This window comes from Mytilus californianus, unplaced genomic scaffold (assembly GCF_021869535.1).
Source record: "Mytilus californianus isolate M0D057914Y unplaced genomic scaffold, xbMytCali1.0.p SCAF_31, whole genome shotgun sequence".
Lineage (NCBI taxonomy): Eukaryota > Metazoa > Mollusca > Bivalvia > Mytilida > Mytilidae > Mytilus > Mytilus californianus.
In genome coordinates, this window is record NW_026262681.1 from 1,447,326 (window position 1) to 1,519,414 (window position 72,089).

General features: G+C 31.6%; 4 protein-coding genes and 1 long non-coding RNA gene across 5 annotated transcripts in view; 3 read left to right on the plus strand and 2 right to left on the minus strand.

Moving 5' to 3' along the window:
* Window positions 1-354: 354 nt before the first annotated feature.
* On the minus strand, window positions 355-15,454 carry LOC127736477 (tubulin--tyrosine ligase-like protein 12). Its single transcript, XM_052247026.1, has 14 exons — window positions 15,261-15,454; window positions 13,862-13,971; window positions 12,792-12,953; window positions 11,135-11,171; window positions 9,511-9,670; window positions 8,228-8,361; window positions 7,537-7,727; window positions 6,756-6,974; window positions 5,230-5,341; window positions 4,132-4,283; window positions 3,798-3,882; window positions 2,890-2,958; window positions 2,070-2,208; window positions 355-627 (listed from the first exon to the last, which is right to left on the minus strand). Exons 1-14 carry the CDS (start codon window positions 15,393-15,395, stop codon window positions 479-481), a joined length of 1,854 nt encoding a protein of 617 aa, XP_052102986.1. The 5' UTR covers window positions 15,396-15,454; the 3' UTR covers window positions 355-478.
* A 58-nt stretch (window positions 15,455-15,512) lies between these two features.
* LOC127736478 (kinesin-like protein KIF25) lies at window positions 15,513-35,454 on the plus strand. Its single transcript, XM_052247028.1, has 13 exons — window positions 15,513-15,639; window positions 17,001-17,189; window positions 18,150-18,392; window positions 19,226-19,314; window positions 22,219-22,261; window positions 22,858-22,910; window positions 23,545-23,619; window positions 24,686-24,835; window positions 25,074-25,235; window positions 25,720-25,892; window positions 31,976-32,140; window positions 32,499-32,654; window positions 33,534-35,454. Exons 1-13 carry the CDS (start codon window positions 15,571-15,573, stop codon window positions 33,752-33,754), a joined length of 1,788 nt encoding a protein of 595 aa, XP_052102988.1. The 5' UTR covers window positions 15,513-15,570; the 3' UTR covers window positions 33,755-35,454.
* Window positions 35,455-38,416: 2,962 nt separating this feature from the next.
* Window positions 38,417-50,847, minus strand: LOC127736480 (lysosomal acid lipase/cholesteryl ester hydrolase-like). Its single transcript, XM_052247029.1, has 10 exons — window positions 50,650-50,847; window positions 48,860-49,061; window positions 48,083-48,197; window positions 47,314-47,464; window positions 45,223-45,309; window positions 44,578-44,733; window positions 43,607-43,678; window positions 43,128-43,196; window positions 42,766-42,852; window positions 38,417-41,896 (listed from the first exon to the last, which is right to left on the minus strand). The coding sequence occupies exons 1-10, from the start codon at window positions 50,791-50,793 to the stop codon at window positions 41,756-41,758; spliced, it is 1,224 nt and encodes a 407-aa protein (XP_052102989.1). The 5' UTR covers window positions 50,794-50,847; the 3' UTR covers window positions 38,417-41,755.
* A 7,979-nt stretch (window positions 50,848-58,826) lies between these two features.
* Window positions 58,827-63,696, plus strand: LOC127736481 (uncharacterized). The gene is made up of 3 exons (XR_007998981.1): window positions 58,827-59,103; window positions 59,828-59,943; window positions 63,379-63,696. It is a non-coding gene; the product is annotated as an uncharacterized LOC127736481 (long non-coding RNA).
* Window positions 63,697-70,601: 6,905 nt separating this feature from the next.
* Window positions 70,602-72,089, plus strand: part of LOC127736482 (39S ribosomal protein L21, mitochondrial-like) — a 13,185-nt gene continuing 11,697 nt past the window's right edge. Inside the window, exon 1 of the mRNA XM_052247030.1 lies at window positions 70,602-70,693. Within this exon, the coding sequence (XP_052102990.1) occupies window positions 70,612-70,693 (82 nt within the window). The 5' untranslated portion in view covers window positions 70,602-70,611. The remainder of the gene's footprint in view (window positions 70,694-72,089) is intronic.

Here is a 72,089-nt window from a genome sequence, read left to right on the forward strand (position 1 = left end):
GCGAAACAAATCAAATTTTGACTACACCTTTCAATCATAGCACACTTATTTAACAATGGCAGAATTTAATTTAACGATGGCAGGGATCATTTGACCATGGTGGATGATAATTTAACGATGTCGGTGAGCAATCATTAAACAGGTCACGGAGATCCCTGGACAGATAGCATGTGCATCAGCAAGGGACATTAGAACGCTGTCCTTTTGTTTAATATGTTTTATTGCAATAATTGGCACTTGCTCTTTGGTGCCAACTAACCGTGTAAGGTCTACAGAATAAAGTTTCCTAGATCCTGGTATTTGGGTATACATTTCCTCTATGACTAATATCCATGGTTGAATAAAAATAACATCAATTGATAAAATTTTGTTGGCTTAACATACAGTAGCAAATATTCTATGCATATTTAAAACAAAGAAAATACTAAAGAAAGAATAATATTAACAAACATTTACTGTATATGATAAAACTTTAATGTCACAGCAGTGTGACCGGTCTTCCTTCAATATCATCTAAGAACAAAGTACTGAACACATCATTGACAAAGTTTGGATGATATTTACATGCTCTATCACAGTCTGGACAAAAGTTTACTTCACAAACAACTGGCTGCATAATTCTCTCCCCTGAAAAAAAAATCTAACCAGTGAATAAGTTTCAAGAATAATTTTTTTTATGTCTCATAACCTAGTGAATGATCATGTCGAAAACTAAACTTAATTGTGTTTCATTCTCCATTTTAATAGATTATTAATGAATACATACTAGATTGACTGATTGATTTTTTTTATGTTTAACACCCCTTTCAGCACTATTATCTATTTCGTGGCATCCAGTTTTTATGGATGGAAGAAGCCAGAGTGCCCAGAGAGAAACACTGACCTTCATCAGAAAAACTGACAATCCTAGTCAATTAAGATTGGAATGGAATGCACCTGCCATGTGCTGGGTTATATTAATGCTAGAAGTTTCTAAGGCACTGCATTTTATTATTGAATTTAAGGATGTTCGCTACTCTGTTTCAAAATAACAAGCTTTTTAAAAGACTGTTATAAATTGATAGTATATAAATAACGGAACTAAAAAAGCAGAAAAAAATGAAGGGTCCGTGTGCTTGTTTTTGAGATTTAAGCCGTTGAAAATTTGGCGGGAAATGATTCTCTCTAGACTTTTCATACTATTAACATTGGCACTGTTTTTCTATCAAAAACTATGAAAAAATAACAAGGATTTTACAAGATTTTCAAATATAGCTTTTTAAACTATATGTTATAAAATTATGAAAAGAAAAGTAGGGCTTAGTGGGCAAAATTTTTAATGGCACTACATGGATAAAACCAGAGGATTCCGAATATCTGACAAAAATTCAAAAACAAGAGGAGCGAACATCCTTAAAAAGATAGAAGTACTTTGAGATTACTTTACGTATGATTATTCATTGCTGCTGTATCACATTGAAACTAAAATGACTGAATTTAGATACAATGTCAAGACAAGGATTTTGTAGTCCCATCAAAACAAAGGTAAGTCACTTGTTGTTATTTGGAAAGTCATATTATTGAAGGGGTTTGTAGTTTCAGAATAATCAACAAAAACCATCTAGGAAAATTAACTTACAGAGAGTACAGTGCTATCCACAAGCTATTATGGATATGTTTATTATTTTTATAGTTTGTATCATGTTTTTTAACTTGCAAATATGACATACAGAAAATTCTTGATAGCAGTTTTGCTTACACATCATTATTTTTAATATATTTAACTAATTCTTTTATCAATGAATAAATAATATGGTCATAAGAGATTACTGATTCAAAAACATGTCCCAGTGTCTAATTGTTTAATTTTGAAATTTACCCAGAACCTGTTTTTTCATACCAATATCTAGTAATAACAAGAAATACAAATTTGTTAAATTCCTGATCTCCTTATAAACAATTATTTTTTATGGATACTAAACTGCTCCAACAGTCCTTTTCATGTAACACAAACCTTGCGGTCATAAAACTACCATAATTGGACTTGAAATTTTTATGACTGCAAGGCCTGGTCTGAGAACAATAGTTACTTTTTGTATTAGTTTTCCACTTGAGTAACAAGTCCACAGCATACATGGCTCTTGACTGAGGTGATTGTGCTATACCTGCTGGAGCAGGTTTGGATGAAGCTGCCTCAAATAATTCTCTGAACATTTGGAATATACTCTCCTAAAAAAACAGTAAACTATAAATAAATATACTGAAAAACCTTCATTAATCAAACATTAATTATCTTCCAAAAGTTCTCTCTATATACACACAAGCACCTGAGTCCTCCATATAAATACAGTTACATATACCTTTCCATGTAAATATAAATAGATGTGGTATGATTGCTCCACAATAGACCAAATGACACAGAAATTAACAACTATAGGTCACCATATTATAATAATTATATAATAAAATTATAATCACAGATTATACCATAATTTCATGGGTTTTTTCTTACTAATACTGAACTTTTTTATGTATGTTTTATGTTGATTTTTTTTGGTGTGAAACATTGTCTTATCTGTCAAATCATTTGACAAGAAAAAATTTTTTTATAATGTACATTAATAAATCAAGGTTTTAATGTAATTCTATTGCAAATATTGATTCTTGATCCTTTGCTAATTTTATGTCTCCAATATATTTGAAATACAGTATTTTTTTATCAAGGGATTACTAAATTGCATTTAATATGAAGCTAATGTTCAGTCACAATGTGACCAATAAAGTCATTGACCTTACTATACATAGATTACAAAAGAAATGCTACTTCTTTATACAAACTGTTTAAAAAGAGGCCAGGGTCATATGTACAGATGAAATTTCAGGTGATTATGATATTGTTTTACATCTTACCTCCACTCCACTCCACTTGTGATCTGGGTATTGACTGTCAAACATTGGTATAAAATCATCATAGTTTACCTGCAAAATTAAGAACATACTCAGAATAGTTTTTTTACTACCTGTTTTGATATTACTACTTTGCATGTACTCTTACTTTTATTTTGAATCCTCTGCAGATTTTACTCCAACTGCTTAAAAATTAACATTATTTGTGTCCTAAAACCATTCAATAACTCAACAGTTTGAGCTTCTTCTCTATTGAAAATGATTTCATTGTAAGTTCAATGACTTTTTTTTATAATTTGTTTTCATTTCTTATAGGCATAAAAATCCCTAGATCTCATTTTAAATAAATGGAGACAGTGTCCATGGGACGCAGATGATGCCCCACTTGCATATAAAGTTATAAAGGGGCATAACTTGAGAACAGTACAAGTGACGCTACCCGAATTCGAACTTGATCTGTGTTTTGTGGTAATAAGCATTGTGTTTAAGTTTCATAACATTTTGTTGAGGCAAACTAAAGTTAAGAGGATGGAAACTAATTTTGGGATGGATGTACGGACGGATGTACAGACATACGCACATACGGATGGATGAACGGACGGATGTACAGACATACGCACATATGGATGGATGTACAGACATACACACATAAGATGGATGTACGGACGGATGTACAGACATACGCACATACGGATGGATGGACGTACAGATGGACAAGGGTAACACTTAATGTCCCCTCCACCATGGCAGGGGCATAACAATATCTTTGTATTTGGTTCTCCACAAGTCCTATTATTCTTTGGTTGTCAAACATTTTAGCTCCGAATGAGACAGTTAAAGTTTTTATTAAATTTGTCATCTTTGCATTATTTTGTGATGATTGATGATATCTTTTTATAACATATACCTACCTGTTTGAGATTTTGGCCATCTTCCACATAGTTCATGACTGTAAAATGTTTTTCATAATCATCGAATTGATCCAGAGAGAAAGTCCTAATTAAACAAAGAAAAGAATATATCATTATTTTGATGTCTTAAAGGTTTATAATTTATTTTTTTCATAACAAAAGTATGTGAAAATTGTTAAGTATTACTACAGCAGAATATGAACAGGGTAACATAAAAAAACAGGCTTTTGATTAATAGAGGTGACATTTATAGCAAGTTTGACTGTAGTGAAAATTAGAGTCTAAGTTTACAGTACATGATAACATACTACCAAAGCATTTAAATTTCACTTACTTGTTTGCAAATCTCAACCAAAAGACTCTGTACACATATAACTTGAGAGGCTGCACACTTGAAAGTAGAACAATGTATCTTATATCAAACTTTACATCACCGATCTCCTCTCTGTGGAACAGGACTGGATCCTCTACATATTTACATGCCACCTAAAAATAATAAATGGCAATAAACTTAATAATATTGTAATAACCATGGTATATTGTTATGGACTGATTAACAGTAACATTTTGTGTTCTATTATACTGTTATTAGCTGGCTGTTTCTGTGTTGGCTCTGGTACAAATTCGAGAGAATCTATACCAGGGCCAATACAGAAACAGCCAGTTCATAATACTTTTATCAAATGACTAACCCTTTGAGCTAACTAAGAAGCTTACTGTTAAATACATTAAATACATTGTAGGTACAGGAAATCACATATAACTTGTTTTTTCCCAGTCACAACAAATTGTTTTCTTCATATATTGATGAAATTTCTGATTTCCAGTCTAGGTCCTTAATCTATGCCAATGCAATTCAATTTATCTAGCAAACATAAAATACCTGGTAAGAATAAATGAGACATAATCAAATTATACCATTCTTAGTGATGACCTTGGCGCTCCTGTGTTTTTGATTGACAGAGATGAAACAATGATGATAAATTGAAACTTCTACTGGGAAAGGTTGTGAAATGTTTCCACTTTAAATCGTAACAAATAACAGATTATTATTAAATTTTTCTTATTTAAATTGAATAGATGTGTCTTCGTCCAAAATTTGGTGAACCGTTATTGAAAATCTTGTATTGCTTTTTGCCCTGGTCCAATATGGCTTTTTCCTGTATTGAACCAGGTTGAAAGGCAATATCAACTCATGATTTATATCAACAGGGTGACGTCATCAGTATTGCACATGCTGATTTATCAGTATTAGAGCTGATTTGCTAATATCATTTAATGATTGTTTATAACAAATGAGGTTTACTAAATAACATGTAAAATCTAGAGTAGCTAATGTCTGTATAACTATGTATTTTGATAAAAAAAAAATCTGCTAGAATGACATTATTGCAAAAGCTACAGGATGTTTATGTGTCTTTATATAAATTACCTTGGGTCCTGATTCTGGAAGCCTGACAATCTGATTTAAGTTTGAGGTAATATGCATGTCTAAACCTCTAGCTAAATTCCATGGTTTACATATCCAGTGGTTATCTAAACCTCTGAAACATTAAACAAATAAATGTGGATAGTGTCCACATGTGGACACAGATGATGCCCCCGCTTGCATATCATATAGTTATAAAGGGACTTAACTGAAGAACGGTAAAAGTGACGCTACCCAAATTTGAACTTGATCTGAGTTTTGTGGTAATAAGCATTGTGTGTAAGTCTCATAACATTTGGTTGAGGCTAACTTAAGTAGAGAACAGAAACTAAAAATTCAGCGATTTTTGTATTTGTAAACACGCATAACTCTAGAACTGTTGTGTATAAGTTTTATAACATTTTGTTGAGACAAACTAAAGTTAGAGAACGGAAACGAAAAATTCAGCAATTTTTATGTTTATAAAGGGACATAACTCAAGAATGGTAAAAGTGTTGCCACCAAATTTCGTACTTAATCTGTATTATGTAGTAATAAGCATTGTGTATAAGTTTCATAACATTTGGTTGAGGCAAAATAAAGTTAGAAAACGGAAACAAAAAATTTGTACTTGATCCTAGTTTTGTGGTAATGAATATTGTGTATAGGTTTCATACTGTTTGGTTTGGGCAAACTTAAGTCACAGAACGGAAACTAAAAATTTTGCAATCTTTAGATTTATAAAGGGGCATAACTCAATAATGGTTAAAGTGACACTACCCAAATTCAACTTGATCTGTGTTTTATCAGTGGAAGTCAAAATTAAACATTGCATTGTATAAAGCATTGATTGTAGTTGATTCAACTATAATCATGGAAAAAGGAAGATAACTCCAATTTTAAAAATTTCTTGATATTTAGAAGAAAATAAAAATTTAGCAATTTTTCCATTTCTAAAGGGGCATAACTCTAGAACGGTTAAAGTGACGCCACCATAATTCAAACTTGATCTGTGTTTTGTGGTAATAAGCATTGTGTATAAGTTTCATAACATTTGGTTGAGGCAAACTTAAGTTAGAAATTGGAAACTAAAAATTTAGCAATTTTTCCATTTGTAAAGGGACATAACTCTAGAAAGGTAAAAGTGACGCCACCAAAATTCAAACTTGATCTGTGTTTTGTGGTAATAAGCATTGTGTATAAGTTTCATAACATTTGGTTGAGGCAAACTAAAGTTAGAGAACGGAAACCAATTTTGGGACGTACGTAGTTCTTCATCTCAAAGTCACAGTGTTTCTACAGGGAATTTTGATTTACTACACATACAAAAACATTTAGTTTGAAGATCTTCTGATACAATCACAACCTATCAATTTTGTACGAGCCCAAGGATAATCCCTAAGGAAAAATCTTTCAAAATTAATCTTTTGTAATTGACATATAGCGCATGTTCAATAAAAATACAACTTAAACCCAAAAAACATTGATGATAAAAAAACATAGGAATATTAACTTATATCAATCATACTTTTAGATGTAATTTAACTCACTTTTCCTTTCTATTTTGGAAATATGAAACAAATAATGGTAACTCTGTTTGTAAGTTATATGTCCTTGGAAGCCATGCTGGCTCTGTTTCCATGGTTTCAGGGTCCTCAATGTCACTTCCTGCTCTACGACAAACAACTGCTAACATATCCTTCACTGTAATCACACATTCACAGGGAAACTGATTTATAATTTTCCAAGGGGTCTCTTCACTAAACTTTCTGGAGAAAAAGACATACTTTGAGGAATTCATTACTGTACCAGGCAAAATAAACTGAAAGAGGGAAACTTTTTTTTAATGATTGAGAACAAACTAAAAGATTAATGAATCAATTTCATTTTGGTATTAGGGCAGCTTTATATCATTCAATGCAAAGCTAAACAATTTGTAGACATGAAGCTATGAAAACCTTATGCATGAAAATAATATTTTTTTTTACACTGGTCACATTATTTTTTCTTAGGTCAAACAAAACACTGCAGACCTCTGAATTATGGGTAGATCAGGAGTATTATGATGTGATTGAGTAAACAACACATGAACATACACGTTCATATACATGTATAGCTTGATTAGTCTATTTTCTTGCATCTTTCTAAAACAAATTGTGTAGCCACAACAAACAGGTTGTTACATGTACGAAGCATGTACAAATGTCAATAATAAAAATTAAGTACCATTTATTTGTCAATTACTAAGAGTCTTTTCTTGTATTTGTCTTTGATAATGTGATTGTTTCCCACTTGATTACAAGATTTTAGAAGGACTAGTCTATTACTCACTTATAATCTTTCCAATGTGTATTGCACCAAATAATATCTGCCTCTTCAATAGTTTCTACAAGTTCAAACCTCCCATCTGTCAAAAACTTGGGAAAACTTTGATAATTCAAATAAACTTTAACATTTCTGTCTTTAGATAAACCTGGGTAATCTGTTCTCATATCAGGAAGGGTTTCATCCTGCTTATGGCTCTGCAATGAAAGTTAACAATTTCATATTGATATACAAATGTATACATCTCTAAAGTGTTGCGAATATTTTTAAATTTCACAGTTAAAAACAATAAACCGGAACTTGATTGTAAACTTGTTTACAGTAGAAGACGTTCTCTTACTCATTTGAAATTGTAGATCAGGATTTCACATTTGAAAATAATACACTGGAACTTAATAATAAACATGTTTACAGTAGAAAACGTTCTCATATTCATTCGAAACTGCAGATAACGATTTCTTATTCTTGTTATTTATTTGTTATTGTTCTGCATGAAAAACACAAGTTTTCAGTTTTATGGATAAAAATCTCTTTTGTTTGCAAGTATCATTAGTACAACTGTTTTGACGCCTAGTTTGGTCAACACAATTTTTCACATGTTGAATATCATGCCAATAAGGTATTCCATAATGAATCATCTAAATATTTTTAGAATTCTCATTATTTTTACAAACGTCAACGTCATATTTGCAATTACCAGAAAATATGAAATGTCTGGCTCTTTTTGTTCATAATCTATTTGTTTAAGGTCACATGGTTGCCATGGTAACAGTCTGCACTGACATACATCTTGACTGGAAACATTTTCTGCAAAATTTCTGGTGACTTCTCCTACAATGAAATCATAGATACATGAAAGATAAATTGAAAATCACCGCTAGTTCTGATAAATCAGACTTACATAATAACAAGTCCAATAGAAAACTTCCCTAATCAGGTTTGTACCAAATTTTTGGTATGAAGATCTATGTTACTTCATTCAATTTAAAAGTTATAAAAGCATGGAAGCCCTGGAAATGCAGTTTCTGTCTACTCAATAGTTTTGTGACTTTCATTTTTCCATTTTTATGGAAGGGGATCACACCTGATAGAAGACTATATGAATTAATATAAAAATAAAGAGATGTGGTATGATTGCCAATGAGACAACTATCCACCAAAGTTCAAATAAAGTTCAGATAATTAACTTCATTCTTTAATAACTTTCAGAAAAGGCTATTGACAATTAAGGTTTAAAATTAAAACTTTTAATTCCATTATGTAGAAAAAAGCATTTTTAACTAGTCAAATTATTCGATATTATTCACAATGCAATAAGCATGTGAGCTCCATTTTATTCTAATAAGTTCAAGATAAGACGCTTAATAGTAAATCACAAAATAATTTCATGCCAAATCACAGAAGTAAACAATTATCGGCCATATTAAAAACTTTTACAAGTATGATATCAATCATACAACGATTTACTATCACTTGATAGGCAGAAGAAATCCTGCATATCAAATCTGGACACTTATAATCAAGTTGAAAAGCCAGTCAATATTTCAATTCATTTATAACTGTGTAACTATATGGATTGTTCAATAGAAATTTATTATTTTCAATACATAATAAATTAAAACACGGATATAATTATTACTTTATTTTTGAAAAACTAAATAATGTGATAACCAAACTTGTTCACTTGGAATTCCAATTAATCTTGTAATCAAGCATCTGGGAGAATTAATATTAATATGCTTTACAGTTTATTTTACATCTTTGATCATGGATGTACAATAACTGCATGAAAAATCACCATTCTTTAGGATTTTTTTATTACATATATTTAATGGCAAAAAATAGAATTTTCAACACAGCAGAAGAAAAATCTAAATGTATATTCATCAGTTTGGTATGATGACTTGTTGACTTTGGTCAAGTACCAATATGGCGTCTATGATACCATAAAGGCAGAAACTGCCTTAAAAATCACTTTACCTCCTTCTTCTAAATCTTGGACTGGCCAAAGTAATGTAAAAGATATCTGTAATGGGGCATAGTAAAATGGAGCTGTCCTAAATGAAGGGGTGCTTGAGTGTTGTATTCTGGACCCAAACTCATCCATGACATACCAAAGTGGCATGGCTTCATCTGATCCCTGTAATATGAAACAATATAAAATCTCTGATTGTTTTATAGAAATGATGCTAGTTGTATTGTGAGCAGAAACCATAATTTATGGTTACATTATCGCTTTTACAACTAACCTTATCTACAGTACTCTACATCTGCATGGTTTTGTGATACGATAAATTGAAGTTTATTTTTGGGCATTACAAGGCTGGCTTTGCACATTCCTGGTGAAGATTTACTTTTAATATTCCAATACACCCATAACTACTATGGCGTTTGTACAATTAACTTCAGATTGAGAAGATGAAAATCTTCTTGATCTCGTAGAATTGACAATTTATGAAACCAGTGATTGTTACATTTTCTCTGGTGTCTCAAATTCTGTGGAGTGTTTCAATTTCAGTTAAATGTGTTACCCTTAACACTCAGTATACATTAATTCCATTCAATGCAATATTAAATCAAAAATGAAATAATTGAGTAAGTCGTAAAATTTAATCAGCTTACAACTGCTCAAAATACATTTTACTTCAGATCTTGCCCTGAGCTGATAGACAAGTTATCTTTATGCTAATTAATCAGTTTTGAAAAATTGAAATGTTTTAAAGGTTAACAATAACAATCAATATACTGGACAATTGATCTGTCAAATTAAGTACCACGGTGATCATTTTAAAATTCAACAATATTTCTTAATGATTTCAATACATATTTGGGGCCTCGGTGGCCGAGTGGTCTAAGTAGTCAAACTACTATATCACTAGCCTGTCAACACTGAGGTTGTGAGTTTAATCCCCCACAGGGCATGTGCACTCGAATCTAATCTTAATTGACTAGGATTGTTAGTTTTCCTACCGAAGGTCAGTGGTTCTCCTTGGCTTCCTCCACCAATAAAAACTGACTGCCACGAAATAGCACAATAGTGTTGAAAGTGGCATTAAACACCAATCAATCAATCAATACACATCTATATCAAATCTATAAATTTTGAAAAAAAGGTTTGGTTAACTGGTTAGCGCTTTTGGTATTCGATATTCAGTCCTTTTGACGGTTAACCGGTTAACCGATTAACGGTTGACAACACTACAAAAAACAAACAAAAGACAAACAGTCCAAAAAACACATTTTATATATAAGATGAGTTGTAAAGACAATGCCTTCATATGAATCAGCACACCATCATCATACCCCTACTCACAGGCCTCATTCAGCAGGTGTATAAATATTGAAATTCATTTTTTTTAATATCTTTTAAATTAGAATAAACATTTATACATGTACCAGTATCTATAAAGAATGATTGATTGTTTCTAGCTTAATGTCCTAATTGTTAAAAAAATTTCAACATAAAAATTTGATGTACAAATGCTAAAGTTTCAGAATCAGAAACAACTTATACTGCAATTTAAAATTACTGTATCATCAGTGGAGATTTATTTTTTAAAACTACTATTTTTTCTAATATAAATACACGTAAAATCATATTTACCCTTTCTAAATGGCCAAAGCTGTAAGTCTGGTTATATCTGAAAAAGAAATGAACCTATTTATCTTTCAAAGATAAAATGTTCTGCATTAATTTTCATGTATTAAATAAGTTTAAATATAATTTCAATGGTTTTTTTTTTCATATTAAACAAGAACATAAGTGTAAAATAACAAGAGGCTCTCAAGAGCCTGAATCTCTCACCTGTAATTTTTTGCTTAATTTTCATCAATGATTATTTTTGCTTTTCAATATATATTAACGAGTGGCTTAAAAATGCCATTTAAATGTTCTTTGTATCTGTCATATTTTCTTCAAAAGCAAAAAAATGCATTTTACCCCGAAGTTCCATTTTAGCCATAGTGGCTATGTTTCTTGACATACAAGGAAATGAAATACAAAATTTATACCAGATACTCTAAAACACATTCAGCCCAAGTTTGGCTGAAATTGATTGATTTGATTGATTTTTGGTGTTTTAACGCCACTTTTAAGCACCGCTTTTGGGCTATTTCGTGGCGGCCAGTTTTTATTGGTGGAGGAAGCCGTAGTGCCCGGGGAAAACCACGACCTTCGATAGGAAAACTGACAATCCTAGTCAATTAAGATTGGAGTCGAGTGCACCCGCACGAGCGGGGTTCGAACTCACAACCTCAGTGTTGACTGGCTAGTGATTACAGTAGTAACTACTTAGACCACTCGGCCACCGAGGCCCCAGCTGAAATTGATTCAGCAGTTTCAAAGGAGAAGATTTTTTAAAGTAAGCAAACTAAATGAACAAATTGTGAAAAATTGTCTTTAAAGGGCAATAACTCCTTAAGGGGTCAGTTGACAATTTTGGTCATATAAAAACTTATTTGTAGATCTTACTTTGCTGAACATTTTTTCTGTTTACAGTTAATCTTTATCTATAATAATATTCATGATAATAACCGAAAACTGCAAAATTTCCTTAAAATCATCAATTCAGGGGCAATAACCTAAAAATCAGATACCCCATTTGGCTGATAGTTTCAGAGCAGGTAGACCTTGACCTAATGAATACTTTAACTTCTTGTCTGATTTGGTCGAAATACTTTAGTTTTGAGATATGTCAAAAACTGCATTTTACCCTATGTTCTATTTTTAGCCATGGCAGCCATGTTTTCTGAGGAAACAAAATAAAACACAAACTTTATTCTAGATACCCTAAGGATCATTCAGCTTAAGTTTGGAAAGGTGAGCTAAAAATGGTGCCCTGAAAAATAATCATGTTTAGAATGAAACTTTTGAAATTTAAAATACTTCTAAAACAGGTTTACCAAAAGTTATATGTCCCATCACACTGATGACATAGTGGACAGCAGCCCTTTGCAATCTACTGGAAAATTTCCAATTCTTAAACTTTGAAGACTTTCTTCCTGTCGATCTTATTATGACAGTTATATCAGGGATGTACATTTACATCATTTCACAGTGACCTTGATGACTATAGATCTTAAAGCGCACAGTACTATATTTGGTTATTGATTTCTCTACTGGTGTGTGACCTTAACAATGTTTTGATATTCAAATTAAATTTGTTCTAATATCTTTAGACAAACTTTTTGGAGTATTTTTAATAAAAGTATGAGCACTTTTTCCACAGCACATTTATTATGTGAAATATTAGATAAATTACTTCCACATTTCTGTGAGTATTTCTTCAATAATCTCTTCTTTATCTTGTTCTGTGTCAATCTTCATCAAGTCTGCCATTCTTTCCATTAGGCCTTGGATCATCTGTAACTGTAGTCCAGCATCTTTTGTTTGATATGTCCAAGCATGATCAATCAGGTATATTCTAAAATAAAAAGAATGAACCATCAATATTTTATTACAGCAAACTAAATTTTTATGAGTTCAGATTGTTCTAAACTTTTCAGTTTTATCTTGCAGGGTAAACAAAATAATTTCCAGGACAAGACATTCAAAGATTCTTTCAAAATGTTACAACTATAATCAGAGCAAAAAAACAAAAAAGAATTTAAACCCATTTTATTGCTTATCTTGATTTATATATTCAAAAATTCCTTGTTATGTTTTCCAGGCAAAATAATTAATATAACATGTCTAAAAAGTGATGACAATAACTTGAATTAAATCAGTAATAGGACTATACAATAAATGATAGTTGAACAGCTGATTTGCTAAACACATGCTTAAAGCAAGCAGTGGATTATCTATTATTGTCTTGTAAAACTCAGCACCCATTCCAAAACACATACATGTACATGATACATACATTGTATTAAATTTAAGTAAATAATAAATTACTTTATTCCTTTTATGGTTGTTCTTTGTCTAGATATAAATTGTATATGCTAATTCAGGATAAGAACAATCTAAACCTTAACAGTTACACCCAATTGATAGGTTGTCAAAACTGAGTTGAGAGGGACTTTCAACAAGTTGAGAGTTTTGACTGTCATTGTAAAACAAAGGTGTATTACATGTTGGTAGACTGTTTCAATAGGACACATTTAAAACTTTCCGAGATAATGTAGTTGTTGTATGGTTTTTTAATGTATATACAGCATTTCTAGGCTAAGATTTGTCAACCCATCCTCCAACACAAAAACTACTACATATTTATAAAAATGTACATGAAACAGTGCCAGACTCGTAATATAATTTATGATGGAAATTAAGTAGTGATTTTGTAGGGTAAACATGTTAAATGGCAATGGTTATTGAGAAATATAGTCTTACTGGTTTGGATCTTGACAGGAAATTTCTTTCTCTGTAACTACCTTCCATTTTACATTGTCTTCCTCATCCATATAACATAAAATTTTGAATGAGCTGCCAGCATCGAAAATCTGCAAAAATAAAACAAATTCGATTAAACTTTTATCAAATGTAAATCAATACTACAATAATTATTATACCACAGTTACATAGCATCCTTTCTTTATGATGGAAGTAATTATCACAGCTTTCAAATTGCTTTCCAAAAGAAATGACTACTGAAGTCTTGATGAGGATCCAGGATTTTGAAATAAGGGGGCCCATTGGCCCCAAATCTAGACAAATTTTGGAGTGGAACCAGTAAAAAGTCTATAAAGGTAGCTCTAAAACGGGGGTGGGGTGGGATGGGGGCATAGGTGTAAAATATTGACAAATATAATACCTACCCATGTTAAAATTAGCATAGAGCATGGCATGACAGATTTATTTCGATTCTAATAGGAAAATTTTGAACTTTTGTACCTCGAATCGGACCTATAATACGCGTTCAAAAGGCATCCATTTTGATTTGATGAAGCCAAAACGTTTTAGAAAATCAACTGTTTCACGATAGACAAATGAACAAATACATGTACATGTAATCTTACTTCATGAATGATTTTATTTAATTTCCTAGCATGCAACACCAAAACAAAATGTCCATTTTGATTTCCGGTGTTATTCAAAACACAGCTGATGTTGCAATTTCAATTGTGACGTCAATCAAGTGCAGCCCATGTTTTATTGGAATTAGAACATGGCCTTGTTTCCAAAGCAAAAAAAGAACGTCATATTAGAATTACAAATAAATTTTTAAAAAGTACTTGATTAAATAATCAGTATAACTATTGTCAAACAATAACGTTTGAGCTTAAAAATGAAACAATTATAAATCATAAATAAAAATGTAGTATATATTTTTCCTTTTCTCCATCTTTTTTTTCTTTTTTATATCGCAAAATAGGAAAAAGCAATTGAAGATCAGGAAATATATGCTATATAGAGACAAGAATTTGGTCTAGTGGTAATGATTCGGTCTAGTGGTAATGCATTAATCACTATAATATCTCTGAACCGTCTGACCATTAAGCTGTCAGACTATTGAACCTTTGGATTACCACTACGGCCCTAAGATTTTTATCCTTATTTAGTTATTACTCATGATCCATATAAATTTATTTTCTGAACTGAGTGTTTTAAAATTATGACAGCTCTTGCTAATGGATTTTATGTATTGTTCTCTGTTCTGTTTAAGACAGGTGCAGTCCATAAGGAAATGTACCTCGTCTTCAACAGCCTGATCACAAAGATTATGACTCTGGTTTCTTGTGCAGTTATATATATAGGCAAAAAATAAACCAAATGAATGAAAATGAAAGACCTCATTAGCCAACTTTTCGTGTAAAGTTGGCCATAAAATATCAGGCACTACAGATGATGACAACTGTGCTCCATGTACAGCTTTAAATTCTTCTTGGCTCATTTTCCTTTGAGATACATCGGTGGCATGTGGCATGTTTACAAACAGGACATGTGCTGGAACTCTTTCCAGAGAAAACCAAAAAAGTTGTTAATTTTGCGTTCTCGGATTTAACGATAACATTTTATGAAGAGATCAGAGAACATCGAATAGGTTATACTTTCGATTTGTTTGGGCGCGTCTGCAGCAACGGATTATATGTTGGTTAAAAATGCCTCTTGGAATAGATAGAAGTCATTTTTACGAGGAAAAAGTTAAGCATATTGAAAAAAGCAACAGGGTAAGGAAATAATATTATTAAAAATTGACACCACAAGGCACAACTGTTGAAACTTGAGTAAATTAACAAATTTGCCATATGCAGTGTGTTAACCTTTTAAAAATTGCCAATTACATTAAAAAAAAAAACCAAACCTGTAGAAATTGAAACAGAATACAAATAAATCTGTTCAGGTAAAGATTTGCCATATAACATTTTATTTGCTTAATAGAATATTGACTTAATTATTGTATACATTGCAATATGAGTTATACTATAAATCTGCACTAGGGGATATCTAGCTGCGCATCGTAAGGCCCGACAAGATTAGCCAGGACCCCATGCTAATGTCACTATATGTGTTATAAGGTCACAAAATGAGGCAAATGTTAAATGACCTTGTTTACATCGCATTACTGGCATTATTACTGCTGTAACGGTATTGCTTCCCTTGAGTAGCAGAGAGCTAGCTACTTTGTAATACAGAGGTTTTGGGTTCGAGTCCTTGGGGAGACAAATTAATTATGTGTTGAGAATCATGCTCTCTGGTTACATACACCATCTAGAGTTGTTTTTTATGAATGATTTGCACCAATTAACCAGGGGTCAATCAGCGTAAACAACGTCATCGAATAATCGGTTCTTACCAAGACATAATAACATAAGCATTATGACATAGGAAATTTACGGGAAAGTGCACAATTTCGAAAGTCATCTATTTGCGCCCATTTGAAAACCCACAATGGTTAGAAAGGATATCTAGAGGCCTCACTGTGACTTTGTGCGCTGTTCCTTTGCTTTTTATGTTTATTTTCTGTGCATATATGTGTTGTAAGAGTCATAATGGTATGATGACTGTTGAGATGGGGGAAGTGTGATGGGATTACTCCCTTGAAAAGTAGATACTAAATCAGCTGTAAGCGGTTGAGCATAAGAATTAAAGAAGTAATCATATGTTCATCAGATACAAATTTTTTATCAGTGGTGCTCTAATTATAACTGTTGCAAAATCACAAACTAGTAACCTGCTATTCTTTGCTAACAATGGGATTAATCATGTTTAAAGTCAAAGTTTACAGTGATAAACCTAAAGTTTGGTAACCCTTCATATATAAGCTACAAAAACATTTCAAAACAGAATTCTGTTGAACAGTGTTCAAGAAAAACAGTGAATTAGACTGTAACTGGATATAACCAGTATAGTTAAACTTTTTATGTCATGTATGTACTGCATAGATAATGCCATAACATCACATAAAGGGTCCTATAACACTGATACTTTCAGTTTTTTAGAGTTTGTTTTTTAAAAGTGCAGGATGGGCCAAAAAAAAAGAATAGAGCCTCAGAACAATTTTATACATTTTGTTTGATTTCATAAACAGGTAAAAGATGAAAGAATAGGTTCATTAGAGACAGAGAATGCTATGCTGTATCTGAAACTTGCTCAGTTAAGAGGGGCACTTCAACATACAAGACAAGAGTCAATTGAAATTCATGAAAAGTTTGAAGATGAGAGTCGATTTAGGAAATCAGTAGCTGAGTCAGCCTTCAAATTTAAGCAAGAACTTGATGTAAGTAGTAGATTTATATTTTATAGTTGTTTTTACTTCACTTTCAAAACATTTCATCAGTTTCAGAGAGTGACTGACCGCCCAAAATTTCTTATGAACAAATGAAATACTTGTTTAATCAATATTAATAAGTTATTTTCAGTACCTCCCTCAATGCTTCAGTGCAAAACAGGGTATATGGAAATATAAATAGTCTCATTTTAACATTTTTGACCTGAAAGATTTATATTTTCAACATGAGAATATTCAATAAAACAGAGATGAGATGTAAAAAATAAAACAGACAAAATCCAAACACATGCAGTGAAATCTTCTACTAGCATGACTAGGTCTAGAATAGTTGCTTCAGGATCTTCACCAATGAGATCACCTTGGATCACCACAGCTAAGAGTTGACAATAACATACTTTGAATTATACCTACATTGCAAATTATGTGTACGGGTGTGTGTGATTATGTATCTTAATAAAGGACAAAAACGGAAAAAAAAACAATAATTGTTACTCCAAATATTATTTATGAAGAAATATTTTCTTATTTACCATATATAATATAAAAATGTAAGATTGGTACTGAATAAACAAGAGGAGGGTGGTGCCTTAAATAGCCAGAGGTAATCCCTGCTCTAACATGTCATAAGACTGCAACCCACTGACACAATAAAAATAGACATAAGAGTTCAACATATGATCTACAACAATAGATACATTTATGTTTATATCAAACTCTAAATTATCACTAGTCTGGAAAAGTTGTGATTAAATTTTACAGAAACTATGTAACTGCATATCCCTGTAGAAAAAAAAGATAAAGTGGAATAATACTATAAAACTTTGTTTTTGAAACTCATGTACATGTATTGTAAATATATAATATATAATTGATAAATGTTTATCCCCTTCATTCAACAATGGACAGGGAAACTGTAATTGGAATAAAATTTTATATATATTTTTGAAGAATATTAAAAAAGATATGCAGTCAGTGCAGAGTGCTGCCAAAGAAATTCCTAAGCAATTTAATGAACAGGTTCAGCATGCCAACTCAGTGGTACAAAGACATAAAATGGCGTTTCAATCCCAGAGTTCTAGCCTGTCAGAGCTACAGGAACGATTGGCTCATATGGAGCTGACACTCCATGATGTTACAGATAGACATGCAAAAGAGAAAAAAAGAAGACAGGAACTTCATAACACACTCATGGTAATTTAAAGTTCACAAAATTTCTGAAATTTTACTCAGGCTAAAAACATGATAGCTGATTTTGGGTTTCTCTCCTGTCCTCACTTTTTAACCACTTACTAAAGAGATAATTTTTGTTTACTGTTTTTATTCATTTTTTAACAAGTATCTCCTTTATCAAAGATTAATTACCTTGGCCTTACAAAACAATATTGAAATTATTCTTAAAATATTTCCTTACTCATTGTACAATTGTCCATACCCTAAACCCTTTCCTTTGATATTTTTAATGATCTTGAAGATTTGTTGGATCACTTTTACCGTTTTAGTGATTCAATATTTTGGAAAAATATCTAGGAGTATGTGAACATACTGAATCACATTCATGCAACATTTAAAAAAAAAAAAAATTATTTGTGTGGTTCTGTCGCCGTCACGATTGCAACATTACAATTAATGAACTGTTTTAAATGGAGGAATTCAACATTTTAAATTCAAAAAATAGAAACAAAACAAAAGATGAACCAAACATAATAGGAAAATATGGGAGTTGTTAACTCACATTCAAATTTCAGGAGTTGTCTACCATGTGACAACTCATTGTCACACTTGACAGAATAATTTGGGGAATTAGCCTTTTTCTTCCCTCAGTAGGATAATTTTAGGTATAGTCTTTCAGGAGGTTTTGTCTGCATCAATAGCAAATTTTCTGGAAAAAAAAAAAATTCCAATTAATTTATAACCTTTACATAATCAAAATATGTATATATAATAATATGGCTTAGAAGCTTATACATATAATATACGGTGAAATAGGGTATACTATTTAATATGGTTTTTACTTTTTGTTACAGGAATTAAGAGGTAACATCAGAGTTCACTGTAGAGTAAGACCACTTATGGATTTTGATAGAGGTCAAGAGGATATGTCAAGTTTTGGAAGGTAACATAGAAGGTCATGAGTTTTTATTGATATGAAGTCAATAAAAGTTTAGATTTTCTCTTATACAAAGGGAAAAAGGGGTATATGTATCTTAACAGATGTCACCATTATACTAATGAATGCTTATATGCATCTGTTCATTTTTATAAGCCCGTTTACGGGACGTATTATGGTATACTTTTGTATGTCTGTCTGTCTGTCCGTCGTCAACATGTCGGACAATAACTCAAAAACACTTGAACCAATTTGCATGAAACGTTGGTGAATTGTTTATGTCTATTGACGTGAGCTCCCTTTCAATTTTTATAAATTTTTTATTTAAAATTTCCTAGTTATGGGGTTTTATTCATTAAAAAAGGGGGATTTTCCAGTTTTCGGACAATAACTCAAAAATGCTTTAAGCAGTTTTCATGAAACTTTATTGATTTGTTTATATCTATTGACGTGAGCTTCCTTTCAATTTTTATAAATTTTAGATTTTATGTTTCTGAGTTATGGGGTTTTATTCATTAAAAACAGGGAATTTTCCAATTTTCGTACAATAACCCAAAAGTTCTTTGAGGAGTTTTCATGAAACTTTGTTGACTGGTTTATATCATTAAAATAACCTCCCTTTAGTTTTTAATAAATTCCTGATATGACATTGAGGAGTTATGGAACTTTATTCTTTGAAAAAGCGACAGGTGTATCATGCACTCACAGTGATTTTGCTAGCGCTCGTCATTTTTGTCATTTGCGAAACGGTTTTCAAAATGACGAAAGTATTCCAAATCAATTTCGTCACTTAAATTTGGAAAGAGTAAAAATATTTTCGCATGAAAATACTATAATTCTACCTGTCTTATTGTTTCTGACAAGTTTATGACCCTCAGCTAATTAACATTTAAAACAGGTGTTATAAGTTGTGATTACAGATAATCCGCTTATCGCCATCGGATGGGTCACTAATCCGTTAATTATTTATCAACCTCATAATTGATCATCATAATTATTTTCCCCAGTAAAATCAGTCAGTCGGCATTTCAATTTCAATATTTATCAAACGAGAACAATTTGCAGTTTTTTGTCGTAGTTTCGTCATTTGAGTTTTTACTTCGGACAGTTTCAATATTTCTCAAACGATCACAATTTGCAGTTCGCTTGTCGTAGTTTCGTCAAATGAACGTATTTTCGTCATATTTGATATAACTTTTAATCAAAAACTTTCGACAATTTCGATTTAAAAGATAGAAGTTTATTCATAACATTCAGAAAGTCAAACAAGTGCTTCCTTTACGATGAACTGCGCATGCGCGAAAGTATTCTTATGAATTAAAGACACTAAAACGTAAAATACGAAATAATTAAGTATCAAACTAAACGAGACGAGAGAGACAAATATAGTTCTTATTTAGCAAATTTAATTTAAAAAATGATAATTTCCTGCCTTTTTTTAAACACGAACCAATCCGTAGATGAATCCGGATTCATTCTGAATTTATTATCCACTTGTCACTTCCCATTTTCATTTCATTTGGAAATCGAAAGTAAACGTGATCTATTCATGATAAATTGACAATTTAAAGTCATTAGAAATGTTCCAATCCAACTTTATAGAATTTATTCTAAATATCGCTTTAAAACGTTTTTAAGGATAATGAGTATGAATAATGCAGTGAAATAGCATGAAATAGTCCTTACAAGTTCATTTATGCTGTGATTCCTGGTTTAACAAAATGGATCCCAACTTTTGCTGATTAGGAATGTACCCTGAAACTAACTGAAGTGAAATTGTGAGCTAGATTTCTAGATCTTATATCCTAATCTTCGTATTAAAGTGCCACATCAGTCAAATCATGCAGTAACTGCCTAGTATGCCTAAGTCCATCAAAGTCTGACAAAGATGTATAGATAGTAATATATATCCTAATCTTCGTATTAAAGTGCCACATCAGTCAAATCATGCAGTAACTGCCTAGTATGCCCAAGTCCATCAAAGTCTGACAAAGATGTATAGATAGTAATATATATCCTAATCTTCGTATTAAAGTGCCACATCAGTCAAATCATGCAGTAACTGCCTAGTATGCCTAAGTACATCAAAGTCTGACAAAGATGTATAGATAGTAATATGCATCCTAGGTCCCTTGCTGCTATCCAAAATAAGGTTGATTGTCATCCCGCGCAAAAGTGACTAAAGCCCTCAAAATCCTAGCTTAAACCCTGCACTCATTGCGCAACTCTTTATTCCAACAGCCAACATTGTGACAAAAATAGAATTTAGCGATAACCTTGACAAAATATTTTCAAGACACTTTAAATGGCCAGTTCCCATTAAACTTTAAGAAATGGAACTTTTATTATAGAATTATGGTTGACACCAAACATGGCTCGAACCATTAGTTAAAATGAAATTAACCCCTACCCCAACCACCTCAAACATAATATAAAGTTAAAATATTCTGAATTCATTTTTTTCCCTCTTTTATGGTGGATGACCCCTTCCCTCCAATTAACACTGTTGCTACTGTTGTGAAAATAGAAATACAAACACCAAAAAATTATTTAAAAATAAAATAACTATGAAAAGGAACTGCTTCCGTACTTGACATCTTCTTCAAAAGATTTATGTTTTACTTTAGACCCCAGTCACCATGGAGCATATAAAAAAATAGGAATGTGATCCCAAAATATCAAATTGTCATTTATGCAGATTCATTATTACTTATGAATATGTAATTTCAGAAGAAAAAAATCGTGTTTGTCTTTGGCATGATTATGTATCTGTTATTTATTAATCTATTAATCAGAACTTTTCAGAGAAAAAAATCCTCAAGACTTGCATATTGATAGTAAAATAAAATGTTTTTGAAATTAGATTATTATTCTTTTCCAACATAATCACAGTATTTCTGAAATTTGTAGGCAAGGAGCAAAGTCAGAAGTTGTAGTACACTTTGTAGATGATGTAAGTATTAAAATTTAATACAGACTCTCCTATCTCATGTTTTGGAATTAAATTATTGATTATTTCTAATTTCTAATTTTACCACTTTGTTGGTCAAATGGTAGCTTGCTTGCTTGAGTTCAGGAGGTCCTATGTTCAATCACTTGCCAGATCAAACCAAAGACTTAAAAACTGGTATTTGCTGCTTCTCTTCTCAGCACACTGCATTTAGGAGTAAGAGCAAACTTTAAGACTGATTGGCTTGGAGAATAAAGTGTCCTGATAGGGAGACATGTCTTCCTGCAGACTGTTACCTAGTGAACAAGCAAATCATAAATCAGACTCTGGGTGTCTCTAGTACAAAACAGGGTTCCTATTCCTACCACATCAACTTATTCTCATCCTGATCTGTATGTAATATATGCCACTGGACTTTAAACACCAATCCATCCATCTACCGTATTAATTTTTTGACATTTTCTTTTTTGTTCCTTGATGTTTTTAGGGTTTTTTTCAATTAACTAGGCAAATTTATCAGGTTTTATTACCATTTAGGTGTATTGCTATTCCTTTATATATTTGCAGATTAATTGAAATAAAAAAATCTTATATTATAGGAAAATGTTTGTGTGAGAACAACAAAACATAACAAAGTGTTTGAATATGAAAGGTAAGAATTATGATTAATCCCAAACTGTGTTATTTATCGAAGCACATCTTTTCACTTTTATTTTTATTAGTTGTATATGAGGGAGTATTTTTTAAATAAAGTAATATCGTTTATTCATGTTGCATCAAAGATTGTTGTGACTGTTAAATTTTATGATTCAATCTTCTTATTTTGATATGGTATAATGATTTGTCCTTATAATTTGGGGTTGAAATAATTTGATTTATTCTTCTTACTAAAGTTAATTGAACATATATTGTAACATAAAGTATCAACTATTGTAATTGTAATATTCATAAGAGAACTGTTAAGGACTTATGATAATGAAGAAATCTAACATTGATGTTTTGTTGTTAAAATTTTGACAAATGATCAATGTTGATATGCACGCTTGAAATATATACAAAAAAGGTAACTTTACAACTTACTTTTCAAGATACATTGTATTTGCTTTTTGCATGTTTTGTTAAAAAAAAAATCATCTTTCAATACTTTTCTGAAAAAATAATACAGAAAAATATATTTTTATCCTTTTTAAAGTGGTTTTTAGTTTATAGTTATCAACAATTTAAATTTGGATGCATTATCCCTTGTTACTATATGCCCTTAACTGAATTAATTTTTAACATTTTAGAGTGTATGACATGACAGAAACACAAAATGGTTTGTTTGATGAAGTTCAACCAATGTTAACATCACTTCTTGATGGGTAAATATTCATCTTAGTTGATAATTCAAAAATGCATTGCATGTATGTACATTGTACACTTATCAGAATTACCTTTATTGACTTTCCAAAGTCTGCAGGTACCTGTGTGCTTTAGTGAGTACTCAACAATTAAATGAAGCAGAATTAAATGGTCAATCTCAAAAGTCACAGACATTCATTAACAATTACCATGAGTTCAACCAAGGTCCACTTCAAACTGATTTAGGATTCTCATGTTTTACACAAAAATAGAGTGAACATGGTGAAAGAGAATTTCATATATTTATTTTTTGTGCGTTTTTAAAGGAACTTCAAATAAATGTTTGAAAAGGTGGAATAAGATACATATGAAATCAAAGGAAAACTATAGATAGACTACTATGCATTTATTATTATTTCTCTAATTCTTCGTCAATTTATCACTTTCTGCACCCATTGAATAAAAAAACGTGTGGTTCGTTTGATCTCAGTTCTTCATTGGTTAAAATCCGATTATGACGTTGAATTATCTTGCTTTCTTCTGAATTTCCTATTGTGACGGCATGAAAAAAGGTGACCATGCCTGATGACGTCACATAGAAAGAACACATCTTTTTGCAGATCATTCGAAAAGAAGGAATAAGTTTGCCTGCATATTGTTTGAAAATCATTAGAGAAACAGATTCCACCACCAAATCTCTTGTAATACGATATTAATCCACTCTCGACAGTTAAATTTTAAATATTTAAAACGCTCGGCGAGCCTCGCGTTTGAAATTTGAAAATTTAACTGTCTCGAGTGGATAAATATCGTATCACACTCGATGCAGTGGTAGAATCTATATTTATATGATACTATTTTGAGTGGCGTTATTAAGCTGAGTCAAACCACAAAGATTTCATGACTACAAAATTAGGTATCTTGACATGAGAATTTGAAGTCATAAAACCAAACAATCAAATTTCTTTGAATTAACAATCAAGAAAATTGGTAACCAATAGCCATGAAATCAAACAAATTTAACAACATATCACAAGTAATAAACGTAAAAACATTTATATTAATTAGACTTATATTTATATGTAGATATAACATATGTATCATGGCCTATGGACAGACAGGTAGTGGAAAGACACATACTATGTTAGGATCTCACAAAAATGAAGATTACTGTCCTACACGAGATCCCCATCCTGATGAAGGAGTCATTCCTAGAGCAGCTAGAGAATTATTTAGGTAAGTTCGACTGAAGAGTTTTAAAAGTGTAACTAATGTTATTTTGAGTATAGGTTCATATGTCCTCATTTATGTTTTGAAAGTCTTTTAAGGTTTTTTGAGAGGGAAAATCTTTATTTTTTTTGCTTAATTACATATTCAACCATTCATTATTATTTCTTTATTTTTTTTGGTGAGGGGCATATTATCTTTTATATGATTCCTGACATAACATGCATATCTCTCCTTTTATTTCCAGACTGACATCAGAGAAACAGAAAGGAACACACACTGTGGAAGTCTCAGTGGTAGAAATATACAACAACGATATCCGTGACCTTCTGAGTCATGACCCAAACATCAAACATGATATCAATACTGGTCAAGATAACTCTATAAGTTTGCCTACTATTATATCTAAGTAAGAAAACCAGATTCATATTAGTAATGTAAGAATTAAATCCTGCAAATAGTAGATTTTTTTTTTTGCAGCATCAGCAGTAAACAGGTAGACATTGAGTGGAACTCCCCTTAATTACATAGCATTATAAAGTCAGGCCTGGTCAGGTCAAATTAATGAAGTGATACACCTGTAGTAAATACATTCAGATCATTAACTGTCTAAACAAAAAATAAGTGTTGAAATAACAAATACTGGGAAAAAAATTTACATTTGTTCTGGAAAGCACTTTTAATGTTACCTCGCCATGCATACACATATTTAATTGATTATTGCCTACAATTGATACAGCTACATTAAAAAAATCACCGCTGATCAAATTTTAATAGAAGTGCCTGCCGATCATCCAAACAATTAATTCTGAAAAAGCCCTTAGGTTAATCCAATAGAAAAGTTACCTGAATCAATCTTATTTACCCAGCTCTATGTTTTTTTTTTATTTCAGACAAGTAGATACAGTGTATGATGTTATGTGCTTAGTACAACATGGCCTGTGTACGAGAAGAGAATCTGCCACTTTGGTTCATGAACATTCAAGTAGATCACATCTTGTTGTAACCTTAACAGTCATTTCTCAGGCTCCAAGCTTCTTCTCTAAAAACTCAGTACCTGGAGATAGTAAGAACAAATTTACTGTTTATTTTACATTTTTTTGTTTTGATATGAAAACATGTAAAAAGAAATTCTTGATATTGGTCTCCCTTATTTTCTTTCATTTTATATTATCTCCTCCTTTTGTGCTTTTTTTGTATACAACTTTGAGTTTACAAATAAGACAATGCTATATAGTTTTTTAGTTCTTTAGATTTTCTCAGATCAGTTTTGGCATATAATGAATTTAATTTTGAAAAATTAATTTTACAGAATCCTTCAGACAAAATATATAAATTTTGTATGCATTGACTTTTATGCCCCTGCCGTATGCAACAGGGCATTAAGTGTTACCCTTGACCGCCCTTCCATCCGTCTTTCCGTCAGTAGCTCTTTCCGTCCGTCTATCCTTTTTTGTTTCTTTCAAAATTGCAAAGCTTGAGTGTGGGCATTCGTGTCCTGACACATTTTTTTCTAATTTTTATTTGAAAAGAAGTTATAATTTGTAGTGAATTGTTGTCCTTACAATTGTTTTAGAATTAATACATTTTTATGTCCCTGTGATATAAAGTTTAGTGATTTTTGTTTTATTTTCTTTTAATTGACCCCACTTTCATAAACAACAGTTAACTGTATATGGAACTTTCAGAACCATGTAGATTTTTGTATTATTTAACATTGACATATATTTACCTCTTGGTTACTTAAGAAGTTTGAAAGGAACAACAATAAATTGATCTACATAATGGAATAAATCTTAATTTTTTGCTGGGGAACCAAATGTTTACAATATATAATTTACGTTCTTGTTGAACTTTAACATCTCTGCTTTCTAGATCTAAACGTTTGCTGGACTTTATTCAAGCTACAGCAGAGGCATCATCTTTATCTAGGGTTAAGTCAAAATAACAAATTAAGAATGAAATAAATGTTTTATTTGCTCCTTTCATAACTGTTTCCTTGAATAAAAACATTCAAATTGAAATTTGCTTGCACAGAGCTCTTTTTGTCTTTAGGTTGATTGATTGATTGGTTGGTGTTTAACGCCACTTTCAGTTAATAGTTCTATTGTTCTATTTTGTGGCGGCCAGTTTTTATTGGTGGAGGAATCCAGAGTGCCCAGAGAGAACCACCTACCTTCGGTAGGAAAACTGACAATCCTAGTCAATTAAGATTGGAGTTGAGTGCACCTGCCCCATGTGGGATTCGAACTCACAACCCCAGTGTTGACTTGCTAGTGATACAGTAGTTCGACTACTTAGACCATTCTGACACCGAGACCCCTCTTTTTGTCTTTAGTAGAATCCATTTAAAAAAAATGAAATGATATAGACTAAACTTTTAGCATATTAATACTTGGATAATTTTGTTATCGAGTACTTAAACACTTGATTTAATGATGTGAACAAAAGCCCTTATTATTAAACTCTCAAAAATAAAAATCAATACAAATAGCTCAATTCAGAAATTCACTTTCTGTCCTTATATTATATTGTGCAGTCTCTCTCAGTGGTCTTGTAAATGATGTCTGAACTGACCTGAACATCCAAAATAACGATTTATCCCATTACGCAGAAGCATTCATGTATTGACCCATTAAACACCAACCCTAAATACCTCAATAAATATCAAACATGATTTCTAGAAATGTACATGTATTAAAAAATTTGATTTTTAAGTAGTATCATTCGTTTTTTCATAACAGAAACTACAGTCAAAATGTTGCAACGTATGTACCCATTGATTGAATGCTCCCTTTGGTTTGGCTATATGAGATTTTTATTGAATGATGTGTTATTTAGATTTTATTTCTGTGTTATTTTGTTTGTATATTTATGTGTTGAACCCATGCATGAAAGTTTCTCTTTGCTCATTGCCAAACAGTAGTCTTATATATCTATTGATGTGAAAGAAGTTCGAAGTGTGCATAAAATAATATTGTAGGGTTTCCTTTTTTCGTAGTAGTTAAGGTTTCCTAACAAAAAACATTTCTATGCAATACCATTTCTCCTTACTTTTGCCATTGCTTGCTTCTGTAGTGAAGTCTAGAAATTATTGCATGGTAGTTGGAATATGTTAAAAAATAAACAAATCTTGAGAAGAGACGCAAATCAATGTGAATCAAAAAGTTAAAAAGGCCAAATAAAGTACTTTTAAAGTTGAAGAGCATTCAAGACCCAATATTCCGAAAGGTTTTGCCAAATTAAACTTTGAAATGTTTCATGATTTACCAAAGTACTTTATATATACATGTATATTTGAAGAGTGTGTATTGGAGGTTGCTATACTTATCAATATGTTTGTTTGCCAATGTATGATTTTTCAGCAAAGACATATTTATAATTTTTACATGAATTTAGTTTTCAGGAAAACCCCAAGAAAATCTTATACAGAACGTCAACTTCTTGATATGATCCCTGCTGCGCTTCTACAAGGTTGATGACCGTTAGCCCTCCGTCTAACATATACTCTGAATTAGCTAATAGACCATGCATGCCTTTCCCAACCTGAAATAAATCATAGTAAAGTTTCAGACATTCAAAACTTATTAATTTTTTACCAATATGATAATTAATATTCCATTTGTAAATTACCAATTTTCAAAAATTTACAAAGGAAATAACACCTTCTTTATTTTTATACGCCTGTCAAAATTTTGATTTATAATTATTGCATAAAACCTCACACACACGACGATGGGCGTCTGTTTATTATGGATATGTCCTAAATAAGGAGCCTTTAAATTGTTTATGTTGTTGCCACATTTTCATGTGAATAACAAAAATGAATAGAAGGATATATGGGGTTAATGTTAATGAAGCAGCAACCAAACAATGCAATAAACAAGAAAAAGAATCTAGAGGTCAACATACAGTATTCATCAATATAAGTGTCTTACCATTGTGCCAAGCTCAAATTTACTCTGAGTCTAGAAGAGTCTAGTCTGTGCATAAGTAATAATTGTATCAGACCAATATCATTCATTGCTTTGCAGATGATATTTATAGATTATCGTTGGTTATCTCAACGAGGTTGATTTTCTCGCTTGAGCCGGTACGGCGAAAGCCAGAAAAGCAATCAAGTTGAGATGACCAATGATAATCTGTTTATCGCTATTTTACCTATGAAGACGTTGTTAATTTCCTTGACAACGGCACGTGTTCCCTTAGTTTCTAGCGATAATTTTCATATCACTCGACTCTGCTGAGAACGGAAATTATCAGTCAGCAAGATCAACGGAAAAATTCGTAAAATAGCGATAAATTTAAATATGAATTAAAAGAGATGTGAGCTGCGTCAGATAGAAATCGACCTTATAAAAGTGCACATAAACATGTACATGTGTAAGACTTTTACTGATTTTGGAACATTCAAATACGAAATATAAAATTAATTTTGGTTTGTTTTGATGGGTTCTTATATCTACTCAATTTTCAAACAGTTACATACTTTGCAGGGAGTTTTTTTCAACTAAAAAAAATGGTTAACACATTTATTGATATTCATTTATATTCATTTGCATAAGGTCGATTTCTATCCAACACAGCTCATGTGTATTATACATTAATGTGGCAGCAAGATCCAATGATAAAAATAACTAAAAGACATCTTGAGGTCAACATTCAAGCTTCAGCAATAGACAATCTGTATAATTTGTCAAGCCCTACTCTAAAAAAAAAGTTAATAAATTTAAGTGAGATAACCAAGATCTGCCTTAAATACCAAATATAACTAAACACAACCACTGACAATTTATATGAAACATTTTAGTATTACATTGTACTGTTTTTTTGGGGTTTCTATATCTTTGATATTTCCTCAACATTTTCCTTCCTATGAAAACTTATTAAGTTTTGTTTGACATACAGAATACATCCCTGAACATGTGCATTGTATCCCTCCATACAGAATACATCTCTGAACATGTGCATTGTATCCCTCCATACAGAATACATCTCTGAACATGTGCATTGTATCCCTCCATACAGAATACATCTCTGAACATGTGCATTGTATCCCTCCATACAGAATCATTGAAATAAATTTGCTGATTACCTAATTGATCAAATATTGTTACCACTTCTAGTTGCTTATTTAGCAATAAACTCATTTATCATGCAGCTTTATCACTCTGCTGAGTAGCACTGTAATTCTCATATTGCTGCTTTCTGATGTTAGGGTAGAACTCTGGAGCAGATGCAGGATTTTTATAAGAGGGCATAATTCCAGAAAACAAAATATACATTGGAAAAAAGATTTGTACACGCCCTCCCTAAATCTGCCACTGGAACTTATCAATGACATCATAATGTGAGAGCAGGACTTATCAGTGACGTCCCAATGTTAGAGCAGAACTTTTCAAGCTTACTTTCAATAAAATAACCAAGTGTTAGAAAAAATGTTTTAGGGAGGCACAAAATTAGGATGATAAACATATTATTAGATTTTCTGCGTATAAGTAATGTACAATATCTGATGCTCAAGACAATTTGAAGCTTTTTGCCTTGTTTTCTTCGCTCACTTGCCAAAGAGGTACACATTATGACACAGCTGATTTTTTATGATATCAGTGTTTAAAAAACCTAATAATCTATACTTAGAGAGCTGCCAAATATCCCATATTTCTCAATTTTTATATCGTATATCCCTTAAAATAATGTAAACTATCGTTAACCCCAAAAACAGAACTATCCTACATTCCAAAAACGCATGATTATCTCTTAAACCCCTTTAAATCAGTTAACATCCTAATTAACAATAACAAACAATCTAACTTATTGTTCCTACCTGAGAATTTATTTACTGTACCAGGTATGATTTTATTTGAAATTTTGGACATCAACTTAAAATAGTTTCTGATATAAAGAAGATGTGGTATGATTGCCAATGAGACAACGCTCCACCAGAGACTAAAAGAAGTAGAAGTTAGTTACTATAAGTTCTTCAACAACGAGCAACACCCATACAATGTAACAAGCTATAAAAGGCCCAGATGACAAATGTAAAAAAATTCAACATTGGACTAAAGGTGACTATACTTTTATTTTTTCAAATCTTCATTATAGACTTGAATGCTGTTTTTTTGAAAATTTATATGAAATTAAAACAAGTGACCACCACATTTTGCATGAAATGTATAAATTTCTAAAACACAGCATTCAATTCTATTTTTATATTTACAGATTCTTATACATGTACATGTATTTACATATTATTGAAATAAAAAAACAACAACTGTACGTTATTCTGTTTTTAATCTGAACTTTAAATGCAAAACTTTGGTAGAAACTATCTATTGAGATGAAGACCTTATCATTCCATGTGAAATCAATTATAATATGTCTAATAGCTGAAATTAGCATTTGATTTTCAAAGTAGATAGCTCATAACATATTTAGCAATTTTTTATCAATATTGTACAGGTATATCATAGGATAATTAATAATTTATGGTTATAGTTATTGATATCAATTATTCATATTTTAAGATATATTGTGAACTATTCTTTTCTAATGAATATAATTTTCTTTTTTTTTTTAAAGCATAATTGTTTGCATGTAGTACACAAACAATGCTAAATAAGAGTGTTGATTGATTAGGAAGGTGGAGCTAATAATTCTAAATTCTTTGGATGCATTGATTGCATTTATTTAAGGAATGACTGTAATATTTTTTCTGTTGATGAAGAAATAACATCAAAAATGTGGTGCACACTGTATAACCCATGTAGCATGTTATTTAACAGTGTGCACCACATTTTTAAAGTAATTTCGAATAGACAGAAAAAACTATTACAGTCATTCCTTATAATCTAATTCTAAATTTCATTTTTAAGGAGTAAATCATGAAAAAAACATTGATGACGTCAAGGTCACATAACAAAATTATGTTTATGAGCTGATAGACAAAAAACTTTGAGCCAATCAGAAGAAGTGTTACATCCAAAATTTAATTATACTGTTTTGATTGCTTTCATACGGAATGAAGTGATTCGTCTTTCAACCAATAATAGATCAGTATTTGAATGAATTGAACAATAGTATCTGTTTGTCTTGTCCTCTTTCAAACTATTCAGACCAATCATTGAATTATATAAGTTTTATTTACAGCGACACCTAGGGACAGTAAAGGGAGATCATCGTCTTTATCATCATCAGGATCAATGCCATCAGGATCCATGTGGCAATCTAATGACTTGAGTACTAATTCTGCTGGACAGGCCGTTATTAAAACAAAACTGCAGTTAGTAGACCTTGCTGGCAGTGAATGTGTTGGTAGGTTTTCGCTCAGAGATTTATGGATAGACAGTACTCATGATCAAATTTTGCAGTCACATGCCAAACAATCATTTTTTGAAAATTTTCATCATATTGTGCTCATTGAAGTTTTTTTAATGCAATATTTAGATATCTAAGAGGCGAAAGTAGCTTAAAAGTCTTTAAACCATTTGGACAACAATATATGGAATACATGTACCAGTATAGATAAGAAATTATGATATTTATACTTTACAAACTTCACAAAACAGTCAAAAATGGAAATCAAATGCTAGAGGAAAATTTCACCCTGTGAGATAATCATCTTAAAATGAATTTAATGTACCCATATTGCATGTAATTGTTAAAATTTCAGGCATGAGTGGTGTAAAGGGACAGGCATTACGAGAAACAGCAAATATTAACAAGAGTTTGTCTGCATTAGCTGATGTCTTAGGAGCTCTAGCTGAACACAGAGCACATGTACCCTACAGAAACACACGTCTTACACATTTGCTACAAGATTCCATTGGTAAGTGGTTTTGTCTGTACAATCAATAACACATTTACCATGAGGGGGAATGTTTTTCACATTTGTTTAAAGATTTTATTGGTAAGATAGTCTAGCAGGACGTAACTTGTGTACATTTAATTTGATATTAGGGTCAATTGAATGGGAGCTTTTGTGAATATGTATCACATGTACCTTACAGACGCACATGGCTAACACATCTGAATAGCCTTTGTGATTAAGTTCTTAGTAGTTGGTTTAAATATACTCTAAATGATTAAAAACTGACACATATGTCCTATACATTGTAAGCTAGTATATAACATAATCTATAAAATCCAGTAGTTGTGCAGTACAAATCACTGGGTATGTACTTGGACTGATAGATGTGTGCAGTATATATTCTTGTGATAAAAGGTCTTTTGTAAATGATCGAGAGATTACTTGTATAACTTTGTATTCTTTGTACTATTAACACAGTAAGTAAGTATGTTTTGTAAATAAAGGCCAAACATTGGTCTATCTTCAATAACAGTATGAACATATATAACAAATAGATAATGAACAACTGCAGAAACAATATATTGAACAAAACAATTATGAAAATTATTATTGATCAATGATACCAGTGTTGAGGCTTATAGAGTTATCTCCCTTTTTTTTTTTTTTTAATTATTTAAGAAAACACAAGATATCTCCCTTATTGCATATCAATGAAAATGTGTCCAAACTAAGTCATATCAAGTAAATAATTAATTTTAAGAGTTGAATTACAAATGGATTCATTACCCCTAAAATACATATTTTACAAATGTCTAACACATGCTATTGTTCAAAACATTGATAGCCTTCTTTATGTGAATTATTTAACTAACTGTCAGGATAATATTTTTTTCACAGGAGGAGATGCCAAGTTATTAATTCTGTTATGTGTAGCACCTGCCCAGAGATACATCACAGAGTCTCTACAGAGTTTAGGTTTTGGTGCTCGTGCTAGACAAGTACAAAGAGGTCAAACTAAACGTCGTCTGCCATCATCTGCAGAGAAAGTCAGTTTGGACACACCAAAAAATTCTAGATCTATCTCTGTTACAGGTCCTCCACCCTTTAGCCAAAGATGATTTTTATGATATTCTGTACAAACTTTCATATATATCTTAATAAGAGATCCCAGACATTCTGTTTAGAGACAGTTTATTTATCCTGACCTGACACAAATTTATCGCTTAAAATCTCTTAAAGTTAACAAAGGTATGGAATGATTTTCCACTTGACTACTTCTTGAATTGCTTTCTGTTATTATGCTTTTCCATCAGAAAGTTTTGTTGGTTTCTAATATGCATAATTGGCAATGAGAAATCATGTCATGACATTCCATGCCAAAATGTGTGTAAAATACCATTGTCATTTCTTATATGATGTGAATATCATCCAAAAGACCACTTTCGAGTTCATTGCATTTCCGTCAAAAACTTTGATTTTAGTGAACATCATTCTTGCGTTTAGGAGCATTGTCACTTCTTTCCCATGTTGAGTGAGCGGTTGAAAAAAATATGATGCTATATTGTAAGAATTATTAGGCAAATTAAATTCTTATAATTGATAATCAGCACTGCTGTCATTAGGGAATTGTGATTTAGTACCTACAGAATAAACACTATTTCTAGTTAATCCTGCATAATGACAATCACGAATACATTTGATGAACTTTAATAGTGCAGGGATACAGGTGGGCCCCTCTATCTGGTAAATGACGTCATGAGGGTGCACATAATTGACAAACTTTTCCGGTGAAGGACATTACTCGAAAGTGGTCTATTAAATTTAAGTACACTTTACTTAGTACTGTTAACTGTTAATATATTCAATACTTGCCTGTTTGGCTAATTTAGAACATCATAGCTTGAGGCATATTCACAACATTGTACAGTATTGGTTACATGCTTATGACAGCAGTTTCTTATGAAAACTTTTTTGCAAAAACGAGTTTCAAATAATTTTGAATTCTGTGTGAAAGTTGGCAACTATGTAGACAAAATATGGACTCCAATTTCAACATGGAGAAGTTTGTCAATGCAAAAGTGTCCTACAGTTAACATTTGAACAGAACAGAACAAAACTCCACTATTTTATACTAATTTAGTGAAATTGTGCAATTTAAAAAAAAAATTTTTATCAAAAAGATTTCTTATTTCTCATATCAAAACACGACTCTTTATAATAAAATAAATATATAAGGAGTTATCCTTATTGAATAAATACAATAGCTATTGTTCTCTGTGTAGTTTATTCTAATAAAATTTCTTCTAAGAGAAATCCATCACTCATTAATTTATTTACCGTAAGATAAAAAATTATCTTCTAAGGAGATAAAATACATGTATCAACTCTAAATAAACTCTAAAATTAAAGTAAACATTCAAAGAATTTATGCCATTCATTCTAATAAAAGTACTGGTATTGTTGAAAAGTTATTAATAAATAGGTGCTAACATATAATTATTTATCCAATTTAGTGATGCTAGTTGTCAAGATTACTTTTTATTTTCAATATTGAAAGTTCAATTTATACACATGTATGTATACAAATATAGAAACTAACATGTTATGATTTGTTATTTCACTTAAGTTTGAAACCCCATGTTGACTTTCACAACCCAATTTAAATGATGTTTTTAATAAACTTTATTTACAATTCCAAAGTGTTATCCGTCCAGTAGTTGTGCCCTTTATTATACTTGTAGTATTTATTTATTTGAGTATTGTTTTTGTTAGTTTTATATGGAAATTAACATATGTTAAATAAAAATATTACAAATGATCATGATGTTATTATTTTATATAATAGAAATTCATGGTAATCATGTTATATTTATTGTCTATATTTTTAATAAAAGGATATACAAAATTAATTCAATGATACAGCAACCCAACAAGGTAACTGTAACTAAACAAGAGGCTCTCAAGAGCCTGAATCACTCACCTGTAATTTTTTGCTTAAATCTTTCATCAATGATTATTTTTGCTTTTCAATATATATAATGCCATTTAAATGTTCTGAAATTGATTCAGCAGTTTCAAAGGAGAAGATTTTTTAAAGTAAGCAAACTAGATTAGATGAACAAATTGTGGAAAAATTGTCTTTAAAGGACAATAACTCCTTAAGGGGTCAATTGACAGTTTTGGTCATATTAAACTTATTTGTAGATCTTACTTTGCTGAACATTTTTGCTGTTTACAGTTTATCTTTATCTATAATAATATTCAAGATAATAACTGAAAACTGCAAAATTTCCTTAAAATCATCAATTCAGGGGCAATAACCTAAAAATCAGATACCTGATTGGCTGATAATTTCAGGGCAGGTAGACCTTGACCTATTGAATACTTCAACTTCTTGTCTGATTTGCTCTAAACGCTTAAGTTTTTGAGATATAAGTCAAAAACTACATTTTACCCCATGTTCTATTTTTAGCCATGGCGGCCATGTTTTCTGAGGAAACAGAAAATAAAACACAAACTTTATTCTAGATAACCTAAGAATCATTCAGCTTAAGTTTGGTTTAATTTGGTTTAGTAGTTTCAGGGAAGATTTTTTTAAGTTAGAAAACATGATAAACAAATTGTGTAAAATTGTCCTTAAAGGGTAATAACTCCCTAAGGGGTCAATTGACAATTTTGGTCATTAAACTTATTTGTAGATCTTACTTTGCTGAACATTTTTGCTGTTAACAGTTTATCTTTATCTATAATAATATTCAAGATAATAACCGAAAACTGCAAAATTTCCTTAAAATTACCAATTTAGTGGCAGCAACCCAACAATGGGTTGTTAGATTCATCTGAAAATTTCAGGGCTAATAGACCTTGACCTAATGAACATTTTTACCAATGTCAGATTTGCTCTAAATGCTTTAGTTTTTGAGATATAAGTCAAAAACTGCATTTTACCCCTATGTTCTATTTTTAGCCATGGCAGCCATGTTTTTTGACGAAACATAAAATAAAACACAAACTTTATTCTAGATACCCTAAGGATCATTCAGCTTAAGTTTGTTTGGAATTGGTTTAGTAGTTTCAGAGAAGAAGATTTTTTAAAGTTAGAAAACATGATAAATTGTGTAAAATTGTCCTTAAAGGGCAATAACTCCTTAAGGAGTCAATTGACAATTTTGGTCATATAAACTTATTTGTAGATCTTACTTTGTAAAAATGATCTGTAAAAGTTTGCTATATGGCCTTCACTGCTAAGTAAACATTAACACAATATGGTTTTAAATAACCTCAACTGTTCAAGGCATGATTATATAACATTCTAAAGAATTCAAAAAATTTCTCAAAATTTCAAACATGGCAATTATGTGTGAAAATATACAAGTATTCAATAAATAGTAAGTGGATGAGCAATGAATATGAAAATGCATCAAACCCTAAATATAAAAATAAGGAGATGTTGTATGACTGCCAAAAAGACAACTATCCACCCAAATTCAAATGAAGTGGATGTTAGCAATAATAGGAAACTAAAGATCTTTAACAATGAGAAACACCCATACCATACAGTCGGCTGTAAAAGGCCCCGATAATGAAAAATTTGAAACAATTCAATTGAGAAAACAAACAGCCTAATTTATAACGAAAATTTTTACGAAAAACAAATATGACAGACATAAACCAACAATAACCACTAAACTACAGGCCCCTGACTTGGGACAGGCACATAAAGAATGTGGCAGGGTTAATCATGTTTGAAGGGGCCAACCGTCCCCTAACCTGGGCAGTGGTGTAACGGCACAACAGAAGAACAAACTGCAAAACAATAAATGAAAAACAAATATGAGAAACAGCAAAAAACAACAACCACTCAATTTCAGGCTCTTGACTTGGGACAGGCACACATAGAATGTGTAAAGCCTGCCCACCTGAAGCTTGATACCAAATTTCAGGAAGGTCTGATTTGTAGTTCCCAAGAAAAATGTGACCAAAACCATATGGGACAGACAGACATAAACCAGTATACCCAAACTTTTGGAGCAAGGATATAAAAAATGCTGGACCTTCTAGATTCATACAAAACTAGTTGGAAAGAGCAAATCTTAGAGGATGGAACCAGTTTTGTAAGAATTTAACCCTCTCCTTCGCTGAACTAGTATACATTATTGTTTAGAGGCCAGCTAAAGCCCGCCTACGGTTGCAGGATTTTCTCGCTGGGTTGAAGACCCATTGGTGGCCTTGGGCTGTTTTCTGCTCTTTGGTTAGGTTGTTGTCTCATTTGACACATTCCCCGTTTCCATTCTCAATTTTATAGTATTCAGTATATTTCCAAATTTGAAACAAGCTTAAAGAAAAGTTCTCAATCTTACATATATATTTAATGCCCTGCCTATGATAGTAGAGGAGCATTATGTATTCCCATCTGTGTCTGTCTGTCTGTCCAGTATCAGGTTAAAGGTTTGGTTTAAGGTAGTTTGTAGTCACTTCAACTTGAAACTTAATGCACATATTCATTATGAAGTGAACTGTTTAATATATATGCCAAATTAGGACTTTGACTCAGATTTCGTGGGCTCAGTTTTGGTTTAATGTAGTTTGTGGTCGTATCAACCTCAAACTCATTACACATATTCATTATTAAGTGAACTGTTCAATCAATTTGCCAAATTAAGGGTTTGAGAAAAATTTAATGGGTTACTGAACATGTACATGTGATAGTACAAGAGGGGTATGGACGCATATTCTTTTTAATCCTTTGTTGGAAATATTAAGAACTAAGAACAAATATATTTACAAAATTTTGCAGTAAAAAATTTATTTTCAATGCAGAAAAAACATGTACAAGTATAATCATTGTTAGTTTGTTAGTAAAAAAATTAAACAATAAAAAAACATGATTTTCAAAAGCTAAGTATACATGGGTGAAACTTCATCAATACACCTTATCGCTATTTAGTCCAATCCTGAAAAAAAAACAGTCATTTAGACAACTTCCTGTTTGTGTCAAGTGATGCAAAATCAAAGGGAATCAGTAATGAGCTGAAGGAGGAAAAAGTTTTGAAAGTGAACATTTTGAAATTTTAACAGATTATGATCCAATTTTTTTTAATTACAAATTAAAGTCATAAAAATTCTCAGCTTGAAGTGTTTAAGATGATTAAACTTGAATCTTTGAAAAGTTTTATGCACAATACATTGTTTAAACAGGGCCCCAGATAGCTTCAACTGGTTTGTGACATATTGAAAAAGTTGTGTTATTTCACAACTTATCTGGATTGGACTAAATAGTGATAAGGTGTATTGCATTAAAAAATTATGTTATAGAACTGCTATTCATTTATGTGATAATTATAGGTAGCATTCAAATCTATATAGAAAATCACTGCATATAAAAGGCACTGAAAAATAATTAATCCCAATCAAATACAAATTTTAATTTGTTCTGTGTATAAGGGAGACCTCTAAAAATTACAAGAAAATTATGAACTGAAAATAAACTCTTCTTTTTATTAAGGTTATAAACATGCTATACTTGTCTATAAATCAGTGTGAGTTGTGTGTAAATGTAATTCATGTTATTGAACTAACATAACTGTGTAAAGTTTTATGAGGATTTGTGAAAGCATACTGCAATTATAATGAGACGGGAGAAATTGCCTAATTCTTTAAGGTTAAAGTCCTATAACTCGGAAATAACTAATCTGAAAATTTTCAAAGTTGAAAGGGAGCTGACTTTAATTACTTAAACATTGTCAAAATTTTGTATGTTATTCAGTGACAGCAAACTTGAGTTTTCACCAGATATGAATCAAAAAGGGGGTAAAAATGCATTCAATTTGCATTGAGATAAGCAAAGAAACATATGTAGACAATATTGTGAATTGTTATTTCTCTTTGTTTAGAATTTAGGTATAACAAATTCATACACCACACACTACATATCTTTCTTATAAGTATGGTAATACACACACATAAATATCATTTTGTAAATCTCAGTATATATCAATAAATTGCCCAGCATGGGATAGGATCTAAAGAATGTACACCCCAATAATGCTTAGTTCTTAATTAAAGTCCAATAACAATGGAATGCCAATTAAAAAAAAAAACTTGTCAAAATCAAAGGCAGTTTAAGACTTGCATACTCGTTTTATCATGAGATGTGCTCAAAAGGATAGAGGAACCAACAATAGTATACCATAATACAGCATCTTTACAGGGAGTATAAAAATACCTTCCTAATTTATTAGAAGCTCCATATAAATGTATGTCAAATAATGATACATGCAATTGTAACATAAAATAATGTCCCCGATGAAATATTGTCCGACGGACAAAATTTCATATAAAATATTGTCTGTGGACACTATTTCATAAAGAAATACTGCCAAGGACAATATTTCATTATGAAATAGTGTCCTTGTCCATGAAATTTAACACTGTGAAATACTGTCCCTGAAAATATTTTTTAATCTAATAATGTCTTCTGCCATGAAATTGTTAGTGTTTCTGGATTTTTTTTAAAATATTTTTCATGAAAAGTATGTGTATGACCATAAATTGCAGCAAAAATTAATTAAGGAGGTTTGTTTGTTATTATTAATCAAATAAAACACTTAAATGATATCATTATCCAAAGTATTAAATGTCTATAACCTCCCTTTCATGAGACAAACTTTCATGAGAATCCATCTATGACATATTGTCTCAATATACAACTTTGGATAGCCTCCCTTTAATAAAACAAAATTTCATACTATTCATCTATGAAATATTGTCGGTATATGGACAACATTTCATATGGAAATTGGTCCTTCTCTGGACATTATTTCAGATAGGGACAAAATTTCATGATACAAAGTCATGAAATATTGTCTGGTGGGACAATATTTGGCTTTACACATTGTCATGCTTATAGGCATACCCAATCATAATTCAAAGTATTAAAAATAACTAGGATATCGGTATCTGACAGTCCTCTCTCATTACAACTAATCACGGTCAAGCTGCTGACCAAATATGAAGTCATATTATTTAGAAGTACCAGTAGAACAGACCATAGGACAGGCGATTGTAAATGCAATATAGCCTACACTCCTGGATTGGGGGTATAATATAACAATAATGAGATCCAATTCAATTGAAAAAAAAATCAAAAAGTACATATCAAATCAACAATAACAAGTAAAAGAACTACATACATCAATAAAAATCATTAGGCAAGAATTCCACACAAAAATAAACATGAAAAATTCTCATTACAATAATATACAGTAAATGCTTTTTTTATACAAAAATAAACATAAAAAGGTAAGTAATTCAAAAGTTAGCAAGTTGAAAATAAAATAAAAAACTGTATTTGGTATAAGTCTCTTCATAAAAAGGCCATTTCTACTTTAAAAATCGAACAAAATAAGCATCATCTTGTATATAATATTTTCAATATCATTCAATACACATTATCTATGAAATGCTTACACAATTACAAAACAGACATATGAAAGACTAGGTATGAAACAAAGATTTGACCAGATGGCCACCTGCAGCCTCATTGTGAAAAGACAAGTCATTTGGAGCAAAAGGCAAACTCCATACATAAGTCATCAATATACAGTATACACTAATGTACCAAAAATCAGCTCCAGATCTGCAGACATTACAATAAAAAGTTCTGACAAGTATATTTTTCATTGAATTTTCTAAGTCAAAATGGTGTTACTCTGAAAAAATAGTCTGTCAACCAGAGAGAAATGTGGATGCAATCTGTAAGTCACCATTACACGCTGATGTATTGAAAATGAGCTACAGATCTCCAGGTATTACAAAAAAGTCTCAACAAGTACAGTTTTCATGAAATTTTCATTGTTAGAACCGGTAAGTCCACAAAAAAAATCTCAACAATATACAAATGCAAAAGCAATCTGTAAGTTATAATTATACACAAATACACCAAAAATCAAATCAATATCTACAGACATATTGATAAAAAAGTCTCAATCAACTGTTTGATTTTAGAATGTCACAAATACTGACATGGGTAACCCTACATACATAAAACATACTGCTTTCTTTTACTGACTTTTTTAAAATTATGAGACATGTAACAAATCTCTGCTGAAATCAAACTATTAATTTTTCAGAATTTGTATGAGTTGACTATAAAGTATTTTTCCAGCATCAATCCCCCAAGCAAAGTCCAAATGATTCCACTTTGGAATTTCTGTACTATTGTATCTGGTGTGTAGTTGAGATTTCAAGTATGACACATCCTGAAAAATTAGAGAAAAACAAAAATCAAGTTCTGGACATACTGATCATAAGGTGTATTGTCCTGCTTATTATACTGTAAATTCAGAAATTATTGCCAGGTTTTTATTTATGGGATTGAATGAGTATCGCAATATAAAGAACTCGCATTCTGATATCTGATTTATAATCTGTATGAATATTTTTCTGAAATCGCAATAATTAAACCTGCATTTTGGTGAATTCTTCAAAAATCGCAATTATAATGGAAGCAATAGTTTCTGAATTTACAGTATTACAAAAGAGCAAGTATACAAAATTCTGCAGCTGGTAAATAGTTGATTATGCGATTGTAGGGGGCATTATGTTTTCTGGTCCCTGCCAATGACAATCTGTTTTTACATCTTAATCGTATGGAGACATATTCTTGTTGTTTAAATGTTTTTGCTCTTTTTTATTTCACATTTAGCATGTCTGAGTAATCTCCTTTTCCATTCTTTCATGCAGCGTTTTTTTTCGCTGCATTGGTAGTTAATTAAACAGAATGACCCATTTCCAATATTATTGTGCAGCTATGAAAATGAAACTACCAAATACAAATGAAGATTAATTTTTCAGGAAGCTCCGTCCCAAATGGTATGATTTCCCACATTTGAATTCAGAAGTGGATTTATTTGTCTCTGCAATGATTACCATATTATGAAAATACTGATATTTTATTTCTGATTGGAAAGCAATGTAATGTCTTCAATTACATGTATGAGAATCTATAAAACCAAAACTTTGAGAAAGAGAAAGAGAGTGAAACTCAGTAAATTATGTTCTTTACTACATGGAGAAAGGGCAGTATATGCATCTGTACATGTAACCAAAGTGATAGAATAATTTTTACCTTTGGATCAGCCAACCAATCGTTCACTGCTGAATACAAAACTACAGGTGTCCTCATGTTACTCACATTATACTGAGGTGGTGTTGCCTTAAACAATATTAATAATATTTTATTCAAGAAATACATTTTAAATTTTATAAACAATGATAAAAAAAGAAAATACCGAAAAACTAACTAATTTTCAACAGGCGATTTATTTTCGGAGTACAAAAATAAATAGTGTGAATATGTAAAACTTGGATCTTTCCTTACATAACTATATCCAGTAAATTTGAAAATCGTGAAATTAATCACGGCAAAGTGATTTTCATTCAAGAGTTGAGAAAGTTGACGTTTGTAGAACAAAGCTTTACTTCTCTTACCTGCCCATAGTGCTGTTTGTTTCCACCAGTGCCATAATCATACTTCTGGTACTTTCCTGACTTTATTGCCTGAAATATGTTTATATATAATATTTATTAAGGATGAACAATCCATTTGATATACAAACACTAGGCTAAGTTGACATGAAAATATAATACGACTTCAGTCTTCAAATTTTGCTCAAATTGCTCTAAACATCAAGTTAAAAAAAAACCAACACTGTGAAGTTTGAGATATGACCAGAGTTTAAAAAGAATAACTAAACCAATAGTAAATTTGTAATTTTCAGACAACACTGACCAAGTAATATACAGAGAAAAGGGGCTATTCTACAAATGTATTTAGTATAATTGATGAGTTGCACTTAACAAGCACCTTAAGCAGTAATAATGCAAAGTTTATTTCTTTATGAGACAGTCATTGAAATGCTTTAGTCACCTTTTTAAATGAGACAGTCATTGAAACACTTTACTCATACCTGTGAATAATGTATCATATTTTTGACAGATGTTCCTGCAGGACTATGGCTTACATATACTGGTAGTCTGGACTGAAAAGTTACACAACAATGACAATGTAACAATATACACATATTTCAATTTCTTATTCAAAATTGTCATGCATGTTTTTAAAAACTATGTTTCAAGGACCCTTAATCACTCAATTGGTGAAAATACCAAATATGGACATAAGAAATCAAGATAAACAAATTATTTACACCCCTCCATCCTTCCAAAATGGCTCTCCCTTAGGCAGTCATTCATGGCAATTTGCTTGTAAATCTAATTGGCTGTTTACAGTTTTTCTCTATTTATTATTTCAATGGTTTGAAGATAATATCCCAAAACACTAAAAGTTCAACTTACTGATCATTATTGTTGTTTACAGTTCTGTCTATCTATTGAGGTTTTTAGGATTATAGGCAAAAGTGTTAAATTCAGTTTGATAAAAATAGACATTTACAGGCCATATCTCCTGTAAAGGGTCAATAATGGTTTCAGTCTGTACCTATTATGGTTTTAAATAAATATAAGACAATTATTTGCATTTTACCCTATTTTCTATATTTAAGTGTATGGCCATGCTGGTTGATGAATCAAAATAAAATCAACAAACTATAATATAGACACCCTAAGGAACACTCATATGAAATTCATTATAATGATTCAGTGGTTTGGGGAGAAAAGATCTTTGAAAAAATTTAAGAAAGCCAGTTGCCAAATGTTAGCAAAGGCTCATATTGACCTTTAGCCAGATGAGCTAAAAACAGCAGTGGGACATAGACAGCTTAATCTTCCAAGCATTTTATTTAGATCAATACTCATCTGGTCTGGTCTTTTTCTTGTGTTTAAAAAGCATAATACCAGAAACATTATACATGTATTAAAGACCTACCTACCAAAATGTAATGAAACCTTAGTTATTCATGTCGAATTTTAGTATCTATACCTGATTTAGATTTTTGTTATCATAACCACAGAGAAGAAATAATACATTGGTACAGATTGGTAGGGTCAATTTGTCTTTACAAGCTGTTAAAGCCATCAACTTGAAGAACCAATTAGAAGGCAGAAAATCCTTGTCTCCAAATACTTCAAAGTACACCTATAAAATAACAGTTTGTTTTTAAAATATGGCCATGCACAAGATGGTTTCAATTGTGTACTATTCAGGTATGGCAGCACATCTAACTACTTAAGATAAGAATTTTGAATGAAATATTATTTATAACTGAATTTGTGCTTAACATGAGCAACATGACAGGTTTCACTAGTGGGGCAGGATCTGCTTACTCCTCTGGAACACCTGAGATCACCACCATTTTTTGATGGGGGAAAGTGTTGCTCAGCCTTGAGTTTTCTATGCAGTTTTTTGTGATATGTTATTATTAGTTGTCTGTCGTCTTTTGCCAAGCAAGGCCTTGTCAGTTTCTCATCACCTTGTGAGTTAAAAATGGCCCTGTGGTATCTTCTGCTTCTTTTTCAAAGAATTATTTTACTGTTAAAGGCATAAGTCTACAAAACAATTTGTAAATTTAAGTCTTGAATGTCAAGTATTCAAATAAAATTATTTGTATTAAACTTATTTTCCTACCTGTTCAGGCCAATGAGCCAGTATCTTCAGTGGAGTTTTGGTATGTCCTAAATATGCTACTGGTGCTAATGCAATAAATAGCTTCACCTGAAAAAAAAATAAATACTGTAAATTCAGAAACTTTTGCAAGCATTTAGTATTGCCTTTATTAAACAATGGACAAAAAAGTGATTTTAGTTATTATAATTTCAAGAAACGCTGCAAACAATGCTATTTTCTATTTTTTGCAAAACATATCCTGTTGGAATTTTGCCCAATGATAAAAACATCGCATAAATTTATGAATTTACAGTATTATTTTATAATAGATCCAGGCAAGATGGAAGCTACCTAGACACAATATTGCTGAAAAGATTTAGACAGGATGAAAATGTGATTTTACATAAGATTGGGAACTACTGGTATGTGCTACAAGTGCCACCTTGTTTGACAGCAATTCAATATCAATAAATTAAAAAAAAGATCTTTTATAAAATGTCTTCCAATCCTCAATACCTTAAAATAACAAAACTTTTCCCTTAGTACTTTTAGTGGTGATTTTTTTTACACTAGCACATCAGACTCAAAGATAGCCACTAGGTGAAAGTTTTTCATCTAATTAGAAGCAAATATGGATTATTTGTAAAAGACCTTCCATAAATCAATCATATCAAGTTTGTCTAAATTTGGGAAACAAGTTTCATATTTTTGTGAAAAGTTTACTGATGACACTAAGTGAAATTAATCCTGTATGAAATATTCCACACAGAATCTACACGGAATATAGTAGGAATATTGCATTGAATTCCTATCAGAAAAGAGTGATATTCTAGTCAGACAGTATTAGGAATCCACACAGAAAATAGCCGAAAAATTTAAATTAGCAGGAATTTCTTAGTAGGAATATTGTATATTCCTACCAGGAATATTTAAATTAGCAAGAATAATTTGGCGGGAAAATAAAATTCCTACTAGAAAACCTGGTAGGAATTTTTCAAAATTCCACATTGAAAAAAACATTTTCTAGGAGAAATCTAAAAATATACAAAATGTAAGTGTATATTCACAAATACACAACTGGGTCAATCATTTAAGTTTGAATCTCAACAACAAAGAACAAAGGAAATGCATGGAATATATTCATTTAAAAAAAGTTGACCTTTGAAATGTACATGAGGAAGCTGTGATATATTCAAGCTAGAAATTGTGTTATATATGTAGATGGGCAAAAATGTTTATTAGATGAAATTAAAGAGTTATGAACAATTAATGAGTAAAATTATGCACTATTGTTGAATTAACTGATTACTAAATATATTGGCAAACAGATAAAAAATTTCATCTTAAAAGTATAAAAATTACCTTCAATCTGCATGAGCCATATTTTCTCATATTTCAATATAGTAGTTGTTTGACCCTTGCAGCATTGTGTTCCAACACAACTTTTCAATCTTCTACCCTCCAACTTTTGAATATCTGAACTGGAACTTGGTTGCATTTAACACAGCAAAATTTGTGTCATTAGCAAACAGGAATCCAGTTTAAGATAATTAAAAAGATTCCATGTAGAAAGATTTTCTAGTAGGAATAAATTAATTATGGTAGGAATCTTGTAGTAGGAAAATGAATAATCTAATCATATTTTCTGTCCAAATTCCCAATTAAGATTTTCAAAACAGAAAAAAATCCATACAGACTTTTAAAGTTCCAGCTAGATGGTAGGATTTTGCTAGTGAGAAAATAAAAAATCCAGTCAGAATTTTGTTCATTTTCCATGTCCGCCTACTTTCTATATAGAATCTTAGATTCTAGGTAGATTCCTACTACATTCCTACTAGATTATAGGTGGAATTCTACTACTTATTTCGTACGGGAGGCAATAATTCACATGACCCTTAAAGCTAGATCTGAACTAAAAATTTAAAGGCCATTTAGCATATTGATTGTCTCCAAAGGCTCTAAGTAATCTATTATAGGGTTGACTTTTAGGCTTAAATCTGCTGGTTAAAATTCCTTCTCTGAGCAGTGATGTACATGTACATTAAATTGGTGTTACATAATTATACTTCATTTCCTTGACTGATTTTTTGCTTTTTTTTATTTATTGCTTACCTTTTTAGCAACTTGTTGATTCTGTGAAAATGCTGAGAAACCAATGAGAGTGCCTTGGGAATGTCCAATGTAATACAATTGTTGTTGGCCTGTTGTATTTATGATGTAATCAATCACTGCTGGAATATCATATTGGGCCATTTCATCCCAACTGAAAAGATTTTTTAAATTAATAACTTTTTTTCATTTTTGAGTGAAAGTGCAGTATACATTTGTAATTATTTACAGTTCATTTTTGTACTTTGATACTCAATAATCAGGTGAAGTTTATGTAATTGGTTGGTATTTCAGATTTTATGAAATTTCAATGTATACATTTAGAGCTTATTTAACTACATCAGAATATTGAAAAAATACTATATGTATCATTTATTTTTCTAGAGATGCTATCAATTAAAAATGTGTGAAATAGATCTATAAATGCATAGAACGTGTAAAAAGTGATGTAATTTTGCATTTTTTTCTCACTTTTAAAAAATGATTTCTCCAAAAACCTGAACACAATATTTTACTCAAAATTAATGATATATTATTACTAAGAACATTTCTGTATTAATACAATATGATTCTACACCCTAAATATAGTTGACCTTTTAGTTAAAGTAACAGAAAACTGACCTAATCTCAAAAACTTAATGTGGATCAAAGAAACATGAAAATGAGGTCATTATCGTCCCTATGTATTGCATTCTTTGACACTTGTCATAGGTGAGACAAACACTTGTACTTTTATAGTTTTAATGATTTAACAACTCTACAGTTGATTTACCTCCAATCCCAAAACTTGGGATTTTTTGGAGATAGTGTCTTGTGTCTTCTGGAATAGGTGTTTCCACGAGAGTTTCCCAACCAAACATCAAATCCAGCATCTGCTAGCAGAAAAGCTGAAAATATGTAACATTTCTACAAATGAGTTGAAGAATAAAAAAAATTTTAAAAAGTGACATTTTATTTTACGAGGAGATATACAAATTACCTAGTATATGAGCAATTCATATTGATATGTTGAGATTACTTAAATAAATTAAATGAAATTGAACCTTAAGCATTTAAATGTGAGCTTAAGATACACCCTTCTTAAGCATAATTTAAATTTGAGGCAAGAATAAAATGAAATATCATAGAAGGTATTAAATTAGAAGTCAGTAAAATAGCCCTGCAGAAAAAAATTGCAGGTGGATATCCCTAGGTGTATAAAAATAGCCTTAAATTTTACCTTTCCAGTCCTATGATTTGAAAAGAAAAAAATTTTGTTTTTAAATCAAAAGGGAGTTTTCTTCCACCAACCTAAACAACTGTATACTTAAGGCTAAGCTAGTCCATGACATAAGAAAAATGTCTTAAATCTGATGGTTATAAAGAGTCTGAAATGACAAAGACGAAAACTTTCAAAATCAAAGTCTGGACAACTGTTTGATATCAGAATGACAGAATGAGAGAAGAACAGAAAGACTCAAGGACAGTCATGAGTAACACTATAATGAAAATGGATGAAAAAAGGGATCTTTGCTATGACTTAAATGAAACAAAGAAAAAATGGAAGTACCTAAGCTGTCTTTTACAATATTTGTAACCCACAACGTAGAGTCACAAAGCAGTCCATGTTGTAAATACACTACAGGCCGTGGTCCATTCCCTTCTAGACCATGGACGCCATGTGGTATTCTCTGTATCCCCAGAATGAAGTCATCAGATGTGGTTACTGTGTGATCTTCACAAGGGTAGCCTTTACTTGTGATCAGCTGTGTCTGAAATAAACAGTCCTCAAAATACAGCTTTCTATATCCACTCTATGGATCCAGAGAGGTAATTTTTCCCATTTATACACTATTTTGTTCTGTCTATATTTGCATCAAAGTTAAAAAAAAATATACATAACATATATATATGACCAACTAATCAGTTTTTGAATTTAATCAACTTTACAGATAGTTGTTTTGAGTTACATGTAGTCTTGCAACATTATTAAATGATTGATGTCATATTGTTATTGAGCGGTATATTATCTGTAAACTGCCATCTTGGATTGTAAATTAGCAGTACACAAATGGTCTAGATTTTTCCTAAATCTGCAAGTTTTGAGACAGATGGCAATTAGTATACACATGTAAGACTGTTCATTTAAATAAGAAAAATAAGTGATTTATATTGCATTATTTAGACTTTTTTAACAAATACAAAAATGTTCCAAATATTTGTTTTTGTTCAATTCAATTTTTGAACATAGCCATAAAAGGGGAGATAACTCTTATAGTAAAAATTTTATAACAGAATGATAATGACATTTTTCTTTTTTTCTTTCAGGAAGAAAACAATTTATTTATTTTCTTAAAGCATAATTATTACAAAACCTATCTTCTCATATTTTAATTCAAAATTCTATCTCATATAAGCAAGGATTTGTATACTTATCTATACAATGCAAATCCTTGCTCATACTCATAGATTTCTTTATATTTACAAAAAAGTGTTTATCAATAATCTAAGCAAAATATTGGGCAGTTATGCTCAACTTGTAGCTTGAAAAATTTCATGGTGACCCATTATTTTGGTTATACTTTTGAAAAAAGCATGGTCATGGTAAAATCTACATTTCGGCAAAGTATACGAGAATTCAACTGAGGAATAGTGATGATCGGTAGGTCTTTTCACCACCGAACACCACCGAATACATTAAAATACCATCTAACACACCTAAATATATTGTTTTCATCTTTATTTATATATTTGACTTAACTTCTGAACGAGGATGAATATGTTTATACATATATATATACACAAATTAATCAGAAATGATAACAAGAGAACCAAAAAGAACAGTCTTGCAGGGCTGTTGTCAGAACAGTACACTTTCAAGTCGAACATTTTTTAAATATAATTATTGTGATAATTTCACATTAAATAAAATGTTTTAACTTATTTGAACGATTTATTTCTAGTAATTGAAAAGTAAAGACCATAAGATAATTGTATGATACAATGAAATACAGACAATGTAAATCCGGAAAAAATATTGCCGGATCCGGAAGCGTTTTTTTTTTTATTTTGATTCTCAACTTTAACATCACTAATGGCCTAATGCACATAAAAATGTGAAAAAACATGACAATAGGATTATATTTTACGTAATTTAATCGATTTTAATGTTTTATTGTGTAAAATTACTGTTTTTCTTAAGGGTTAGTGGTCTTTTTGGGTGTTCGGTGGTGAAAAGACCCACCCTAGTGATGATCCACCTTAAATAAGTTACTATGCCACAAATGTGCAATATTTTTAAAGTGTTAAAAGAATTCTTTTTTTGAATGTAAACAAAAATCTTGTTACAAAAATTCTTACAATGTTGCGAAAAACGTCAGGATCAACTGCATGACAGTGTACTACTTGAATGAAGACAGCAAAACAAATAACGCAAAAATTGCCAACTTTAAGATTCATAATGTGTGGTGTAGCTGTTATCTTCTTTTCCAAACATTTCCGCATTCAGCATTCATTTCCGATTTCTCTTTTTGCAGACAACCCAAGGGAGATAATCGTAAACTGAATAAAAGAATAAATCAGAATCGGAATTTATCGGTTGAATATCCGTAATTTATTAAGAAGGAGCGAAATCACAAAAAAATACAAATATAAAAAGATTAACACAAAGTAACAATATCTAGTTTGTTTACTCCATTCATAATTATAGATGATTTTGATGTTAAGAAAATGATATGTAGTACAGTCATGACAGTTGTGGACAAAATATCATTCTGTGAAACTAATGAACAATATTAAACCAATTCTACATATTACCACTAACTTAAACATGATTAATTTCTGTATTGAAACATGTTCTTTTTCAGATCAGCTAACCTGAGGCACATGTTACACCAATGATTAAAAAGAGTGATTATTTCCTGAATAATAACCATAGACCTGTAAGAATTTTCCCTAATCCCTCTGAAATATTTGAAGAAATACTACCAGAGCAGTTATATCAGAGTTCTTCGAAAATATCTTTGATATATTTTTATTTGCATCCAGGAAAGAATATGGCTGTCAAACAACGTTATACAAACTCTTAAAGATTGGAAACTTGCTTGAGAACGCAAGGGGACGACCATCTGTAGGAGGGCATCACAGCAATTAAATGTTTTAAAACGTTTGGGCTCAGTTTTGGATAGACTTAGTAAACTTACTATTTTTCATACCTTTATTCTTAGTAATTTTAATTTTTGTCCTTTGGCATGGCATTTTTGCACTGAGAAAAATTCCAAAAAATTAGAAAAGGTGCAGGAAAGAGTACTCCGTTTTGTATATGAGGATTTTACCAGCCCCTACGAGGACCTCTTACTTAAAGCTAAGGTGCCCTCCTTGCAGATTAGAGGGATTAGAACAATGGCTCTAGAAACTTTTAAGATTATAAATAATATAGCTCCTGTGTGCTTACAAAATTTGGTGAGTGTCAAAAAATCTAAGTATTCTTTCAGGTATGTAAATATTCTGGATGTTCCACAGGTAAAGTCAAATCGTTACGGTAAAAAATCTTTCAAATTTGCTGCCGCTACTTTATGGAACAGCCTTCCAAACCATTTCAGGACTGAAAATAGTTTTTCACATTTTAAAAGTCTTGTTCAGTCCTGGAACGGTTTGGAATGTCGCTGTTCTGCTTGCAGATAATTCTTGAGATGTTTATTATTTATGTTGCTTTTGGTTGCTCTGGTCTAGCATGTTTTATTTCATTTTAAATTTGTTGCTAAATTTTTATTGCATGCTATGTAAGTGAGATTTAACTTCGTATAACAGGTAGTTTTATATGTCAAATTATACTGTTTTTATGTTATGTATATGTTTTTATATTCGGTCAAAAGCTCCTAATAGCTTGTGTTGTGTCTTTTAACTTATGCCGAATCAAAATAAAGTTTTCTTATCTTATCTTATCTTATCTTATCTTACCATTTGATTTTCAGGAGGATTATCCTGGCCTGGTAAGAGCTGAAAATGTGGACAAAATGAACATACGTAGCATACAGATGAAAATGAATAGTCATTCTGCAAAAAAAAAATAATAATCTCCTGGTCGTTCCCTAATAAATCATGATTTGGCTGCTTTTCCCATTGATCTGTACAAAGCGTTTGACTGCTTAAAATTGATTGTTAATTTTTCTTGTTACATTTGTCTTTGTTGATATTTCATATTTTGGTATGCACATTAATGTGATTACATAATAAAACAGCTGTTGCATTCGTCTGGGTTTTTTGTTGTTTAGGGGATTCAATATTTAATTTTAACGTCTCATTTTTTTTTGTACAAAGATGTACATATTACATATAACTTATTTAAACTTTAAAATACAAAAGCCACCCAATACAGAGTTATGAGAGACTATAAAAGCTAGACAGGATACACAAAAGACAAATCCCATGTACTTTTAGACTGTCAGCTTTATCAGTACTTAAGAAAAGCTTTGTTTAACGAAGTTTAAATTTTGAACCAGAGTTTTATGAATTTTGATAATTGTCAAACAATTATATTTTTATTTTCAATTCGTTTTGGGTCCTGTTTTAGCTCCTCACGTTTTCAGATTTTATACATCTTTGGGTTTTGAACTTTCCTGGTGAAGGTAAATCCAGAAAAGCGCTTCGGACGCACAAAATTATATAAGTGTTATTTTCATTAAAAATACAAACAATAAGGTTTCAAATCAAATCTTGGCTTTGTTTCTATGAAAGAATTTATAGTACAAGTTTCCAGTAATTTGTGATAAAGAAATCCCTAACTTAATAATTTACCAATTATACAAAGACTACGTTCATTGAAATCTAAAACGTCACGATTGAGACGAACATAGAGAATGACTTGGACAATGTACATACCAAAGGAACAATCAACGTTCAAAATGGAAAATCAACAATAGGGAACGAAAAATCGTCTCTTCATCGTAAATGTTTGTACAGAGTTTTCCGTGGAACTGAAATATCCAAATCTAAAAAAATAAAAGACATTTATTGCTTTTAACATTAGATTTAGAAAGTCTTCCCTTGAATAAATTTCCGCAGTATAATTAGAAAGTTTTTTTTTATTTAAAGCAAATATATCAACAAGGTAATGGTAAGTGTTATCAAGTTTATCTATGGAAATTAGATGGATCTTTCCTGAGTTTGATTATAAACTGTGATTCAAAACAATACAAGAACAAGTCTGCTATGTAAAGGGTGTAATTGGTTCCCATAGGAATACCTACAAAAAGTCGATAAACTTTATTGCCGAAACGTACACACAAAGATGTTGTAAAGTAGGTCATTTCATATTTAATCATCTCATCACAGTTCCAGTAAGTATATCTAGCATATTTGCCTTTCCCATTACTAAAGAAGTCCTTACATGAGTTGCAGCAAATGCATATGCAATCAAATTTTTCAAAGGACCATTTAATCGAATAAAAAAAAATGTGTTTGATAAGGTTGTGAGAAAGTGTAGTGTAAAGAGTCGAAAAGTCATAACTGTCAACTGAATCGAACAGACCATCAAAGCACGTTAATTTGTCCAAAACATCTATAAAGAGTTTTATACATTCCAAAAATAATTAATTTCATCATTTTCATATGCTTTGTTGCAAAAGTATATAACAAGTTCTTTATAATTGTAGTAAAGAAGCTAGTTAAAAGCCCAGAAATTTATTTGTAGAACCCTTATTAGAAGCCGATTTGGCGGGTTTTTTTTGTGTAGTCTAGGCAGTCAATATATAGAAGAGACCTTCAAATGTTCAGCGGAGGCCTTAAGCTGAGATGTGGTAATGGCATGATTGTTCTGTGGAAGAGTCACTGAAAGTAGAAGAATTTATGCTTTCATTCTGTAGAACTTCCGTGTAGCTTTTTGCGAGTACTTGATTTTTTTTTTAAATAACAGGAATGGGCATATTACTTACTCTTTAATCTATTGATTTCTAAATTATTTCCTAGATGTGATATGCAAATATGCACAATATTCTGACATTTATTTAAATTGGAATCAAATGACTTTTGTCAGATATATATATGTTACAGGCATTTTCTAAATTAAGTCATTTTGTAAAATGCCTAAAAACTTTAGGCATTTTCTAAAATGTCTGTAAGATTCAGGCATTTTATATATTGCCTATTTTTCAAGGCATTTTACATTTACTGAATGCAAACAAACAGCAATCAGTCAATTAAAACCAAACTTTATTATTATTCATGTTTCACTTCTATTTTGAATCTAGATTTTCTTAAAATTCGTTTGTAAATTTTGTTTTATTGAAAGAATAATTTGTCCTTCTGTCATTTTGACAAAATAATTTGGAGTTTAGTATGACGTCCATTATCACTGAACTAGTATACATATTTGTTTAGGGGCCAGCTGAAGGACGCCTCCGGGTGCGGGAGTTTCTCGCTGCATTGAAGACCCATTGGTGGCCTTCGGCTGTTGTCTGCTCTATGGTCGGGTTGTTGTCTCTTTGACACATTCCCCATTTCCATTCTTAATTTTACTATCTGAAAAACAGAGTGAGTACATACTTAACGTAGTTTCACTGAAAAGAACATATCATAGACATACAAACTTTCACAGCTGGTTTTTGAAGATTAAATTAATTTTACCGACTCATTAGTTATTTTCTTTGTAAGATGTTGTGTTTTGTCCACTTTTTGTCATATGAATCTCAATGATATCCTTAATCTATAAATTACCTGAAACTAAACAGGCTATTTTTTTAATTTTGTTCAAAATTTCAGTCATTTTACAAAAAGACCAGGTATTTTTAGTCATTTTATATAATGCCTGTCAAGGTTAGGCATTTTATAAATTGCCTGAAAATTCATTCATTTTACAAAATGCCTAAATTTAGAAAATGCCTCAAACATATACATATCCCATTAACACCAATGTTTACACATTAGAACGAACTACGACGAGCATCTTTAATGACAAAATGACACTCTTTCCAATTCATTTTCAATGTAAAACGATATTTTGGTACTTTTTTAGAAAGTTTATAACCTCTCGGTATGATATATGTTGTGGTCCCTGTAATAACATGGGTCATATGGAGCATATCTAAACTTCGATTTTTCACAGTCTCTTGTTGAAGGGGCATTATTTTCTATACTAACCAGGTGAGCTTAAAAGTGAGCAAATAACGTAATGAATTTTATCTCCATGCTATGTGATTTTTTAAAATTATTGGACGCTTTATGTTACATGAGCAACGCGAAGAGTGCCTGCCACATGTGGCCAGCAGGACCTGCTTACCCTTCCGGCGCACTTGTTTTCGACTAATAAGTTTGAATGTTTCTTTAACATCTTTTGCCTCTCTTTTACATGCATGCTTTGGTCGATTCTAATGTTTCCGAGATTAAAGCAATAAACACATAAAATAGTTATTATTTATGAAATTATAGATTGATCCATCAAATCGCAATTCAATGAAAACAAACGAAATTACCAAAGAAAAAGAGAAAAACGACGTTGATATAAATTTGATTTTTCCAACTCTTTAAATTGTTATTTATAAGATCTAAAATGATATTATTTGTTTGATGTTACATTCCTTACCAATTGTTTGAAAACTTTTGCTGAACAGTGTCAATATAGAGAAGATGAGAGGTGGTAATTATCTTTGTTCCAGATCAAGTCTATTTATCAGAACTGTTGTTTTTTATATATTAATTTGACAGTTAAATGTCTGTGTTACTGTCCCAAAAGCGGATTTATTACTTGTACTTGTATGAATATCTTACAGCTGGCACAATATTTTTGTACTCATTTTGTACTTAATTTAATATCTACTTAATACTGTAGACATTTCTGCTGTCATCAAATTGATTTTTATATATTTAAAAAATCAAATCCAATCATATTCTCAAAGGACCAGTTGTTTATAAATTTTATTAGACCAGTTGTTTCATAAGTTTTGCTGAAGTTTGATACAGAATGCGTTCTGGATATTCTTTTTTGAGGATTACATTTGGTATTCTTTGCATTGTTAGCGTTACGAGTAAGTAGATCATCACCAGGAGTGACAACATACGCCCTTCGTTTGCATTTTGAAATTATAAAACAGAAGGTATAAAATTAGAATTCAGTAAATTGAACCTGTAGAAGGAAAAATTCCCTTCTTGTGTGGACCGTTTGTATAAAGTCCTCAGGATTTATGTTTTTTAAGATTCAGATTCAAATTTTTGTTTTACGCAACTGATCAATTCAAACTCAGGTCTGTCTTCAATAACCCATTTTGTAAAACAGACCAATTTGCTAACATTATCTCCATAAGCGGAATATGTTCAAGAAACATATGACAACGTTCAGTACTTTATGATATTTATTTTTTTTTCAACTTCTCTTTACCTCGGCAGTAGTTTCATAAGAAACACTCTGAAAATTGAGGTTTGCAAATAAATTAAGTTTCTCTGTATATACAATGTATATTTTTTCCAAATTTGATTTTGATCTCTAAGTTTCGATATTAAGCTAGAAAAACTGCAAGGATAGCATGATTCACAGACTTTTTATTTAACTGTTAATCTAAGTATGCTTTCTTAATCTTTCGATCAGTTTACTTGATGTCTGGAGCTGGCATGCATGTCAATAACTGCTAGTAGTCCTTTGTTAATTTATGTTGATTATTGTCATCTTGCTTAGTTTCTTCTGTTACCTATTCTAAAATCGAACTCGGCCTTTTTTAGACTGGGTTTTACTGTGCGTGTTACTGTGTGTTTGTTTATATTCCACATTTGCTAGAGGTATAGGGGAAGGGTCGAGATCTCACAAAACATGTTTAACCCCGCCTCATTTATGTGCCTGTCCCAAGTCAGGAACATCTAGCCTTTGTTAGTTTTGTGTGTTTTGTTATTATAATTTTAGTTCATTTATATGTTTCGGAGTTTAGTGTGACATCCATTTCGTTGAACTAGTATATATTATTGTTTAGGGGCCAGCTGAAGCCCACCCACGGATGCGGGATTTTCTCGCGAAGTTGAAGACCCATTGGTGGCTTTTTGCTGTTTTCTGCTCTTTGGTCGGGTTGTTGTCTCTTTGGCACACTTCCCGTTTCCATTCTTAATTCTGTTTGTTGCATATTTGTATAAATAAAAAATCTGTATAATAATGTATTCACAGAGTAATGTTATTTTTATCAATTGCAGTATTCATTTAATTTAGAACCTTGTAATCCAAAGAATAATGCGTTTTCCTTGTATCTATTTTTTCGCCTATAAAGAGACCTGATATTCTATTAAAGGGGAATTAGCTACGAGATATAAAAAAGAATAGAATATGATGTTTTGTTCAATCATTAATGAAAGTGAAATAGTGAAATAATAATTCGTTTGTAGCAGCCAGTTTGATTCAATTTTGTCAAAATAAGGTAAGGAACATCCCTGATAAATTATTCAGCATTTCGTCAGTATTTTAGTCTAGACGCCATCTAGTTAACCATCGAGATATCCTCGAAGACTGAGTCGACGGTCATATAACCCGATATAAAAACAAATATAGATATAGATAGATAGCGACCACGCGCAATTGGATTTTTCTAGGTCTGTTTGATTTCATGTTATAGGTTAAAACATGTGTTAATCATTGTTTTTACCTGCACAAGAATGATTTTATGTGGATCGAATCGGTCAACAAAATGGTTCATCCTTGTTTCACTTTCACTGTTGACATTCTTTTCCTTATAATAGCCGAACACGCCTAGGACATGCGTAACTCATCTCTAGGTAAGGGGTTAAATTGAAGGTCACATGAATACAGATTGATATGAATTAAAAACACACTCAAAAATACGCATTGAATATTTTATAATAATTTTAAACATATCTATAACATCAAACTGTTATTCAATGCTATAGTCATCGTTTTTGAAGACAGTTTTGATAAACAATCGAAAATTATATTTATTTTTCGTAAAATGTTGCATTGAAGGACCTTTACCAAAATAAAAAAATAAAATGATTTCGGACCAATAATTTCGAGCGTATAAAAAACCTTTTCGTTCTATAAATGGTAACAACCGACAGTATGTGTTCCGATTATTTAGAAAACGCAGTACAATCTAGCATTTGGCCTGTTGTTCGTAATTTGTAATTTTGCGATTCACGTCAAAGAGAAAGTTATAAAGTGCACAGAAAAAGTCCGGAGTTGTTCATATTAATTGGTGTTGACTGATATTGTTAGACAAATTATACAGAAGAAAAGACTGAGCCAAACAAAAACACGAATTTCAGTGCATTTTTATTGAACAGCTAATTTAAAGTCGGCTAATTTTGCAAATTACAGTAGAAAATCATAAATTAACGTCTAACATAAATATAAGAAGATATGATTACCAATGAGACAACTCTCCACAAGAGACCAAACGACACAGAAATCAACAACTATAGGTCACCGTACGGCCTTCAACAATGACTAAAACTAATACCGCATAGTCATCTATAAAAGACCCCGAAATGACAAACGTAAACAATTCAAACGAAAAACTAATGGCCTGATGAACGAAAAACAAATATTATATACAGCAACAAACGACAACCACTAAGGCTGAAATAATTTTTCTCGTATCAATTACTAGTAACATCAATAAAAAGTATATTTTTATATTTTTGATAAAAATTATTTCACATCAATCAAAATAAATTGTTCATTTACACAAATTGTAGGCAACAAAAAAGTATGTAGAGTTGTCAATGGAAAATGCAAACCGAAATCTGCTGACTGTAGTGCCCTTGGATCTGGATTTGAAACTTATTCACCAGGGAACTGCTGTGGCAAGAGAAAGTGTTGTGCACCATGTAAGTTTTATTTTCCTTGGGTCTTTTGTAATACTCAAGTTGTTCAGTAGAGATCTGTTGAAAATATCGGAAAGATTATCCGTATTTTTTTAAACGTGTATAATAAAAGGTAAGTGATTGATAGATGCTCGGTTTTTTGTGGGGGTTCGTGTTGCTCAGTCTCTAGTTTATTATGTTGTGTTTTGTGTACTGTTGTTTGTCTCTTTTCTTTTTTTTTTTTGCCATGGCGTTGTCAGTTTATTTTCGACTTATGAGTTGAATATCCCTTTGGTATCTTTCGCCTCTCTTTGACATTGTCATGATGTGATATCATCCAGAAAGATTCACCACTCACTTGCTTCAATTAGAAAATTTCCACTTTTTCATTAAGATGATATTTGAACGATTAAACTGGTAAGTGTGTATTTCGTACTCCAGCCTCTATTCTAGAGGCTTCTCATCATATACATATATATAATGATTAACTGTTTCAAGAATATGTTATTTAGGTTTTACATTTCACACCCTTGTTTATCTTAGTGTCAAAATGTCTACCAGACTTGCATGTAGTACCAACGTATAGAGTTAAGTTGAACCAGTAACCTATTTTCAAACAATCAGAACTACGTTATTTGAAAAAAAAAGAATATGAAGACTATTCGTGATTTGAACCGTATCTCTATTCCAACAAAATGAAATATGTTTTTCAGATAACTCCCAAATAATGAATTTATCTTGTCTGCAGGTGACGCTGCATGTACACACGAATATGGCGGGAATTGTGTACTTGAGAGCGAATGCAATATGATTAAAAACAGCAGTCTGTGTACATCATGTGATGACTTAATATGCTGCATACCGGTAAGATTTTTATTCTTTTAGTGAGTATTTGATCTTATCATTGGTTTTTGTCTCGCCTGCGAAAGTCGTAGTATGCGAGACATAGGTATTACTATTCGGCGGCGGCGTAAACTATTTGTATAAAGCATTATATTTCAGAAGGTAGAAGACATGGATGCTTCATACCTTGTGTGCAGATACCTTATGTTACGAAGTTTTCGTCAGGCTGTCATATGCCCATTGTCCTTGACCTCATTTTCATGGTTCAGTGACTGCTTGAACAAAAATTACGGGTTTTTGTCATCTGAATTTCTCACTTACTAGTATTATGAGTAATGAGATAACTATATTTGGTATATTGGTTTATTGCAACGTCTACATGTCCGTCAGACAGGGTTAACCTGATCTCGACCTCAATTCATGGATCAGAGAACAAGATTAAAGTTACGTGATTAGGTCAGTTTCTCAGATACTACAAGCAGCAGGTCAACTATATGTGGTTTGTGGAATGATTGTAAGTGGTACATGTCAGACTGGCAAGTTTCATCTGACCTTGATCTCAATTTCATGCTTCATTGATCATTGTTAATTTTTTGTGTTTTGGTCTGTTTTTCAAGTACTGTAAGCAAAAGGTCAACTATATTTAGTGTATGGAATGATTGTAAGGTGTACATGTCTGTGTGACAGTTTTATCTGACCTTGACCTCATTGTCATGGATCTTTAAAAATGTTAGGTTTATGTGATACTTTTAGTAAAACCTTTATCTTTAAGACTTTCAACATAAAATCAATGGTCAGTACAACAGGCGAGACATTTCAGCGTGTGCACTCTTGTTCCCTTTTAATGCCAATATTTTTTGAATTTTTATTTGGATCTAGTTAGATTTGTGTAAGCTCATTGCTCAATGATTGTTGTTGTGTCCTATTTCTCATTTGTTTAACAGTTTATGACATTTTTACTCTGACTCTCAGTATCCTAGTGTACAAGCAGCAACAGTACTTCGGTTTTCAGGTGATTCAAATAAAACATTTTGTCTGAAAATTTTCAGTCCTTAAACTATGTAAGTGTGCTAGAGCAAAGGATGCAGCTATCTTACGTTAAGTTTAACTAGTTTTGGTAGTTCTGTGGAGGTTGGTGATGGTTTTGGCAGTTCTGTTGAAGTCGTAGACTGTTTTGGCAGTTCTGTTGGGATCGTAGAATGTTTATGGCAGATCTGTTGAGGTCGTAGACTGCTTTGGCAGTTCTGGTGAAGGCAGGTCGTAAATGGTTTTGGCAGTTCTGTTGTGATCGTAGCGGATTTTGGCAGTTATGTTGAAGTTTTATATGGTTTTGGCAGTTCTGTTGAGGCCGTAGATGGTTTTGGCAGTTCTGATATGACCGTAGATGTTTTTGGCAGATCTGTTGAGGCCGTGAACTTTGATTGTTTCGGCAGTTCTGTTGAGGTCGTAGATGTTTTTGGCAGTTATGTTGAGGTTCTTTATTGTTTTGACAGTTTTGTTGAGGCCGTAGAAGGTTTTTGTATCTCTGTTGAGGCCGTAAATTGTTTTGGTAATTCTGTTTAGGTCGTAAACGTAGATGGTTTTGGCAGTTCTGATTAGGCCGTAGATGTTTTTGGCAATTATGTTGAGGTTCTATACCGGTATTGTTTTGGCTGTTCTGTTGAGGCCGTAGATGGTTTTGGTAGTTCTGTTGAGGCCGTTAACTTAGATTGCATTGGCAGTTCTGTTGAGACCATAGATTTAGGTTTGAGGTTGTTGATTGTCGTGGCAGATTTGTTGAGGCTGTAGGTGTTTTTGACAGTTTTGTTGAGGCCGTTTATGGCTGTGGCAGTATTATTGAAACCGCATTTTTTTTGTAGTTCTGTTTATGTCGTAGATGGTTTTGACAGTTCTGTTGAGGCCTTAAATTGTATTGGCAGTTCTGTTGCGGCAATTTGTTGTTTTGGCAGTTCTGTTGCGGCTATAGGTTGTTTCGGCAGTTCTTTTGAGGTCGTAGACTATTTTGACAGTTCTGTTGAGGCCGTAAACTTGACATTTTTGCTCTCCAACGTTAAATATATTTGGCTTTTGAAAATGTTTGCGTCGATTGTAAATGTTGAAAATTATTGCTGAAACCCGTGTTGCTTGGTAGGAAATCATTTACGTTTTGTATTATTGATTAATTCATTTGAATATATGATATCATTTTTTAGGGGAAGCTAAAGCTCAAACAACTGCAGACTTTAAATAAGAAGGGTTTGCTAGTTGAATACACCAGATGATGCACCTGCCGGATTGTTTTTTATTTTTAATTTCCGAAGACAAAATGTTTGAAAAAAACATATGAAACGGTTGTGGTTTGCTTCAATGAATATAATAGTTCAGGACGAGAACAAGTTGATTTAATAAATAAGTGGTTTCTGCAGGGTTGGTTGAACAGGTAGGGCAAAAAAAGGAAAATGCCACTGGAAAAAAAATGGCATATTGAAAAGGGACAGAATCTGCGGGATCCCATGAGAGTTGTAAGGGAATCTTATTGTGGGTCACTCTCCAAACATTACATCACACATAGCCAAACAGACGTCCCGTCGACATAGATCCTACTACAGACAATACTTCTATTCCCCTGTCAAATTATGGACTCAATATAACAAATATAAACCAATTTTCAACAGTTTTTCATAATATACTTTGCAAATTCAATAATTGTGGAAAAATACAACATTGGTGTCATTTTGATTGTTCTGTAACCAGTAGTACACACATTATTAAACATATTTTCGCAGTATATAATGAATACATGTTGTTTATATATGAAAATATATCATGGAGAATTCTCCGCTTACGGAACAAATTATAAACAATATTTATATTGCCAACAGGTACAAGAAGAGAATTTTTTAAATATATGTATATATACTGAAAAAAATCTCATCTTGTACATGTTGGCAAATAGGTTACAAGAGCACAATTATTCAAAATGCATTTTCCATAGGGTACCAGTGGTGTTCCATGTTTCATTTCTCGAAGTCTAGACAAACTAGAAAACGAAACGAAACAAAAAGAAACGAAACGACTTATTTCCTGCATTTTGTGGGACAGAAAGAATATCCATTTTCGTCCGGTCTTTGGCAATATTATATATTTCCAGTTCTTACTTGGACATGATATTCATTTATGAAATCCTCTTGCACCTCTCCCCCCCCTCCTCCCCCACCCCCAATGAAATGTTAGTTATGACTGTCCCCTTACTATAAAAACCCCTTATTAGTGTTGCCTCAACAATCAACTATTCATAAAAAGAACTTAATTTTGAGATAATTTAATGCTTGAGTAAGATTAATGTTATAATCGTGTTAAAATAACGAATGAGACTACTAATAAATTATGCCTAACATAATTGTTAAAATGCTTGGATCGCTTATTTTAAAATAGTTAGATGCAACTGAGTGCAATAGTACTGCTGTTTTGTTTCAGTCTCCTGTGTCGACAGCTCAGTGGAATGGAATTTACACACTGTCTGGTGATAATATAGCATTTGAAATGACTCTTACGTTCGATGGAGGTAAAATAACAGGACAAGGTACCGAGGACAATGGAGATTTTACAATCGATGGTACATTCAATGCAAATACTATGCATATTGAGATTACAAAGCGCTTCACAAACATGGGTACGGATGCTGGATATTTTGGATCTTTGTCTGCTGATGGACAGACAATATCAGGCAGATGGCAAAACGGACATGTAAACGGAGTTTTTGAACTAAATCGTGCGCAATGATTTAAAAGACAATTTATGGCGTTATCCTTGACGCAAATAAAGCAAAAACGACGCTTTACTTAGAAGAAGTGTTTTTTTATGTTTTAACATCGTCAATTCCTATTTGAGGTGTCAAAATCACTGTGGCATTCGTCGTCATTTTTTCTGAAGTCTTCCATTTTTAAGCAAATGAAGACATAATTTAACCTGCATGATTTACGATTCATTAATAGACCGTTACTTTAGAATTAATTATGTTATGTGTCCAATGATTTTTTTATTCTAACCAATTCTCTTTTCTTTATTTGAAACAAGCTAGAGGCTCCAAAAGCCTGTGTCGCCCACCTAGGTCTTTGTGCATCTTCAACAATGGACACTCTCCTACATGGTAAACTAGAATACACTTCGTGACTAAAACGTAACTCTTTTTTGTTACCGGATCTTATATAACTGATACTTTTTTTTCTGTTTTCAGTTTCTCTCTATATTCTAAGGTTTTTGGCCAAACACAAAGAGAACAATAACTCTTATAAGAAGACAACTGACAATTTCATCTATGCTGACCTATTTGCAGATCTTGACTTGCTGGTCATACTTTAAAGTTTCTATCTATCTATTATAAGAATTTAAATATAATATGCAAAAACACAAAAAAGTGGTAAAAAATTGTCATTTAAGGGCACTAACTCCTATATATATAAAGATTTGACCAACGATTTCAGCAATTTCGACTTATTTGTAGATCTTGAATTGTGGATCATTTTCGCTATTTATAGTTTCTCTCTATCCATTATAGTTTCAAAATAATACTAGAAGTCAATAGCACAAAACAAAAGGTAAAAATTTCATTTTAGGGCAATAACTTTAAACGAGTCGACTGACAATTTCGTACATTGCTGACTTATTTAAAGATATTAACTTGCTGATCTTTTTTGCTATTCAAACTTCTATCTATCTATTATAGTTTTCCAAATAAGACAAAATCGCAAAAAAAGAGGAAAAATTGGAATATAAGGGCACTGACTCCTATAAAGAGTTGACCAACGATTACAGCAACATTGACTTATTTGTATAGTTTGCCTTGTGGATAATCTGATGACCTTTTTTAATTTATGACTTGTTGGACGACTAGCCATAATGATGCTATCTCATCATATTTGAAAAATGTTACAAACGGATGAAATCTGGTAAAAAATCACTTGATTCTTTTTTTTAATATAAATGTACTAAATATTGTAGTTATTCGCAATTCACATTTCGAAAATAATTTGAAATTAATAAGAGGATTTATAATATGCCCATTTCTAAGATTAGAAATACACCCACTTCAATCACTCGCAAAGCGTGTTATTGTTTTACATTTGTTATTTCGGCGTCTTTTCTAGCTTGCTGTACGGTAGTGGTTTTGCTCATTCTTGAAGTCCGTACGGTGACCTCAGTATAGTTGCTAACTTCTACGCATTTGGTCTCTGGTGGAGAGTTGTCTCATTAAATTGGCAATCATACAACATTTTCTTATTTATATAGTAGGTAGATCTCAACATTCTAAATATTTCTTTTCTTTATCTATAGTTGATTTCCAAATAAAAGATAAAAGTTGCATTTGTCGCCTATGTTCTATTATTAGCCATGTCAGCCATGTTTGTCATTATCGGACAAATTTTTAAACAAGATAAATAATGATGATTGTGGCCAATTTGATTCCAACTAGTTCAGTAGTTTCAGAGGAGAACATTTCTGGTAAAGATAACGGACAACGGACGATGATGGCCAAGTGATAAGAATAGATCGCTTGACAATTTGGGTCAGGTCAGTCAAAATTATGGAGATGTGGCATGATCGACAATGAGACAACTATTCCATTTAAAGACCAAAGGACAAAGATTTTAATAATTACTGCAGGTTGTTGTACAGCCTTCAACAGTTCAACAATAAGCAGAAACCATACCGTATAATAAGCTATAAAAGGCACCGGGATTAAAAAATGTGAAACAATTTAATAGAGAAAACCAACGGTCTGAACAACATTGAACGAAACACTATTACAGCAGATCGACAGCAACCAACCGACAACCAGTGGATTACCGGCTGATGGCTTGGGACTGATCTGTAAAGCATGAGGCAGAGTTTGTGTCAATTTGAAACAAATAAATCATATGTTTGTTTACATGACTTTTTTTTTGTATGAATCGCAAAAATCTATTGTCAACTACAATGTAGTTGGTTGACACGGGGATTTACATTAGTAAATAATATTGTATTATATGTCTCTGATTAGATGCACTTGACGGTAATCTTAAGCACATGAATAGAAGCCATCATCTGTCTTAATCTTATCTAATCTTTAATCAATCCTAATCCTATCTTATTTTTGGGAAATATTTTTACAAATTCAAATGTGACGTCACTCTGTGTGGTTTTTTTTAGAATTTCAAATGTGACGTCACTTTGTGCGTTGAGGCGTTGGCTAACTCGGCTGTGTATTTTTTTATGTGTTGGATTCAGTTGTTTTATGTAATGTATCCGTTTTTATTCTGAAGTTAGTCCCCACTTTGGTTTATCATGTATATCTATTATATAGTCATTTTATAAAATTTACTGTTTGCAAAATTATAAATTATTCTAAATAATAAGGATGTTCTTGTCCCAGGCAGAAAACCCTGGCCGTGTTAGGCGCTTCTTTTTGGAAGTTTTGGTCCTCGGTGCTCTTCAGCTTTGTACTTGTTTTGGCTTTCAAACATTTTTCATCTGAGCTTCACTGGTTGGTCTTGTGTGGACGAGACGCACGTCTGACGTATTGAATTTTAAGCCTAGTACCTTTTGTTAGCTATTATTCGTGAGTTTGTTTGTCCTATATGTTCTCCCATTTATTTGTATTGTGGTCCTGTCATGTGATGTTGTCATTTTGGTGTTGTGTTTGACGTTGCCATAAAAGCGGGAGGTTTGGCATGCCACAAAACCAGGTTCAATCCACCATTTTTTTCTTAAAATGTCCTGTACCAAGTCAGGAAAATGGCCATTGTTATATTATGGTTCGTTTCTGTGTGTGTTACATTTTAATGTTGTGTTTTTGTTGTGTCGTTGTTCTCCTCTTATATTTGATGCGTTTTCCCTCAGTTTTAGTTTGTAACCCGGATTTGCTTTTATCTCTATCGAATTATGAGTTTTCGAACAGCGGTATACTACTGTTGCCTTTATTTAATATAAACAGTATAATGATAAAAAGGATGGGACGTAAAATATAGTATGTGCAATTGGTGATATACTGAGGAAAAATATCCAAATGAATTAAACCGATTTACCTAGAAAGTATTCCATATATAGGACAGAGACACATATACATGCCTCTGCATAAGAGATTGTTCCTAACTGGTTTTAATGATATGTGTTTTGTTCATGTTTACGGTTCACACACTACTGTACCAGTACAATCATAAGCTCTTGGGAGCTTTTTACTGAATCTTAATAACATATACATAACATTTAAACAGAGAGGATTCAGATAAGATTTATAAGCAGCATATATTACAATGCATATAGATACAGCGCAGGCATATACATAACATTTAAACAGAGAGGATTCAGATAAGATTTATAAGCAGCATATATTACAATGCATATAGATACAGCGCAGGCATATACATAACATTTAAACAGAGAGGATTCAGATAAGATTTATAAGCAGCATATATTACAATGCATATAGATACAGCGCAGGCATATACATAACATTTAAACAGAGAGGATTCAGATAAGATTTATAAGCAGCATATATTACAATGCATATAGATACAGCGCAGGCATATACATAACATTTAAACAGAGAGGATTCAGATAAGATTTATAAGCAGCATATATTACAATGCATATAGATACAGCGCAGGCATATACATAACATTTAAACAGAGAGGATTCAGATAAGATTTATAAGCAGCATATATTACAATGCATATAGATACAGCGCAGGCATATACATAACATTTAAACAGAGAGGATTCAGATAAGATTTATAAGCAGCATATATTACAATGCATATAGATACAGCGCAGGCATATACATAACATTTAAACAGAGAGGATTCAGATAAGATTTATAAGCAGCATATATTACAATGCATATAGATACAGCGCAGGCATATACATAACATTTAAACAGAGAGGATTCAGATAAGATTTATAAGCAGCATATATTACAATGCATATAGATACAGCGCAGGCATATTGAAATACACAGAAAGCACTACTACTCTACACATCTAAACCTGCTAAAACTGAAGCACAACTAAAATTAAGCAAAGCTAATTTAAAGCACAACTAAAATTGAAGCACACATCCAAAATTAAAAGTTATTATGCAAAAATTAAGCATATCAGTTTAAATGCAAAGCGCCAACTAAAAATAATACATGAAAAGCTTATCTACATGCAGAACAACGACATTCCGATTCACTTTTGGAATGTAAAAGGCTTTTGAATAGTGAAATCCTGAAATGGTCGGGTAGGCTATTCCACAGAGTAACAACTGCAAGTCTAAAACTTTTCTTACCAAGCTGTGTTGATTGTACTTGGGGAATATACAGTATATATCTATATCTGAAAGAATATTTACAATCTAATACATTTAGGTGCTATTTCATTGACTATGTTAAAAGTTTCAGTTGCCATTGATCTTTGTCTTTTAATATGCAGTGAATGCATCTTGGCTTTTTCAAGCAACTGTTGAAATTAACTTGAATGATCTTCATACACAAACCTGGGTGCTCTTTCTTGCACTTTTTTCTATTTTTCTCAGTACAGAAATGCCATGCCAAAGGGAAGAAATTGAAATTGCTCAAAATAAATGTATGAAATATAGTTAGCTTACTTAGCTTGTTAAAATAAGTTCCTAAACGTTTAAGAATATTTAGTTGCTGAGATATGCCTTCCTGCATATTTTACCGATACGAGTATCAAAATCTAACTGATAATCAATGTCAATGCCAAGAAGTTTAACAGATAATTCACATGAAAGATCAGTACTTTGAACACGTACACATGGATTTTTGTCATATGTCTTTTCCCCAACTGCTAAGCACATACTAGATAAGGATGAAATATATTTAAAAAATCAATAAGTTGAATTTCAAACACCTTTTCATAGATGTTAGAAAAAAAATAGGTAGAACACTGACAGGCCTTTAACTGGCATTTGTCAAGTTGGTTTTGTGTCAGTGTGTGCAGTGGTGTTACTTGGATCTGCGTAAGTTTATCAGGAAATTCACCAGTTTCTACAGATAAATTTATCAATGTTGTTAATTGTGTGACAATTATAGGTTTACAATATTTCGGTATGCCATGTACACCAGTAGCTTTTTAGTCCCCTGCCGACGAGGTCGAGGTGACTTTAGGTTTGCAATCCGTCAGTCCGGTAAATCAGTTTTCCACACTTTTTTCTTCATGCTTGAAGATATTGATTTGATATTTAATATATAGTTTTATCATGACCAGTGACAGATCAAGTTTGAATTTTGTTCAGGTCTGGTCATCTTGTGCAGAGTTATGGTCCTTGGACTTCGAAAATTCATGCAAGTAATCAGTTTTCCGCACTTTTTGTTTTGTCATGCTTGAAGATATTGATTAAATATTTAGTATATAGTTTTACCATGACAAGTTACAGATCAAGTTCGAATTTCGTTTGGTTAGGATTATTTTTTTTGCAGAGTTATGGTACTCGGACTTAGAAAATTCACACAAAAAATCAGTTTTCCACACTTTTTTTTGTTATGCTTGAAGATATTGATTTGATATTTGTTATATAGTTTACACCATGACAAGTAATCAGTTTTCCGCACTTTTTGTTTTGTCATGCTTGAAGATATTGATTAAATATTTAGTATATAGTTTTACCATGACAAGTTACAGATCAAGTTCGAATTTCGTTTGGTTAGGATTATTTTTTTTGCAGAGTTATGGTACTCGGACTTAGAAAATTCACACAAAAAATCAGTTTTCCACACTTTTTTTTGTTATGCTTGAAGATATTGATTTGATATTTGTTATATAGTTTACACCATGACAAGTCATAGATCAATTTAGCATTTTGTACCAGTACAATGAATTTTTAACCGGTTGGGGACTATGTATTGCCATGCAATACTCTCAGAATTCTTGTTTAATGTTAACTTTGTTTATAATTTTTGCTACCTTTTCTGTTGTTGTTTTCTGAAAATCAAATTGTATGTTTGTGCAATTATGATCTTTTATTTGTAAAATACTAGTATGAGTTGATGGACGGTCTGCAACTGTTGAAAAAAATGAATTAAGACATTCTGAAACATCTTTGGCATCATTTATGATTTTTGTTGTTATCGCATGATACATTTTTTAGTTCCCCAGAGTGACATTTTTTTTTTAGAAAAACGGCTTTAAACTTGTCCAAATGTTTTTTGTTGGTCCCACCTGTACAACGCTCTAAAAAGTTGTTTTACATTGAATTTTTTAAAAAGTTTTGTAACAAGGTTTTTCTGTTTTCTATATTTTTCCTATGTTTTTGATCTTTACATGACAATAGACATTATATATATATATATATATATATATATAAGTCTGAAAATTAAACCCAACGGTGTTAGAATTAGATTTTTATGCTGGCAAATTTTTTATCCCTCAGTGGGATTTGAACTCACACCTTTGATACACTACAGCACCAATCGCTTGGACTCATGTCCATATATATACACATATATATAGACCATAGACAATATTTATTTATGCTTTGTAAATTGTGTGTACAGCATGTGTTTTGCGATTTTTCCTATCATAATAATTACTATTATGTAGGGGTGCTCCGGCAATTAGACAACTACAAATAAATTATAATGTAGTCTACTTTAAAATAAAAATGGATTATCACCGTAAAAGGTTCTGATCAAGGACCTGTCTGTAAGGTTTTATACATATCACAGTCAGTCATGTCTTCCGGTCAGCAACTTGCTAGAATTTTTCAACGGTCTTTTACATTATTAAGCCAGAATTTAACTAATGTAAACAAAGGTAACTGTGTTATTATTAGAGATGATGAAAATCTGTAAAGTAATAAGTGTAGTTGTTGCAATTCAATTTTCTCTCTCCAAGATTCCCGTGAAGCTATAAAAAGGGGGGACCAAACACATACATGTACTGACATTGACTGAAAGGTAAGTTTGTGCAGAGACGTATATATGTCTCTGGATTGTTATGCTAACAATGCTTATCTTGCATGTCTGAGAAGAAGTTTAATTAAACACGCTGGACTGCTTGATATTAATAAACTGTCCTAATATATCCTCTCTTTTTAAGGAAAATTGGTAAGAAATGTTTACAGATCAGAAAATAATATTAATAGACCACTTCATGGTTATTGCAGTCATATTAAAAAGTCAGCAAATTTTTAGGATATAGATGGAAATTGTAAGAACGTACAAGAAAACATATGCATGTTTCCAAGCAACAGTTCTGCTTCAATGATATTTTCCAGTGTTTTTGAAAGCATTTTTACCTCCATTAATGCGAATCCCGGTCTGTTCACCCAAAATCACATTCGCTCCCATTCACGTTCGCACCCTTTTTATTGGTTTTGTGTTGAATACATTTTTAATCGTGTTTAAGTTAGTGTAAAGCTATAAATATTTTTTTTTTTTTTATTGTTTCCTCAAAATAAAGTGACATTCTTAAAATGTAAACCAGTTCCTTTAGTGTTTTATATGGGACTAATTTCTACAGGCGAATTACCGAATTTTTATTAATGAAAATTTAGATATTTTGATAAATACACCTAAAAACATCTAATAATTCAACCAGTATTTGAAAAAAAAAGGGTGTGAACGTGTGGGGAGCGAACATGTATTATGAGCGAAGGGACCCGATACCCATTAATGCATAGACCTTATCGCTATTTGGAAATCTGCGCCGCTTGACCCAAGAATCTGCGCCTCTTGAACTTTTGACATCTTACAACAATTACTTTTCCATTGTGGTATCAGATATTTTCTATTTTGAAGTCAAAATTTTACGGGAACCTTTATGATGTCAAGTAATGGTGGACAAATAGCGATGAGGTGTATTATGAAAATCTGCCCCTATTCAATATGGCTGCAATAACCGTGAAAGGAAAGTCAGAGTGCGATGTACACATAAAATTTGAAGGCTGAAATTTCTTTGGCTGATGTAATAATTACCAGAACAGAAACTAAACTGGAGTCAGAGTGTTGTCAGATCCTTGTAAGCAAAGCTAGATACATGACAGGGTCTGTCTTTTAATCAGATCAGGCATGGGGTAATCATAATCAGTAATCTTAATCAGCTGTAATCGATTACATTTTGCAGTGTAATCACATAAAATCAGTAATCATGCTTTTTCTGATTACAATTAATCGTAATGTAATCGATTACAATTAAAAAAAAACAGGTG

Bases quoted from the DNA above. Each gene is read 5' to 3' on its own strand.
- LOC127736477 (XM_052247026.1), bottom strand. From the start codon at position 15,395: ATGCCACATGCCACCGATGTATCTCAAAGGAAAATGAGCCAAGAAGAA. The intron at 6,975-7,536 runs GTGAGTAATAGA...CTTTTTCTCCAG, and splicing joins ACACATTGGAAAGATTATAA to AAAGTTTAGTGAAGAGACCC. The intron at 3,883-4,131 runs GTAAGTGAAATT...TTGTTTAATTAG, and splicing joins TGGTTGAGATTTGCAAACAA to GACTTTCTCTCTGGATCAAT.
- LOC127736478 (XM_052247028.1), top strand. From the start codon at position 15,571: ATGCCTCTTGGAATAGATAGAAGTCATTTTTACGAGGAAAAAGTTAAG. The intron at 22,262-22,857 runs GTAAGTATTAAA...CTTATATTATAG, and splicing joins TAGTACACTTTGTAGATGAT to GAAAATGTTTGTGTGAGAAC. The intron at 24,836-25,073 runs GTAAGTTCGACT...TTTTATTTCCAG, and splicing joins GCAGCTAGAGAATTATTTAG to ACTGACATCAGAGAAACAGA.
- LOC127736480 (XM_052247029.1), bottom strand. From the start codon at position 50,793: ATGCGGAAATGTTTGGAAAAGAAGATAACAGCTACACCACACATTATG. The intron at 49,062-50,649 runs GTAAGAATTTTT...TGTTTATTTCAG, and splicing joins CTGACGTTTTTCGCAACATT to ACACAGCTGATCACAAGTAA. The intron at 41,897-42,765 runs GTAAAAATTATT...CTAATTTTTCAG, and splicing joins ATTGGTTGGCTGATCCAAAG to GATGTGTCATACTTGAAATC.